Below are 72,089 nucleotides of genomic sequence, written 5' to 3' on the forward strand. Positions count from 1 at the left end.
CCACACCTGTTTGCACAGGGCTCGAACTCCTGGGTGCTGCAGTGCAGGTGGGCCTGGAGTGAACTGCTCTGCACGTGCATGTCTGGCAGACTTGGCAGCCAGACTCCCTGAGATCTGTCCTGGGGTCTGAGGCATATAGGTGTAGAGGGGCCACAGGAGGGAACTTGTTCAAGACACCCCAGAATGCCACATAATCCTGCTGCTCCAGGACAGAGTAGCTGCTTCCCCTTAAGCCAGATCTCAAGGGATCTCTGATCCAGCTCTCATGAGAACTCAGAAGCCATTCCTGGGCTGACCAGAGTCACATGGGATGGGAGCTGCCAGTGAATCAATTGCAGGACAGGCCTCCAGTTCGATCACGTCAGCAGGACTGGGTAGGGTAGGACAGTAATCACCTCTAACGTGAATCATGGAGTAGTGGGGAAACCACTGTCCCCAGGAGGATTTCCTGATGGGAGAGGGCCCGATGCCTGGGGCAGGTGGGGAGCTAACCGCACTCCAGCTCTCAGCTGGCCAGCTTCCTGAAGTCTATCCTGGGACTGGGCCTTATATGGATGAATGGGACCTCAGGCAGGGACTTGGGTGGGACACCCACGATGCCGAGGTCCAGCCATATGCAGAACGGGGATGCCTGTTCCTCCTGAAGCCAGATCTCAGGTGAACTCCTCAGTCCTGCCATCCAGTGTTGGGAGGTCTCCTCAGAGAGCTGACTCCAGCAGAGGCCCTGGGTGTCTTTCCTCCACAGGTTCTCAGGGGTCTGGCCCAGAGGACCCTCCACTCCACACTAGGAGTGCTGTGGGGAAACCGCTGGCCCTGGGAAATTGGCCTGCTGAGCTTGCCCAGGATTAGAAATTTTTATGAGATCACCTTCAGTGTTTGCTTTATACTAACCTAGTCACATACGGTAAACTTGCTAGACCCTAAAAAAGAGCAGTCTGAGAATAAAATGAAACCATTTCCAGAGCTCAGGAAATAATCAAGTTCTAATTAACTGGAACGGTGATTCATTGTATCACTGGGAACACATAACAGAGAATCCAGATAGACTGAGTCCCCAAACTTTTTACACAGGGGGCCAGTTCACTGTCCCTCAGACCCTTGGAGGGCCACTACATACAGTGCTCCTCTCACTGATCACCAATGAAAGAGGTGCCTCTTCCGGAAGTGCGGAGGGGGGGGCGGATAAATGGCCTCAGGGGGCCGCATGCGGTCCGCGGGCCGTAGTTTGGGGACGCCTGGTAGACCTTAGTATGAGGCTATACTGTCTCTACACTAAAGAGAAAAAATTTTAAAGCTGCCCAAGAAAGAACTATTACATAGAGATGAGCACAACTAGAAGGATTGCAGAGGTCTCTTCAGAACATAACAGAAATCAGAAATCAATAAAATGACATCTTTAAAATGCTAAAAGCATTCAACTCTCAACATAGAGTTATATATCCAATAGAAATACTTCTCAAAAATGAAAGCAAAATAAAGACTTTTGAAGAACACTTGTAGTAATAAATTTTGAGTGAACAAAAAAAAGTAATCAGATGACTGAAAATCTATAATTCAGGTACTATCATAATCCTGAGGAAGGAGGGGCAGACCCCCTCTTGGCTTAGAAGAAACAAATAGAATGAAAAGGAAAGAAGCCTGCAAGGGCAACTGAGTCAGCCAATTATAGATTAACTACTTCCTACAGTTCTCTGAAAGGTTGCCTGGAGCCAGTTGCAATACAAAGCAGAAAAGACAGGACTTGTAACTAGCTGAGACCAGTGTCCAGAAACACCTTCCCCCGTTGTTTCCCTACCAAAACTCACTCTCCCCTCCTGGAGTCATGAGAGTGACGTATACCTCTGGACAAAAGAATCACAAGCCCCTTGCATGGACACATGTATCCGGTAGAAGGTATATAACCTGTAAGAAAATCAATCTCGGAGAGCACATGTCTTTGGAGATACTAACCCTATGTGCTCCGCTGACTTTTAATAAATTCTCTTTTCTTCTGATTACTAAGTTATCTGAGTGCATTATCCTCCATTGGGTCTCTTCCTGCTACAATTCTAGAGTGGTAATATTAATAACAAATAAACTAGTCTTCTGAACAAAATTATTACCAGATATTTTTATATAGATTACATGTGGAAATGATCATTTTGATACATTGGGTTAAATGTATTATTAAAATTCATCATTTTTTTCTTCTATTCTTGTGGTTCTCAGAAAATTTAAGATATATGTGATCTTAAGTTATAAATGAAATAAATTGTATATTAAATTATGTCATTTATATAAATATAAGTATATTTAATAATTATAAATTGTTAACTATATAAATTAATATATTTCATAATTATAGATTAAATCTATCATAATTATATAAATATATGTTACTTATAAATTAAGGTCCTACTTAGAAGTCATTACTGGAATAAAGTGTCCAGAAATAGATTCACATATATATGGTCAGTCGATTTGCAACTGAAATATCATGGTAATTCAATGTGAAAAAATAATTTTTATCATAATGGTACTTGAAAAATTGGATATCCATGTGGAAAAAAATAAACTTCCGCTTTTACCTTATACAATGCACAAAAATTAATTCAAATAGATCATCGAGTTACTCTTAAAATATATATTTGCATAATATATATGCATACATAAGCCAAAGGCCTATATAAAACATATTTTAAAAACTTTTACTATTATAGTGTGATTGGTGGTGGCAAAATGAATAGAGCATTGACCTTGGACATTGAAGACCAAGGTTCGAAGTCTCGAGGTTGCTGGCTTGAGTACGGGCCCATCCAGCCTGAGCAAGGGGTAACCAGCTTGAGCGCAGTTTTGCCAGCTTGAGTGTGGGATCATAGACATGATTCTATGGTCGCTGGCTTGAGTCCAAAGGTCACTGGCTTGAAGCCCAAGGTTGGTGGCATGAGCCCAAGGTTGCTGGCTTGAGCAAGGGGTCACTGGCTCAGCTGGAGCCCTCCAGTCAAGGTACATATGGGAAAGCAATGAATGAACAACTCAGGTGCAACAACTATGAATCGATGCTTCTTTCTCCCTTTCCATCTGTCCCTGTCTGTCTATCTGTCTCTCTCCCTCTCTCTCTCTTTGTCTTTTGTGCACACACATGCACAAAAAATAAATAAATAACACTTTTACTAGTATAAATAAATAATTAAAAGACAACCATTCTAATTTTTAAATATGCAAATATTTTAATAGACACTTCACACAGTAGATATACAAATGACACATGAAAGATGATCAACAGTATTATCAGGTAAATGTAAAGTAAAACCACAGTGAGATAGCACTACATACATGTTAAATAGCTAAAATTATGTCTAACTGTTATGTTTTCCATTTCTATAAAAACCCCTACTTTTAGATCACATGACAACTTTTAAGCATGTCTTCTTTTTTTACTCCTGGAGTTCAGGTAACTTAGGTATTCTAATCTCTTCTAAGACCTGGTACATTTCTTGTTCTGTTTCTTTTTTCTGCTAGTCTGTTCTTGTTTTATGAGTATAGTATCTTTTAAACACCTGTTGAGGTCATTTATATTTTTAGAGATACTCTTCTTTGAAATGTCTGCTTCTTCTTGCATCAGTTGATGTGATATTTGCTTATCTGTGGTTATGCCTGGGGTACTTTTTTCTGTTCATATATAAGTTTGAAGAACCAGTTTGATTAACCTGGTTACCTCTGATTGTCAATCTATTTCTTGAATGAGAAAGGTCTAAGTTTGTGTGTGGTGAAATGTTGATTAGTTGGAGTCATTTGAGAGAATGTAGGCAGGTTGGGGTTGGAGAGAGTAAAGAATGAAGCTGGAAAGTCAACTGAATGAAAGTAAGAAAGCTCACTTCAATCTCTTTTGATTTATAGCTTTACCATTAAGACAGGCCTTTTGTCAACTGCAGCCTTCCCTTGAGGGTCCGTGTGCTCTGAATCAATCATTATCACTATGATTTCAACTGCATTCCATCTTCAAGATATTTGTGCTTTAATGAGTATATTACTTTTCTTCCTCTTTGTTATCCTTTTAACAAATTGGGGGAGGGGGAGTACTTAATCTATTGTCTTAAAAAAGTACTCCATTAGTTCAAAATCTACAGAACATAAACCTCATTTTTTCCTGGTGTTCTTGAACCAATGTTTCCTTTTATCTATAGGCCACTTCTAAAGAAAACTAAAGCCGTAATTCCTCTTCTACAGATCTTCCTGCATCTAGCAAATTTTTGGCATAGCTAAGTATAATAAAACTTTCTGCAATAGTACTTCTTAACCCAGTGTGGGAGAAATTACTGAAGTTATTCAGTCTTCATGTAAATGTTTAGTAAAGGTGATTAAGAAGCAAGGGCATGGGCTTTGGAATTAGATAAATGTGATCAGGGAAACTCAAGAGTTAAATTTTTAGCTTGAGTAATGGTGACTGTGGTTGTGGTCAATGAGCTTAAAGGCTAATGGAAGTAAAAGCTTTGTTACAGAAACTGGGATACCTAAACAGGCTTGCTTGAGTTAAGGAGACTTGTAAACAATATCCTTTTGGGTCCCAGGGGACCTGAAAATGATGCACCTTTGTGCCCCAAAGGACTTCAAGCAAAGCCTTTGTGCTCCAAGAACTGAATGCCCACTGACTCTGATCCAATGAACTTTGACTATGAGTTTACCAACTCTCCCTTGTTTCCAAAACACTTAGCTACCCTCTTCTTCCCCTAATAACATGGTTGGTGGGGATAGGGGGTTGTGAAGATTTGGAAATATCCTCCCCAACCCCATTCCTATCCCCTCAGATTGCCAGTCATCTGAATAAAGCATTTATAAAAGATTCAATCCCTGTCTCAACTTATTTGGCTGAATTGATGACAAGTAGCACAAACTCCAATATTTCTGGTTTCAAATGGAGTCTTGAATTACATTTCTCAAATTCAAGACCCTAGACAATGTTGTTCAACCTTTCAGAATCTACATTCTAATACACAAATTGAGAAAAATAATCTTGCCTTTCAGGATTGTTGTGTGAATCAACTAATACATATGAAATGCAAGGCAGTGTGAACACAGTTTGGGTACTCAATAAACACTGTTCCACTCCCTCTCATACAATTATATGCAATCCATGCTTTAGACATGTTAATCATATAAGTACCTTTTTTTTTTTTTTTTTTTTTTTTTTTACAGAGCCAGAGAGAGCCAGAGAAAGGGATAGATAGGGACAGACAGACAGGAAGGGAGAAAGATGAGAAGCATCAATCATCAGTTTTTCATTGCGACACCTTAGTTCATTGATTGCTTTTTCATATGTGCCTTGACTGTGAGGCTAGAGCAGACCAAGTAACCCCATGCTCAAGCCAGTGACCTTGGGTCCAAGCTGGTGAACTTTGCTCAAACCAGATGAGCCCACGCTCAAGTTGGCAACCTTGAGGTCTCAAACCGGGGTCTGTGCATCCCAGTCTGATGCTCTATCCACTGCACCACCACCTGGTCAGGCTATAAGTACTCTTTAGATCCCAATAACATTAAACATTTTGTTTTATTTTTATGAATTTATTGGAGTGACACTGGTTAATAATATTATATGGTTTTCTAGTGTACACTTGTAGACGAAGAAGGGGCCACCTGCACACCCTGGCAAGCTCAGGGGAGCCCTGCTGGTGGCCTTGCAGAGCAGACTCAGAGACCCAAAGTAACCACACAGGATAGTCTGAAATTAAAACTTTCTATCAAAAAGCAGTGCATGATGGGTAGTCATGTCCTGGAGTGATCATTTTGTCTTACAAAGGTCAATGCTTACCATGATAGAGCCTGTTTGTTGTCTTACACACACACACACACACACACACACACACACACACACACACACACACATCTACAATAATGTGCCTGATAACTTACCTTTGAAATGTAAGAGTAATCTTTTTTTCCTGCCCCTCAGAGCACAGCCAGCCCACCAGAGCTGAAGCCATAAACCTCTTCATTGTTATTATCATGTTAATTGTTAACCATTAACTATCCTTTACCTGTTTATGTTTATGTAAAAGAAGTACCTTTTACTTTTTCTTCTTTTTTATTTTTTTGTATTTTTCCAAAGTTAGAAGCAGGGAGGTAGGCAGACAGATTCCCATATACACTCGACAGGGATCCACTCTGCATGCCCACCAGGGGGCGATGCTCTGCCTATCTGGGGCGTTGCTCCCTTGGGGCTGGTGACATTCTAGCGCCTGAGGCGGAGGCCATGGAGCCCTCCTCAGCACCTGGGTCAACTTTGCTCCAATGGAGCCCTGGCTGCAGGAGGGGAAGAGAGAGACAGAGAGGAAGGAGAGGGGGAGGGGTGGAGAAGCAGATAGGCATTTCTCCTGTGTGCCCTGACCAGGAATCAAACCCGGGACTTCCACATGCCAGGCTGACTCTCTACTGCAGAGCCAATCAGCCAGGGCCCACCTTTACATTTTTAAATCCAATCCCAAAGATTTCCCAGCTTTGCTTTCTCCCATCTCCCTAATCTATTACCAATGGATTTCCTGTAACCTTCTTATATCTTCCCCTTTGATTCTGACATATAAAATAAATGGTAAAACTTCCGTTTTCCAGAGCATTTTCTCAAAACATTGAGACTTTGCTTCTCAGCAATTGTTGATAGTTTGGCTCAAATAAAGTCATAAAAATTCTTATAGGTTTGGATGTTTCTTATGTTGACAAACTCTATAAAACATTACCTGTGTATTGCACCACGTGTTCACCACGCAAAATCAAGTCTCTTTCCATCACCACGTATCCCCCTACACTCTTCTATTCCACCGCTCCCCTTTCCCTCTGGCAATCACCAGGCTGTTATCTGTGTCTTTTTTTATCTTCGCTTAATCCCTTCACTTTTACCAAAAGGCCAGTTTACCAAAGGCCGTCCCCTTTGACAGCAGTCAGTCTGTTCTCTGTATCTGAGTCTATTTCTATTTTGTTAGTTTATATTGTTCATTAAGGTTGGTCAAATAAGTTTGTAAAAAAAAAATTTATAAATTATGATTTTTATGTTTGCTTGCTTATAGTTTATATTGGGGGCTGGGCAGTGCCAGGTATAAGTCCTCTGTGAAATTACAAGTTACCTTCCTGATTGGGAAGGGCCATTGTTTTGCTAATGTTTGCTGGAGGAGAAGTTTTTGCACCAGAAAGTTTTGAAAAGAAGAAAAGAAGAAGAGGTAGAGAGAAGCCATATTTGTATAGTGAGAGCAGAGAGAATGCAGAGTGCTGAGAAAGAAGCCAGTTTGTGCAGAGAGAGAGAAGGTGTACAGATGGGGAACCAGAGCTGAGGGGCTTTTGTGAGCTCTGCTGAGACTGGTGAGGCCTTTGGTTCTAGGATGAACTAAAGAAGATTCTCCTGGTTGTGGAACCAGATAATGTATCAGGGCTTTGTGAGATCTACCATTTTGGCCTACCATTTTTTGGCTCCACTGTTTCTTTACCGTCTGCCCAAATTCAGTGAGAACCTGCATGTGCATGGCCGTAAGGGCCACAACTACTGGCTATACAATTAGATTCTGCAGAGAAGTAAAATAATGTGTGTTGGGCAGATAAAATGTATTATGCTCACTTTGTTAAAGATGCCGTCACCCAGGTGATATTAATGTGTGTTGAGAATCCTTGTAGCCTGGGGCTTGGTTTTGGGATTAAGCCTTTCCTACCCTTTTTGATGTAGGGTGGTACAATCCAATCATGCCTCAGAGGTGACCTTGTATTAGAGACTTCCCTACTTTGTATATTGGATTAGAGGTTGTGAAGCTACAGTATAAAGTGGGGGCAAAACGGGAGTTTGTGCTCTTGGTTTCTGAGGTTAGCATGAGAGAGCGGAGAGAGTAGAGCCAGCAGCGGAAGGAGGCCACGTGGAGGAGGCCAGGAAAAGCAGCCAAGACGGTGGAGTGCTGAGTGAGATACCAGTTTGTGTAGAGTTTGTATCTGGGATAAGGAAGGAGATGGGAACAGAGGTGAATAAGGCTGGTGAGCTAGAAACCTTTGATTCTAGGAAACTCGGATATGTCAGTGGCTTTGTGAGCACTAAATGTGACTGGGTTTTGGAGCCCAGTGTGTATTTTTACTTGCCCGCCGGGTGCAAGCTAGATTAAAGACTATGGCCCACCAGTTTTTGGCTCCATGGTTTCTTTACCGACTGTCCGAATCCAATGTGAACCTGCATGGGCCAGAATGCTGCTGTGATAGTGGCCCTGGCCGTGCCTCCTGGCTTTACATTTGGCGTAGTCTGTGGCAGGATTCGATACAGATCGGCAAGGAGCCTTTGAGTGGTGGAGTAGAGGACTGGCTAGTGTTAGGGTTCCCCATGGCTGTCCTTTTGGGGATTGTAGGCTGGTTGACTTTTACAGCCATGCGTGAGGAAACTGAGAGCTCTGTGGAAGAGGCTGCCTGGGACCTGCAAACCGAGCAGGGGAAGGAGCTGGAGCAAACGCAGGAGAAACCGATGCTGACCCTGGAGCTGGAGGAAGCGCTGGAGGAGGAGGCCAACCAGGTTTGCGAGATTCACCTGGAAATGGAGCAAAAGCTGGAGGAGGATTCAGAGGTTCGTGAGTTGCAGATTGCCCTGGATGTTGTGGAGAGCCAGCAGCGGCGGGAGGCCAGGGCTGAGGCTGAGGCTGAGGCTGAAGCCGAGTCCGGAGCTGCAAGGTCTGCGGAGCAAAAGGCGGCAGTGACCCGGGGTTCAAGCCCGGCAGCAGGAGCTGGTGTTTCTAGTTCCTCTTTGGAGGATGAGGAGAATCGGGCTGGAGTTGCAATCCACAGTCTCCATAAGATGAAAGCCCAGCTGGAAGCAGCACCTACTACGGCTCTGGTAGGTCTGCGATTTTGGGACACTTGGTTGAACGCTATCATGCTCTCCGGAGCAGAGATGGTAATGCTGACTGCCATTGCCACGTGCCCCTCTTTGGGACAGTGTAAGACCTGCCAGGATGGCAGGAATGAGGGGGGTGGCTGACGCCCCATGTGCGTGGACTGGTTTCCTGGACTACGACCGGAGTGGGCATTGGCTCCTTTGTTGGATGGACTTACGGATTACGGATTTTGGACAATGTGAAATACCCTGATGGGGGTAGGGGGTGGCTTTGCTGGAAGCACTCCCCTACCCCAGGAAGCTTTTCCCATGGCTAGAAAGAAGGCCGAGGACATTTTGCGCTTTGGGCTAAGTGCTCAGAGACTGGTGAAGTGTACCTTTGTAATTGTTGAAATTGTATAATTTGCCATGTTGTAATTTGTGTTGTGCCTAATTTCCTTGTACAGGGATGCGGGTGATGTAGATTGTGGGTAGTAAAGTGAGCATAGGGGTGGATTGTTGGGCAGATAAAATGTATTATGCTCACTTTGTTAAAGATGCCATCGCCCAGGTGATATTAATGTGTGTTGAGAATCCTTGTAGCCTGGGGCTTGGTTTTGGGATTAAGCCTTTCCTACCCTTTTTGATGTAGGGTGGTACAATCCAATCATGCCTCAGAGGTGACCTTGTATTAGAGACTTCCCTACTTTGTATATTGGATTAGAGGTTGTGAAGCTACAGTATAAAGTGGGGGCAAAACGGGAGTTTGTGCTCTTGGTTTCTGAGGTTAGCATGAGAGAGCAGAGAGAGTAGAGCCAGCAGCGGAAGGAGGCCACGTGGAGGAGGCCAGGAAAAGCAGCCAAGACGGTGGAGTGCTGAGTGAGATGCCAGTTTGTGTAGAGTTTGTATCTGGGATAAGGAAGGAGATGGGAACAGAGGTGAATAAGGCTGGTGAGCTAGAAACCTTTGATTCTAGGAAACTCGGATAAGTCAGTGGCTTTGTGAGCACTGAATGTGACTGGGTTTTGGAGGCCATTGTGTATTTTTACTTGCCCGCCGGGTGCAAGCTAGATTAAAGACTATGACTCACCAGTTTTTGGCTCCATGGTTTCTTTACCGACTGTCCGAATCCAATGCGAACCTGCATGGGCCAGGCGGCAGCTGTGTTGGTAGCCCTGGCCCTGGCTTCTGGCTTTACAATGTGATATTCGTCTTTATCTGACTGGTTATTTCAAGTAGGATAATACTTTCTATTTTAAAATGTAATAAAATGTGTACTGTTATAAATTCTATTTAATTCTCTTGCTTCTCTGCTCAAATGCTGAATACCTGAGTGTCTTTTGAGCGTATTAATATGTGTCATGTCATCGTATTATTCAAGTTGGACATTTCTGAATTCCAACCCTCTGTAGTTACTCCTACTCATCCTCTAGAGTCTAGAGCTAAGCTTCAATGTCAATTCCACGATAAAGTCGTCTTTTCTCTCCCCCATGAGGCCAAGTCCCACTTTAAAATACTCCCACCATACCATAAACACTTTCTCTATAACTGCAGTTCTACAGTCTTCATGGTTTGCAATCTATTATTTCTGTGATTATTTAATGTCTGTCTTGTTTACTAGGTTCTGATTTCCTGAGGGCATTTTTGCTAATAAATTTATCTATATTGAATAGCCAGTTCATAAGCAAATTATAGGAACTCAGTATTTTTGGAATGAATGGAAGCAGAAAGCTTTAGGAGGGGCTGTTTATTTGTTTCTCATTATATTGTTCCTGACCAAGTTGTTCTTATACAGATCTTTTTTTTTTTTTTAATTTTGTTTCAGGTTAAGAGTTCAGGTAGGTTGGGATTTAACATTTCTAATGTTATTTCAATCACTTCTAGCACTTTCAAATATTATTCATGCTTTCCACTTCATTTTTTCTTTTTTGTATTTTTCTGAAGCTGGAAACGGGGAGAGACAGTCAGACAGACTCCCGCATGCGCCCGACCGGGATCCACCCGGCACGCCCATCAGGGGGCGACGCTCTGCCCACCAGGGGGCGATGCTCTGCCCCTCCGGGGTGTCGCTCTGTTGCAACCAGAGTGTAAAGCCAGAAGCCAAGGCCAGGGCCACTATCACAGCAGCCTTCTGGCCTATGCAGGTTCACATTGGATTCGGACAGTCGGCAAAGAAACAGCGGAGCCAAAAGCTGATGGGCCATAGTCTTTAATTCTAGCTTGCACCCGGCAGGCAAGTAAAAATACACACTGGGCTCCAAAACCCAGTCACATTCAGTGCTCACAAAGCTACTGACTTATCCGAGTTTCCTAGAATCAAAGGTTTCTAGCTCACCAGACTTATTCACCTCTGTTCCCCATCTCCTTCCTTATCCCAAATACAAACTCTACACAAACTGGCATCTCACTCAGCACTCCACCATCTTGGCTGCTTCTCCTGGCCTCCTCCACTTGGCCTTTCTCTGCTCTCCTCTGCTCTCTCTTCTAATGATAATCTCAGGAACCAAGCGCCCAAGCTCCCGCTTTGTCCCCATTTTATAGTGTAGAAATCCAAACCCTTAATCCAATATACAAAATAGGAAAGTCTCTAATACAAAGTCACTTCTCTGAGGCATGATTGGATTGTACCGCCCCACATCAAAAAGGGTGGGAAAGGCTTAATCCCAAAACCAAGCCCCAGGCTACAATGATCCCCAACACACATTAATATCACCTGGGCAACGGCCTCCTCGTGTTATCTTTAACAAAGTGAGCATAATACATTTTATCTGCCCAACACAGAGCCACTCTAGCGCCTGGGGCAGAGGCCAAGGAGCCATCCCCAGCGCCCAGGCCATCTTTGCTCCAATGGAGCCTTGGCTGCAGGAGGGGAAGAGAGAGACAGAGAGGAAGGGGGTGGGGTGGAGAAGCAAATGGGCACTTCTCCTATGTGCCCTGGCCAGGAATCGAACCTGGGTACCCCACACGCCAGGCCAACGCTCTACCGCTGAGCCAACCGGCCAGGGCCTCCACTTCATTTTTAACATGTTCTTTCTTAAAACTGAGCTGTCAAGTACAGCCTAGTACAGGCTGTCTACTTTTCATCCTCATCAACATAGTCATAAATGTAGTTGACAAATAATTGTTTTTAATTAGAAAATTTTTAATAATTATTGAAAACTTTGTTTTCATAATTTAATGGTGTTGGGCAAATGAGTTTGTAAAATTTGTATTTTTTTAGTTTGTTCACTTTATTGTTAAAAAATGTCACTGGGCAGCCACGTGTGTGCTTGCCCTCAGAGCAGGGCAGTGGATTGCAAATTAGGCATTGCATTCTTGCTTGGGAGGGGCCTTTGTTTTGCTAATGTTTGCTGGAAGAGGGGTCTTTGTGGGCCCAGGCAGTTTTTGCAGAGAGAGTGGGAGAATGCAGGGTGCTGAAGAAGAAGCTAGTTTTGCAGAGAGAGAAGAGGCAGAAAGAAGCCATGCTTTGCAGAGAGAGAGAAGGGGATGCAGATGGGGAACCAGAGCTGAGGGGCTTTGCGAGCTCCACTGAGGCTGGTGGGGCCTTTGATTCTAGGAGGAACTGGAGAAGATTCTCCTGGTTGTGGAACCAGAGAATGCATCAGGCCTTTGGGAGCCCTGAATGAAAGGGAAGTGTTTTCCCTGTCTGTTTGCTCATTGGCCAGTGCGAGACTAATAAAGGAATGGCCCACCATTTTTTGGCTCCACTGTTTCTTTACCGTCTGTCTGAATTCATTGAGAACCTGCATGACCACGATGGTGGTGGCCACTGGCCATACAAATGGTCTAGTGCAAAAATGTTTGCTTATTAGCATTGCTTCATACTCTGATCATGTTGTGGGACGTGACATAGGGATTGGATGATCAGAGGAAAAGAGTCCCTAATTGCTAAGCCTAACAGAGTTCTAAAGACTTTGCCTGCTTCTTAAAATCTCAGACTGATACAATAGAGCTCCTAATTCCAACAAATTAGTGAAAAAGGATCAGATTATTTGACTAAACTGTTTCTTTAGCTCTTGAATATTATGGTGCCAGGGTTGAAGTATCATCTTAGATAAGTATTTAAAATTAACCTAAACAATGTAATTCTTTGTGCAATCAATTAGCTTAAATTCCAGATATGAAGTTGGTCTATTTGCAAAGGATGGCTCTGTTTCTTTCCTTAGCCCACTGTGGTCTTCAAAATCATTAAAATTTCTTACAATATTGAATAGGAAAACATACATTATAATATACCAATTATGTAATAGATTAAGAGAATATTTTTTGGAGAATTCTGCTTTACTTGAAATACACAGATTTATTTTATTAGATACAAACATTAAAGAAATATAAAAAATGTGGTCTGGTAAACTTCTAAAAATAAATTGATATTGATACTATTTTATAAGCATTGACCTGTTTTAAATACACAAATAGAATTTTGATTAATACTGTCATTAGCTATAACAATGTACCTTTTGCTGTGATAATATGCTATAATATTCACTTATGTCATCAAGAATAAAATTAGGGGTCACTGAATATTCATGTAGTAATATTGATCCACTGTGTCTTTGCAGAAGAGACTATTGATAAAGAGTACAGTACTACAATTCTCATGGAGTTTACCCTTAAATTTAAAGAACTAAACATAATAAAAGGCAGAATTTTAAAAATTAAGATGGTTAGCCTGACCTGTGGTGGTACAGTGGATAAAATGTCCACCTGGAACGCTGAGTTGCCAGTTTGAAACCCTGGGCTTGCCTAATCAAGGCACGTATGGGAGTTGATGCTTCCTGTTCCTTCCCCCTTCTCTCTCTCCTCTCTCTCTGAAAAATGAATAAAATCTAAAAACAAAATTAATATGATTAAAGAAAAAGGCATATTGCCTGACCAGGCAGTGGTGTAGTGGATAAAGCATCGGACTGGGATGAAGAAGACCCAGGTTCAAAACCCCAATGTAGCTGGCTTGAGTGCAGGCTGATCTGGTTTGAACACAGCTCAGCAGCTTGAATCCAAGGTTGCTGGCTTGAGCAAGGGGTCACTTGGTCTGCTGTAGCCCCCTGGTCAAGGCACATATGTGAAAGCAATCAATGAACAACCAAGGTGTCGCAACGAAGAATTGATGCTTCTCATCTCTCTCCCTTCCTGTCTGTCTGTCCTTATCTATCCCTCTCTCTGTCTCTCTCTCTCTGTCATAAAAAATAAAATAAAAAACCATATTAAAGAGCATTATTTAATTACCAGGAATAATAACAGGGGAATTCCTGGAGGATTTCCACATTGAATGCTGAAGGATAAGTATTGCACTATAAGAGATGTAGTTTCCCCAAGGTAAATAACAACAAAAATGGTTAAAATAATATTAATAAAAAACTGACATATATTGACCACATGCCATATATGTGATGCTCTTTTAAGTGCATTATAAATAATATGTCAATTAGTTCTTAAAGCAATCCTTATGAGGTGTTTGTCCCTTTTTATTCTTCAGGTGAGGTCACTGAGACAATGAAGTTAAGTAACTCAAGACCACATCTTGTGTAAAAGAGCTTAGAAGAGCAATATGAAACAAGCCTACAGAGGTCCTCAAGTGCTTTCATAAGGTGGTTTTGTTATATTAAATAATGGAAACTTATAGAAGAGAGTGATGTCAGTACAAAAATTAAGGGTGCATTGTAAAGGAAAGGAGATGAACAAAGTGAGCACACTCCAGCTAGAGACACTGAGATAGTTTGGGAAACTGATGATGGATATCTACACTATGGACAATACTAGAAATCTGACTGAATCGATGGGGCTTCCCCACTGGTGGGAAAATGAGAAACAGAAGTTGAAGCTGGCTAAAGTTTACCTTTCAATCATGCTATTTAAGAAGGTGCAATGCATCTTTTGGGGAAAAGATGTTCCCACAAAATCTTCTTTAAGTTTTGAAATTTTCAATGTGTAAGTGCTTAAGTTTTTTTTATTTTATTTATTGATTTCAGTGAGAGAGGAAAAGAGAAAGAGAGAGAGAGAGAGAGATAGGAACATCAATCTGTTCCCATATGTATCTTGACCAGAGATTGAACCGGCAACCTCTGTGTTTCCGGACAATGCTCCAACCAACCGAGCTATCTGACCAGGGCTAAGTGCTTAAGTTTTGAATACCTATATTATAAACCATTTAATTCCTGGCCAGTACTTGATAAATGATTATATGTGTTTTCTTTTTTTATTTATATTATCCATTTCTCTTGTTTTCCCTGACCTGTTTATAATTTATTATCTGCTCCTAAACACCTACTCATTTACTGTCTAAAAATATTGTTAAGTATCTACTACTGTCTTGTTGATTCTTTCATAATCACTTTATATCTTTCAGATTATTTCTTTCTACTTTAGAAATTCACTGAACACATTTTATTCAAATTTTCCCTTAATATAATATTTCTAAACTTATGATTGTCTTGCCTTTCACATACAATTACCTAACTAGTCAGGTTGACTTTGAAGACTTTTGGTATTAAAGATGTTATTTATATTAATTTCAATAGCCCCCAAATAAAAGACAATAATTTTATAGATGTAAAATGATTCTAAATCAAAACAAGGATGCAAAGGAAACTAAAAATAATACTTTGAAACACAATTATTTTAATATGTTTACAGAGAAAGAGTAAATTCACCAGCAGGAAAAAACAAAATTAACATTTTACAGATTTTTAGACTCAAAGCACAATAAATTTTTCATAGAAACAAATAGATCACCATTATAGGTACCATAATATGGCAACATTTATACACACAGCCATTTACCGTTAAGAAATTCAGTGGCAATGGTGATGCAATACATTGGTTCATCTTTGTTAAACATGTTCTATTATACTTCCTGGCCTGCAGGAGTATTTGCCAGGACACAAAAGAAAATGTGACGTCAGTGTGAACAGCACACAGAGAGCTCTGGCTGCCCATGCTTAGCCCTCATTTACTGTGTGATCACGAGGAACACATTCCGACCACCACCTTGACTTCATTCCCAGGGAATCGAACATTACAACAGATTTATTTGGATATTAAGGACTTACTTTATACAAAATAAGAAGTACAGCATCAGGACTTAATATCCTATATGCCTAAACTTAACAGGAGAGAAAAACTAGACAAGTAGTAAGTGGAAAATTATTGAGATTATTTGGAGTAGGTAATGGCAGAGTATTAAACTGGGGAAAATGTAATAGCATGGTTTCTTTCATTTTTAGTTATTATTTTTGTCATTATTGTTTTTAAATGCACCAGATGACTATCTGAGGGCCATTCACATTCAATGTTTAGATTCATGTTATTAGTGGCATATACAAAGCACCATGTAATATAACATATAAAATGTAGAACAATTGTGACTATGTAATTAACTGTAGAAATAACTGCTAAGAAAATATAGCAATATTTAACACAGGATTTCTAAAACCATTACATAATTCATTACTTTTTCCAAAGCTAATAATGTCCCATGTTTTATTTTACAGAGTTTGTCTATCAAGATTTATATGCATTTGGCACTTTGGGGGGAGCTGAAAATAGCTGCTATCTTCTGTACAGTAATGTTACAGTTTTGTACAAACTTCAGAAACACGGCACTTGGAACAGTCTCAACGAGTCTCCTCCCAGTGTGTTCCGTCTCACACGACAGCAAACACTCTGAATGCCTTTCCTCCTGGAGGGTTCTGTAAACTGCAAAAATACAAAAAGGAGATTGATGTCATCTCCATATATAATCCCTCAAATAAGTCATGTCTGTTCGCGACGGTCAGGAAAGCAGCTCTGTGAATGCAGATGGTCAACTTGCTTAGACTGCTGTAATTTACGGTTACTGGGAAGCCTGAGTGAGGATAACATAATTCTTTACATCTTGGTTGTATGCTGAGCTACATGTTTACCAAAGAAACTTAAGGTACATAGTAAAAATAGCAGTATTTTATATAGAAGTTGGCTGATTCCAGAACATTCATTTGTGTATTACCACATTTGATGGGAACAGAGCAGAGTTGGGCAGCTGTGATTCAATTACCCTGGGGGAATACTGAGATGCTGCTCTTCAGTACCGAGATCCAGGTTTACTGCCCCATGGACACGGTTAAAAATTGACTGCTAGTTAAAAAGATGGTCATATTTAAGAAGTACTCCTAATACTATCGTTTCCTAAGTCTGACAAAATTTAAATTTTATGCTATCATACTTATTTAATATTTTTAACATCTATGCTTAAAAAAAATCTTAGTGAGAAAATTTAATGGTCAAATCTGAAAAGGCCTAAGAATCATTTTATTAAAATGAAAATACATGTACACATGCACACACACAGCATGCAATCTCAATCTAGAGGTATTTTAAAACAAGTTAAAAGCAATACAGAATCATATATTTTACTCCTTCTTAAATTATTTATATTTTATTTGGCAATATTAGCCAAGGTGTGTTTTGTTTAAATGCCTAAAATTTAAAACAGATTAAAATGCCATTAACCATTATTTATTCTAAACAAATTTACACTTTTGAAGTCTTTACATTTTTGTGCAAAGTTTTATTTTCTTAATAAAAAAAAGGCTTTAGAGACCAACACAATAAATGGTAAGAGGGAGAAAGAGTCCAATTCCTTTGATATATTGATTCATGTACAAGGAAAGGGGAGAATTTCAGAAAGAGGATATCACAAGTGTGCACACACAACAGTCGCACGTGCCAGACTTTATACACAGGCAGATGGCCACTCAAAAGCCACTTTATTTATAGGACACAGAATGAATCACTTTTAGAAAGCAAATGTGTTTTCCCTGTACACAGTGATAATACTGGGGAAAATGATTTCTGAGCCCACTGACATATGAGTGCCAAACCCGAGCTCTGAGACTGACCAGTTCCGTGGCCTTGCGCATATCACTTAACCTCCCTGAGCCTCCCTTAACACATCTACCTGTAAATCAGGGTTGACAGAAATCAACTTCGCGGCGCTGTTGGGGGAGCGGAGGTAATATACTTCAAGTACCCAGAGCATTCTGGAAAATTCATAGCAGATTCTCAAAAAATAATTATTCTCAGTTTTCTTAGGCTGTCACCTGTCATCCTATTGTTTAAAAATAAATTTAAGAAATATGACAGGTAAATGAAACCACATCACCTACTTTAGCCTATAAAACTCAATATCAGAGTCCTGTAACTCAAGAATCTACTTTATATATCATATCTGCTTAAGGAGACCATAAGCCAGGCTATAAAATGTCCTTGATACAGTTCCTCTGAAAACAGATACTAAATACCAATCTGTCTTTTAATGAGGATGGCGCCCAGATGGTTATGTAGAAAGCAATTGAGAGCCAACCCTGCAGAGCACACCCTCTGGTGTCCTTCAGAGAAAAGTTACCCAGGCGTCCCCAAACTACGGCCCGCGGGCCGCATGTGGCCCCCTGAAACCATTTATACAGCTCCCGCCACACTTCCGGAAAGGGACACCTCTTTCACTGGTGGTCAGTGAGAGGAGCACTGTATGTGGCGGCCCCCAACGGTCTGAGGGACAGTGAACTGGCCCCCTGTGTAAAAAGTTTGAGGACCCCTGAACCCTTCCACTAGTGATTTTAAGAGCTCATTAAATATCTAAAAGCTAGGAATTTTCTGTGTCTATACAAAATACATGAGACTTAATATTACTTCCACCACAAATACCACTGATTTGACAAGTTACTATAGGTTCTTTTCTCTGAAATTTTATAAATACTTCATAAAGTAAGCTCCATGAATTTTCTCAAACCATCATAATACATAATACTAATGAGTCACAGACTATGAGATGACTTGAATAAGTTCATTTATGTCATATTAGGCGCCCAACATTCAATCAAAAAGAAAATTTGGTCCTGGGGAAAACCAGACTCATTGTTTCCGTCAAATACTTTGTCAGATAACTGGATTAGAGAAATATTCAGTGCCTTGCTCACCTAGAAAGAATTACATCTAAAAACTTAATCTAGAAAATCCAAAAGAGGATGAAAGATATTTCCTTATTATAAGATCAATTAACAAAAGAGCAGTTCTGACTTGTAATCCGATTTCCATTTTGATTTTTGTAAGCCTGCAGGAGACAGGCACCTTGGGTACTGTGGCCTCTCCCATCCCTGGAAAGCCTACGACTGCAATCCATAAAGGAAATACTGGCTCAGCCACGCAACTCCAAACCTGCATGAAAATGAACTGGTTGTAAAGCAAGCGTAAAGGATAGAGTCTATATAAAATTTAAATTTTACCTTTCTGAGAAGATTCCATTCTGAAAAGAAGCAGTGTAAGCCTTTCTTTTGTCCACAGGCATAACGTCAATATAACCACCATTATTTCGAACAACCCCAGCGTGGACCGCTGCTCTGCAGATACTGGACAGCTGAGGGACAAAGGAGAACTGCCATCAGAAAATTTGTGAACTCCTCCAGCTCCCTCTCCCATGGACTGCAGTCACTGACATCTGTCTCTCTGCGGGTACTCAGTGAGCCGCCACAGAATGATGGTGTTTTGTGTATAAAGGCATGTTTCAAAAGCCACAAGGTTAAAGCCACTTCTGAGCAAGTCTGAAGGCAGAGCTTAGGGACTGCTACAGTGCTAAGATCCCCTCACCATCTTATCTAGCAAACACAGGCCCGTCTCAAACAGCAGGTTTTTTCTATTGTCGAAGCAATAAAATGCAACTTAGCTTCTTTTATCTCTACATGGGTCTATTTATCATTCTTACGTTTCAGCCTTTGCTAGTCCCTACTGGAGTTCACAGGTTGGGTTATTGGTATCTCATTTATCTTCAGTTTTGACTTATAAACAGCTCAAACATAGTTCTGTATATCTGTATGGTCCCTTTCCAAAAATACAGTTATATTAATGGGGAATATTTTTCTATTATATAATGTAATCTCAGAAAAAATTTTCCCAGAAATGTACCCCCCCCTCAAAAAAAAAAAAAAAAAAAAAAAAAAAAAGAACAGTCATGGCCCCCACCTAGATTTGTAGAGTCTATCATCACCCTGGTTTAAATGGTCTGACTTGAGTGAGGTACCTGGGAAGTTCTATGATCATTATATTGTATCAGTTATATATAATCTGAATTGAATGGGATTTCTATGGAGAAGAAAATTGTTTCAAGTCTAACACTTTCAAATTTTTAAAACTCCTGACTTCTAGAAGTCAGTTTTTACCTTTGAGTCCATCAAAGTCTTCTCCAGATTTTAACGTTTGCTCTACCCAAATGTGCTGCTGAAATTTGTCAAGACAGCAAGTATAGCCCAGAGAAATTCCTCAGAGTGAAACACGTACTGTGTTCAGTACCAAGTGCTCCACCTCACTTCCTCACGGGTCTCTTCCGATCCCACTGGTGTCCTCTTTTCTCATCTCCATGCACGTGTGAGTGACCTAATGTGCTTTTCAAAGTTCACATGAGAATGCGCATCTTACATGACCTCGCTTTATTCCTGTGCTCTGAACCCTGTGGCATCCGTCAGCATTTATTAGATCAGAGAGCCTGAACGCCAAGCTGGTTAATCCTTTTCATGTTTTGCTCTGTCACAAAATGCCATATATCTAAAACCTCATATCCTTATTCTCAGGAGGCATTTTATTCACTAGTTACTACATTCCTTTGCTGAATTAATATTTATATCCAATATGGTTCATAACAGACGGAATTAAAAATAATTCTATACACATTTCAGTATTTATCTCGCTCCGTTAAAAAAGGCATTATCAGCATTTTCCCCAAGGCAATAAAAGTGCTTAGATATAACATTCACTAAATCCAAGCACTTAATATATTTTGAAACTATTGTTTTGCTTGTAACTATGCAGTCAGCAGGCATTCCTATTTGAGTTCAAAAGTCAGAAGAGATTTTCTGCTCATGCCCACACTTTATAAGCATTAATATAACATGCAGAAAAAAAAGAATTCATCTGTGAAAACAGCGTGGAACATTTTAAATAAATGCTGACATTAACTTCATCTGTCACAAATGAGAGTTAAAAGCAAAATATATAAGTTGTAGCATATAAAGACAGAGAAAAGTAGGGCAGTAGGGAGGGAGAGGATGAGGGAAGTTGGTAGACTGGTTCTCATCTTTCCATATCTTGGATTTAAAGGGGTAATATACTTTGTAGTGGTGGGAAGATTGGAAGATAATGGTTGAATCTCTTCCTCTGCACTTATCAGTAATAGTAATCTTTAAACTTCTAACTTATTCTTAAAAGGATCTACATAAAAACACATAAATCTGCCTGACCAGGTGGTGGTGCAGTGGATAGAGCGTCGGACTGGGATGTGAGGACCCAGGTTTGAGACCCCGAGGTCGCCAGCTTGAGCGTGGGCTCATCTGGTTTGAGCAAAAGCTCACCAGCTTGGACCTAAGGTTGCTGGCTCGAGCAAGGGGTTACTCGGTCTGCTGAAGGCCCGCGGTCAAGGCACATATGAGAAACCAATCAATGAACAACTAAGGTGTTGCAACGAAAAACTGATGATTGATGCTTCTCGTCTCTCTCTGTTCCTGTCTGTCCCTATCTGTCCCTCTCTCTGACTCTCTCATCTCTGTAAAAAACAAAAACAAAAACGAAACAAAACATAAATCTACCCATTTCACTGAAGTAAGAAGATAAAATGATCTCAGGATGTAAGTTCTAACAAATCCTTCACTCTAGCAAAGAGATGGCTTTTTGTGTAGGCTATTTTCAAAGATTTTCATCAGAATTAACTAAAGTTTAAAAGGTTTTGGTGCTTAGAGGGACAATCCAGGAAAAAAAATGATTTCTTTGGAACTCCCTGATGATTCTAAACATGCTTATTCATATACACTTATTAATTTATCTTTTCAGCAAATATTTATGTGCAAGGCATGTGCTTAGTTTCTGACGTTACTCTGTGCTCTAAGTTCTGTTAAGTCAGGAAGCCAGCCTGTCTTGTTTACAGCTTGGCACCCATACAACTGTTGATGAAAAGGTGATGTGTGACTTGCCCAGCTGCTGCCCTCGAGGGACTTAACATTAATATAAGAGCTGGGGAAACAATCATAATACCTAACAGAATCAGCTACAAGCTAAAAGGAGAAAACCAAGGAACAGGGTTGAATGAAGGGTAATGTCATCCTTGGATTTGGAAACCTAGTGATACACTTCCCAGAGAAAGTAGCCACAATTTAGTATGTGAAAAATAACCATGATTTTGACTGAAAGAATATTAGAGAAAGGGTGCTTTTAAACAGAAACAGGAAGATAGGAAACAAATGAGAAGTCTAGCAAATTAAAATACCAGCAGGACATTTAATCTGCAGATAAGAACATTGCAAAGCAGGAGCTTGGGAGAGACTTCGATTTAGAGAATAATTTCAAAGGTAAAGCTGGACTGAAAGAAACACCTGGACATAAATGATCTTACCAAGATAAACAGACTGGTAACATACATATTTCAGGCCTCTCTTGATAGTCATTTTCACAGTATTTGACTGAATATATGCATTAAGAGTATTATATATTTCCTAAGTTTGATTTTGTAACTCTCCGGTTTAGAAATCTGTAAGTTTCTAAATGTCTGTCACATAAATCTAAGCTCATCAGCATGCATTCATACTCCACCTGTATGTTTCAAGAGCTGTGTCCCTCTACCATCACACGACATTGGCGGCAGCGTTTTTGGCTCTCATTCTCACCAGCTTACAGACAAGCAAACCTGTGTGCTAGGCTCGCCTGCAGCTCACGTGTTCTCCCCTGCTCGTTTCCACAGACACCACTCACCCCACCTCGAATGTGTTCCTTAATCTTCTTTACCAACCCACACCTGAAACTGTGCTCAAGAAGAGTGTACCCAGCCTGACCAGGCAGTGGTGCAGTGGATAGAGCATTAGACTGAGACACGGAAGACCCAGGTTCGAAACCCTAAGGTTGCCGGCTTGAGTGCGAGGGGCTGCTGGCTTGAGTGTGGGGTCATAGACATGACCCCATGGTCGCTGGCTTGAGCCCAAAGGTCGCTGGCTTGAAGCCCAAGGTCGCTGCCTTGAGCCCAAGGTTGCTGGCTTGAGCAAGGGGTCACTTGCTCTGCTGTAGCCTTCCCCCCCCTTCCCAGCCAAGGCACATATGAGTAAGCAATCACTCACCGAACAGCTAAGGAGCTACAACGTAGAACTGATGCTTCTTATCTCTCTCCCTTCCTGTCTGTACCTATCTGTCCCTCTCTCTGACTCTCTTTCTGTCTCTGTCAAAATAAAAAGGAGTAAGTACATCCATACTAAAGCCAACAGAGCTAATGTTCCCAGTCCAATCCTAAGAATGACACTAATTTCAACATCTCCTCAACTTGGTTTCCTTCTGCATGTATTCTAGCATATTTTCTCTTTCTGATTCTATGCTGCTTTCTTTTTTTTTTTTTTTTTTTTTTTTTTTCATTTTTCTGAAGCTGGAAACGGGGAGAGACAGTCAGACAGACTCCCGCATGCGCCCGACCGGGATCCACCCGGCACGCCCACCATGGGGCGACGCTCTGCCCACCAGGGGGCGATGCTCTGCCCATCCTGGGCGTCGCCATATTGCGACCAGAGCCACTCTAGCGCCTGGGGCAGAGGCCACAGAGCCATCCCCAGCGCCCGGGCCATCTTTGCTCCAATGGAGCCTTGGCTGCGGGAGGGGAAGAGAGAGACAGAGAGGAAAGTGCGGCGGAGGGGTGGAGAAGCAAATGGGCGCTTCTCCCGTGTGCCCTGGCCGGGAATCGAACCTGGGTCCTCCGCACGCTAGGCCGACGCTCTACCGCTGAGCCAACCGGCCAGGGCTCTATGCTGCTTTCTACATGCACCTTTGGAACGTAAGATATTGTTAATATAGTTGACATAGATTCTTAATTATCCAGTTTATACTTCACATACTGAAGAACCAGAAGGAAGATTAAAGAAAAACAAAATGAGTTCTTCTTGCAAGAATGCTTCCAGACTATTTCATTGTCTGATGTGAGAGAGATGGATAGGATATAAAGAAACATTTAAAATAAATTATTGTGCACCCATATTTACATATGGGCATTCATTTTTCAGTAATATTGATGGTTAACTTCTGAGAACACAAATATATCAGCACAGAATCTGCTTCCTTATTGTGTACAGGAGTCCCCCCTTACCCCTAAGGACTACTGTTCCAAGAACCCCTAGTGGATGCCTTAAACCGCAGATCATACTGTACCCTATGTATAACCTATGTATTTCCTATACATATACTCTATCATAGAGTTTACTTTATAAATTAGTAAGAGATTAACAGCAATAAAATAGAACAATTATAACAGTATGCTGTAGTAAGTTACATAAACATGGTTGTGGTGTCTCCCTCTCTCTTCTCCCACCCCCTTAGAATATCTTGTACTGTACTCATCTTTCACCTAAAGGAAGCACTTTCCGGCTGCTCTTTGGCACGTCTGAGTTGCCAGCATCACTGCTCTTGCGCTTGGGGCCATAATGAAGTAAGGTAAGGGTGACTTGAACACAGCCCTGAGATACCATAACAGAGATGGCGACTCAATGACTAATGGGAGGGGAGCATCTACAGTATGGAGACGCTGGACAAAGGTATGATTCACATCCTGGGTGAGACAGAGCAGGACATTGCGAGATTTCATCATGCTACTGAGAATAGCATTCAATTTAACACGACTTCTTTCTGAATTTTTTTCATTTAATATATTTTAACCATGGTTGACTGTAGGTAACTAAAATCATGGAAAGGGAAACCCTGGGTAAGGGGGGACTTTTGCATATTAATATACATATACACATTTAAATTTGTGTGCTGTGTAAATATGTATGGAACCAATACATACACACATGCACACACTCATGAATGCTGAGAGCTGCATGAATTAGGGTACTTACATCAGAATAAACTCGAGTTCCAATTACACGAGCATAATGTGGGTTTGCTTGCATACAGTTATGAGGGCAGTACACTCTGAAAAATAAATATATATTTACAAATACCAAGTACATAAATACACAAAAGAAAACTGAGCATTCTAAACCCTACTCATTTTTTTATTCACGGAGAGGAGGGGAGGCACAGACAGACTCCCTGTGCACCCTGACCTGGATCCACTTGGCAAGCCCCCTATGGGACAATGCTCTGTCTATCTGGGGCATTGCTCTATTGCTCAGCAACCAAGCTCCTCTTAGTGCTTGAACAGAGGTTATGGAGCCATTTCATTCTCAGCACCCAGGGCCAACTCACTCCAATCGAGCCATGGCTGCAGGAGAGAAAAAGAGAGAGAGAAGCAAGAGGCGAAGGGATGGAGAAGCAGATGGTTGCTTCTCCTTTGTTTCCTGACCAGAATTGAACCCAGGACAGCCACACACCAGGCCAATTCTCTACCACTAAGCCATCCATCCAGGGCCCCTACTCATTTTTTAAAAATTTCTGAAATAGGTCAAATGTAAAAGCCAGGCATTAGGTACAACTGCTTCTTCTTATACTATACACTCCCAGCTTTGGCACAAATGCATTCATTTCCTTTTTTATAAAAAAAAAGAAAACTAGGAAACTTTCACAAATATGGTGTACAGAGATGTGTTGTAGAATTAGTACCTGAAACCTGTATAATTTTGTAAACCAGTGTCACCCCAATAAAGTCAATTTAAAAAAAATAAAATAAATTGGAAAAAAAGAAAATACATCAATAATCAGAGCGTTACTAAGCACCTCATCACTGTAACTCTGAGCTCTATCATCTGACATCTGGCTCACTGAAAAAGGCTCTCCTACGACCTCCCTGCTTTCTGCTTTGCCCCCTCCAATTTACTTATTCCACACACTTACATTGAGGCACAGAGTTCAACCATATCATTCCTCTGTGCCAAATACCCCAGTGGTTTTCCATTTCATTCAGAATAAGATCCTTGCAGTGGTCAATAAGCCCTGCATACTCTGCCCTCCCCTCCCATTTCCTCTTTGACCTTCTGTCCTGCTCTTCCACCTTCTCACCCATATCCAGTCATACTGGGCTAATGGCTCTGCCTCAGGGCCTTTGCACTAATCTTTCTGCATGAATGTTCTTTCTCCAGATATCCAATAGCCTGCCTTACGCTATCTGATTGGCTTAGTCAATTTAAAAAAAGTTTCTAAAGCATTTTATTTAAAATAGAGTTCAATTATCAATGTTCAGTCAATTATATGATATTAAAAAAAAAATCACTCCCAGAGGTTAAACTTAAGTGGCACCTTTTTTTAATATATGTATTTTAAATCAATTAGCTTTTCTGAGTTCATTTTCTCTTTTATGCACAAAACTGGAAGAAACATAATTCACTTTGCATAGCAAATCAGCCTCAGCAGAATGACTGAAACCATTCTCTGAGGAAGGCATTGATGATTTTCCTAAAAATATTCTAAAAACTCCAATGACAACTACCTTTACCAAATGAAGCATTTAAGAATTAACTACATTTCTTATTTAAATCTCTTAATTGAGTATGTATACTTTCTATAACCTCTAAGCCTGAACCATTTACATATAAGTAATAAATTAACCTGAGTTTTCATAACTTTGAACTAAAGGGTTGATTTTTATGAGACAAGATGCTGTTGGGGGTTTCTGCAGGGGGAAGCGTATCCCCACTGACTAACATTTTCTCCTTCTGCTTGAGAACGTTGGATATTCAGTGACCACACTATGGTAGTAACAGAAACTCTGCACTTAGGAGCATGCTGTGTGAGCTCTACCTTGACCTTATTCAGTACTTGGTCTGTCAGTAGCTCCAAAGTGGGTTAGTTTTTACTTAGGTGATTTCGGGTCAAAGAAAGACTAGAGGAGGTTTCTGCTTGCTTGTGCTCTAATCTCTGTTTTTTACACCTTGTTATGACTAAGAAGTCTGACAATGTAGATAGTGATGTGAGTAGAAGTTCCTTTACATATAAATTGCTTGTAAGCTTGGAATGAAAATGTGCCCAAAACTCAAAAACATTGGTACGTAAAGACACATGCAGCCCCATGTTCAATGCAGCATTGTTCACAGTGGCCAAGACATGGAAACAACCAAAAAGCCCTTCAATAGATGACTGGATAAAGAAGATGTGGTACATCTATACTATGGAATACTACTCAGCCATAAGAAATGATGACATCGGGCCATTTACAACAACATGGATGGACCTTGATAACATTATACTGAGTGAAATAAGTAAATCAGAAAAAACTAAGAACTATATGATTCCATACATAGGTGGGACATAAATATGAGACTCAGAGACATGGACAAGAGGGTGGTGGTTGGGGGGGGGAGGAATTGGCAGAGAGGGGAGGGGTACAAAGAAAACCAGATAGAAGGTGACGGAAGACAATTTGACTTTGGGTGATGGGTTTGCAACATAATCAAATGTCAAAATAACCTGGAGATGTTTCCTCTGAACATATGTACCCTGATTTATCGATGTTACCCCATTAAAATTAATATAAAAAAAGAATTTCTTTTCAAGATAAAAGAGCAAAAAGGACAAAAAAAAAATGCTGACACATTTCAATGACATCACTACATTGTGAGCATACAACAGGTTTTAAATATCTAATTGTTTACAGATATATGTCAAATAGGATAAGGTTACCAATGGTGCACACATGGGCACACAATGCATACATTTTCTACAAGGTTATGGCACTAAATATTAGAGACCATTTCTTCTGGGCTGATCTGCCAGCTATGGAATCTCTCCCCGGCATGATGTCCAGGTAAATCCTGTTTCTTCATGCTCGTCTTGAGTTAATATCCTTTCATTTATCTGCTTTTGGCATTTTTCCCCAGAATAGATTTATGCAACTTATTTAAGCGATATAAAATTGGTTTCTTAAAAGGCATAAAATGTCATATAAATAACACCATTATGAGCTAATTTATGAAACTATTATAAATTTTATATAGGTGAGAGAAAACCTTTGTTGCACCGGTCTAGAAAAAAAAAATGAGAGGACAGTAAAAGTTGAATTTTGACTTTAAGTGGTCTGGAAACTCCCTCCTCCCATTTTATTTCTAGAGCATCTCCTATAGGGAGTACTTTATGTGTTCACTGGTGAAGAAAAGTATGAGAACATTTAGAAAACATTACCTTGGGCAGTGTGAAGCTGGCTTATGAAAGGGACAGAGCTGTTCCACCGTTGTCTCACAAGTGACAGCCTGAACTACAGCATTCAAACACATAACAATGAGCAAATTCTTTGGAAACAATAACATGCAGCATAGTAGCAAGAAAGAAAGATAAAAAAAATAGTGCTAACCTGTTACTTTAGTGACTGTGAAGGAATTAGCAGACTGATATTTGCTGAAGATGAAAACAAAAAATTGTAAATATCATCATCCACATAACTTCTGGTATTTTTAGGTCTATAAGTACATTTTCTGAAACCCTCCCCCCCCCCTTTTTTTTTTGCTAGAGTTAGAGACAGACAGGAAGGGAGAGAGATGAGAAGCATCTTGTAGTTGCATCACTTTAGTTGTTCATTGATTGCTTTCTTATACGTGTCTTGACCAGGGGGCTCAAGCTGAACCAGTGACCCCTTGCTCAAACCAGTGACCTTGGGCTTCAAGCCAGAAACCATGGGCTCATGTGAATGATCCCACGCTCAGGCCGGTGACCGGGCACTCAAGCTGGTGAGCCTCTGCTCAAACCAGATGAGCCCGCGCTCAAGCCAGTGACCTTAGGGTTTTGAATTGGGGACCTCAGTGTTCTAGGTTAATGCTCTATCCACTTTACCACCAGTCAGCTTTAAACATTCTTATTTAAATATCTAAGTAAGTAGTAATATAAAAGGGATAGGGGGAAGTAGAATAGGGTAGAGGGGGGGAGAGATGATATATTATAGAATTGTACATCAGAAACGTGTATCATGTTTAACCAATGGTCACCCCAATAAATTCAACAAAAATTTTTTTAAAGTAGTAATATTAGAATACATAATCTACTTTATGCTAAATCCACTTTAACTTCAAGTATAAACCAAATCAATACTATATTAATATTATTTTTATAGAGTATATATGAAAATATAGTGTTTTAGAATAATATATTTCAGTGTTTTTAACATGAGAAACATTTTAAAAGGTTTCAATGTTTTTATGTTGAATTAAATTACATTTAAATGAACAAAAGAATGGTGATAAATTACATACTTAGCAACTTTTCAAGATGATCTTTTAGCTACCAATCTACGTTTATTAACAAAGTTACTGCTGCAGGAATAAATGATTCTCTCTAAATAGGGCAGGTAGAATATGCAAATCCACTAGCCTTTTCTGCAATCTTTCCTGTCATACCTGAAAAGTTTAAAGTTTACTGGCTCACATTGGAAATAACTGTAAATTTGTGCTTTTTTTTTTTTTTTTTTAAACAAAGACAGAGAGTCAGAGAGAGGGACAGACAGGAACAGACAAATAGAAAGGGGGACAGATAAGAAGCATCAATTCTTTGTTGCAGCTCCTTAGTTGTTCATTGATTGTTTTCTCATATGTGCCTTGACCGGGGTGGGAGGCTACAGTAGACCGAGTGACCCCTTGCTCAAGCTAGCGACCTTTGGGCTCATGTCTATGATTCCACACTCAAGCCAGAGACCCCATGCTCAAGCTGATGATCCCGTGCTCAAGGTGGCGACCTCAGGGTTTTGAACATGGGTCCTTTGCATCCCTGTCCAATGCTCTATCAACTGCGCCACCACCTGGTCAGGCAATCTGTACATTCTTGGTGAAAATTTGGAGTTTTAGCTGTTTAGAAGCAAAAGGGTTCAACTTTAATTTAGATACTTTTCTTATTTTTTGTCTATGGCATAGCCATAATGAACCTTGAAAATTACTTCTCTCTTATAAATTCTTCTATGCTTTGCCCCCAAAAGATCTGTTACCTCATCAATACAATTTCACATCATCTGGTCCAAAAGATCACTGAGGTACTTACCCAATTGTTTGAACACCATTTCTATTGGATTTGATGAAATAATGTTTTCTTCCTTGTCTAGTGATATCCACCCAGCCGCCATCATTGTCTATTATACCATAGTGAATTGCAGCTCTACAAATGCTGGATTGCTTGGTGACAGGAAGGGGGAGAAAAACATAGTAAAGTATTAGAGTTCAGCATAAAAACACAACTAGTTACTATTTACATGATTTTAAATTGGACAGACATTTTTGAGAAAAGCATCTATACTTATATAAATTATTTTCCACATTAAAAAAAATAAAATATTATATGAAAGGACTCTACTCTCAAATAATTGTATTTATAACACTTACCATTTCATAATGTACACTGCCAATAACTTTAGCTTTACTATCCAAACAGCCAGCAGGGCACTCGTATCTAAATGAGAGAAAATGGAGACAACATTTAGTTTCTCTGAATATCAGTATAAAATCAAAATATTTCCTACATTTTGTCAGTTAATTTTGAGAATAATAATGAACATTACCGATTGCAGGTTGTTCCTTTGCACTGATCTCTTAATCTTACTTCACAAGAAACGATCTGGGCTAAAAGGAAGAAAAAAACAAATTAATTTAGATAATGTAAAAGCTGCTACAATTCTTCATATTCGGTCTAAGGTCAGCTTTAACTATCCTAAAAATATTAAAGCCAATAAAATAATGAGGGATATGCCGCCTATGTAAACTTTATAAATTTTGCAAATAATGTGCAAGGCTTACACATTTGCTGAGTGCTTATGACCTCATTTGTGTTACTGTCATCTGCTCTTGTCTGAATATGGGTGTCATGGACTTGTGACTGCTGTCGTTCAATTTCATTGGTTTCTTCTTCTCGAGGGGTGTAGTACCCGTCTGATCCTTCTGTTAGAGAATGGAATTAAGAAATATGAATCCTATTTAAGTGAGCACGAATTGCCAAGTAATGGTAAATTTTTGCATGCCTGTTTAACATTTAAAACTAGAAAAATCAGTACTGTTTTTGGCACAGGTTGTAGCTTAAGGGGGTGCTCTTATGCACTACATTGGAGTAAATGAAACACACATAGCCTTTGAGCCCAGTTTTTATTTTAACAGGTTACCCGTGGTTGGTTTTCATGACACTATGAGTCATTAGATCTACACAGTGTTCTAATAAAGTCAGAACTCAGTGAATTTGAATTTGTTTCCTCAAATGCAATCATGTTCTCAATGTTTTCAGGCTAGATTATATCAAGGGCTTGACATTGGCACATTTTGGACAGTTGTGTTATTTTCATGTGTGTCTAAGGATGCAGAAGCTAGAAAAAGGAAGTCTGAGTCAAGTTTGCCTTAAGTAAATAAAATATAGTGGCCAGTGGTAAAGGGGCAAGTAGGCTGGAGTTTCTGGGGTAAAGAAGATGGAAAACAGATTCCACACAATAAAAAATGCTTCCAGAATTATAAATGGCTCATCTAACACAGTGAGATATATGTTCACTTCCTGTTTGTTTATTATAGCTAATGAGCATTGAGTAATTAAGGGGGGAAACAGGCACATTGCCTTATAAGTGCAGAGAAAGGGATGCGTTTATTCTTAGATTCCTAATACACTTAGCCCGCACTAATTTTCATTTAGACATCATTAACAAAAAAGTGCAAGAGAGTAAAAAATGTTCACATGGATGGATGCCTGACAAAAGTATGATAGCTTTCCCAAAGCTTTGTTATATACATTTTATCTTCATGTGCTATAAATAGAATGCCATATTTGTATTTACCTTTCAGACATCAAATGCATTTGAGATTACTACTTTTACAATACTATTATAATTTTGTGTGTGTGTGTGTGTGATTCTGGCATGAGAAATTGTGTACCCTACAGAGAGAAGGAGAGAATCGGTACAATTCATTAAGCGTGGTTCAAGTTAGCATTAGGGCCATGATGGCGAACCTTTTTATAAAAACCGCCCACTTTTACAGTGCTGGTCAGCCTGGTCCCTCCCGCCCACTAGTGGGCGTTCCAGCTTTCAAGGTGGGCGGTAGCGGAGCAACTAAAGGGCGTTTGCCATCACGACATTAGGGTATTTTACAGTGCTAAAAATAAATTGTGTTAAATTGCTAAATCCTTCAAAATGATTAGTTGTGGAAAAAATTCCAGTCAACAATACATCAAGATGGCTTTTAAGAATGTAAATATACAGTCCTTGTCAGTCTGGGATAAATCCCAAATAAGTTACCTAGAAAAATCATGAAACTTTTCTTTAAAGACATATTGGTATAAAAGACATTAATATTATAAATATATTTTTAAATATTCTAACTGCTTTTTTCAAAATATTTGAAATAGAGTTCTAGAAACATTTTTGGTAATTAAACACACATTTGTTTTTTAAGTCAGAAATTAATACATAAGTCAGATTAAAATATCACTCAAAGTAAATACCATGACACAACAGCACACACCTTTGTAGCACAGATTTTCTCTACAACCTCCTCCAAAGCTGGGTGGGCAAGCAGAACAAGGCCTTCCGTGTTTGTAGGGGGCGTGGCCCCACCAGTTTCCCCTTAAAGAGATGATCAAGTACCCTTTTAAGAGGTAGTCTAATTACATAATTTATAAGACATTGCAAAACATTACTAGATAAGAATCTATTAAGCAATGATTTTGAGGTGCAGATTTAAGATATTTATATCTTTTATCACAGAATCTTTTTGTTACTAAGTTTAAATATAAATTGCTGCCTCATTCCTTTGAAATATACTAAATAATTTGTTATACATATTGTTAAAAATTACAAAATCAAATTTTGCAGAACACCAAGCTCTGATTCATCTATATTCCATTTGTTTTAATAAAAACAGACTTTAGACTTAGCTTTTTTTTAAGAGCCAGAAATAGACTTAGCTTTGATTGTGTAATATTTTCAATGTAATCATTTAAATGGTCTTTACATAGGAAAAAATGCATTTCACAGTTAATCCATTGTTGCTCCTAACAAATAACAATTATTGAATACCTATGCAATATAATAGTGCACTGAATAAAACTGAAGGCGTAAATATGATTTCTATCTTCACAAAAATCATATTTCCACTTTCTATTCCTTTTAAGTATGATTTTATGCATCAGGCAACCATACTACTGCCATATTAAGTAAACTGAGTTACACCAATATACTTTACTCAAAACACTCTGAAAATGAGAAAAAAAATTAGGGAATAGAAAGTTGTATTCATGTTATTAAGGACAGTTTACATATGTCAGTAGTGTTTTGTCTACTTACTTCGGGGAATAATTGCACACCAGGTAGACAGCTTTGGGCCACATCTGGCCCCAGATGTTCATGTTGTGACACAAATTAATGGCACACCCTATTCTGCTACTTGTTGCCCACACAACCTACATGAGAGAAAAGAAAGGCTCAAGACCACAAGCTGAGATGAAGACACAACGCAGCAGAGACAAATGTATAAAACTGAACTTGGGAAACAAACATATATCATTCAGAACTAAATGAGGCAATATCCAAAAGGATATATTTCCTGAGACTTTGGGAAGTGCTTAATTCATTTAAAATAATAGGTCTACAGCTCAATTACTCTATCTGGCAATAAAATAGAAGCAGCTTCAAAAATGCAAGTTTACTAAATAACTCAAAAGTTACCTCCTCACAAACTCAAATTCTGTGTAAGATTTTCAATGAAGAAGCTCACCTAACAAAAGAACAGAGTTTCTCACCTTAAACAGAAAGCACTTTAACAAAAAATTAGGTGTTGAAATTTCTTATACAATATGATATTTTCATTGTGCTACTTGTTATTAGGGGGTTCAATATTAATTGTGACCTCACCACACACTAAGAAAGGCATATAGGACAATTTGTCTGCTTTATATTCTCTAATAATCAACCATAGATCTAAAGACTCAGATCTGTGGTGAACTTTATCTAATTAAATCTGCCTTCAGTTGTGTGATTTCAAAGTCAAAATATATCCAATACCAAATGTAAACACTAAATTAAAAAAAATGGTACACACCTGGAAATACCAAATACCATTGGTAAATGAAACTATATTTTTATTCTTTGAAAAATAAAAAATAATAATACCTGATTTTGAAGACAGTAAATCTCTCCACATTTGCAGTTATTGGTGCCACATTAAAAATGTTTCCTATTTGTAACAATGTTTTGTAAGGATGTGTTTGGACAGTTTTTCCTGATCATTTATTTTACTGTCTATAGGAATTCCTGAACTTGTTCGACATAAATCAATAACTATATAATTAATAACCATACCAAAAAACATAAGACACAAGTTCAGTAGTTGAGCTCTCCCAAAGCACGCAAACTCAGCTTAGAGAAACAAAGTATAATATACCCGGACATACCTGTGTGTAATGAGTACAGACAGGACCAGAGCATCGGAACGGGCAATACGGGTTGCATTCATGTTCATATGGGTAGCTAAAGTCTCTCACTTCATCATACCATGCTTGCACGTGAAATGTTGGGGGCCTATACCTATTGAAAATAAAATAACCACAAAGAAAAAGGGGGAGAAAATGTAAAACCAGATATTGTAAATATACTGATCAAGTAGGTTAGAGAGATTTTTGTGTAAGTTATTAATCTTAAATACTGATTCCCATTACATTGCCATTACATCAATGATTTAAAACAAAAATAAGTCTCAACTACTGCTGATCATCCTTGTATGTTTATTTTTTTGTTACTCGTTTTGGTGTGATTACTTGTTTTCCCTTCTAGGCACTAAGCCTTTGAAAATGGGTGACATGAATTAATAAGCATTTCATTTCCAACATGTTTTCAGAAACAAAAAGTTCCATTTGAAGCTACCTTCCCCAGTGTGCTCCCAAATTCTGTCCAATTGACGGAAGCAAGCTTGCAGGCCCATGTTCCCACAAACAGGTTTCAGCCCAAGACTCTGCAGATCTTTCCAACTCCACATCCCATGTCTATAGTTCAAAACAAAAACAGAATACGGATACAAACAGTTGATGTATATGTATAGTTTGGGCATTTCTTCAAAATATAGCACTGATCAGTTCTTACGTTTGCTCCCCTCATACTTATTTGTAAAGTAAACGTCTTAGTCTGGGTTCTCACCATCTATGAGCAAAGTTTTTGCACTAGCCTCCTACTGAATCTCCCTGTCTCGTCTCTCATCCCTCCAATCTACTCTAACAGATGGTTAGAATTACCTGAGTGAACACAAACACACTTCAGTGATTCCTCGGTCTCAGCACATACAACAAATCCCCGTACAGGTGAAGTTCGAGATCCCTGGTCCCATTGATCCCTGTCAAAAACCCTGCTATTCCCAGCTCTCCCCAGCACAGTTCCCTTTGCCTAAAACATCCTTCTCCCAATTATTTGTCAGACAGGCCCCCACTCCTCCTTCACAATCCAGCTTCATTTAAAGCATTCTGACTACCTTCTCAGTTCTTTCAGGGGCCAACTGTTCCTTCCCTGGGGCTCCTGAGGCCGAATCACACTCCTCTGTTTAGCAGCTATTACACTGCAGGGTTGGTGTCCCCCTAAACGTTCATCTCTTTCTTGAGACTGAGTTGCTCAGGGCAGTTATTTATGTCATGCTGGTGTTTTTGGTCTATTCACTGTGTCATATGGACAAGGTGGTTAATAAATGTTGAAGACATGAAAAATTACTGAATCCTATAAATCATATAAATGTACATGCATTTTGTATACAAAATTCAATGAGGGCAAGTAGTTCATATTTTTAAAATAATTTATAAAGAAATATTAAAAATTGCAAGATTATTATTGAAATGCTTTTGTTTATCTTGAGTTTCATGTTCAATCTGTTCATTTGAAAAACAGACAGTGTATTGAGGGTGGTAGTAAAAACACCAAGTTAGGTAGAACCTGACTCAATCGAAAACAGGATGCTGGGAAGTTTAAGAGGAGAGGAACACAGTCCCGAACGAGAACGTGAGGACACAACCTACGGTGAGAGCAAGGGGACTAAAAGGGCAGAGAGAATGAACTGATGTTTAAGAATTTAAATTCCTAGAATTTGATAGATAATGGAACTCAGTCAGTGGGGGGAGATGGGAAAGGTGTAGACTAATGAGGTTACCAAATTGAGAGGAACAAAATACAGAAGGAGCAAAAGGTTGTTGCAGTGGAAATGTCTGTGCCTATGTCAAGGGTGAGGGGTGAGGGGTCTGTGCCTCCCACACTAAACAAGCCAGATAAAGAGTAGAAACACAAGATGGGTTCCGGGAGAAGATACACGCTCAGAACACAGGAATATTGAAGTTATTCACCCAGAGATGAATTTCTTCAAGGAAGAAGGTATAGAATGAGAAGAGGAATGAAAAAATCTAGAATATCAATCAACCACTGAAGGGGAAAAATGAGTTAGTGAAAGAAAGGAAAATGGAATTAGAAAGGATCAGAGAAAACTTAAAAGGAATTAAACTGTGGAAGCGAAAGGACAAGAGATTCCAGGAAGAGTGGGCCACAACGTCAGTACTTGGAAACAGTCAAGAAAGACGAGGTCTGCTAAGTGCTCGTCCAGGAGAAAGAGCAATTGCAGCTCCATGCTAGGCTGAGAAACAGCAACACAGAGAGCTGGAGGGACAGGAAGGAGAAAGTAGGGAAAGCAAGTATGGTTTCTTTGTTAATAATACCTTAGAGAGAAGGGAAAGAAGGGGCTTAAGTTTATAAAGCTAAGATGCCAGCGTCTCAGGAGAATGTGTTTGCTGGCTTTTATTTTTAAAGGACAACAAAAACCTAATCATGACTATAGGCTGAAAGGAAGAGACGAGAGGGAGAGAAAGGAAGAAAGATGTGAGAGAGACATTTTTTCACTCGTTCATACACATTTTTATAAATGAGCAGTCCTCCTCATTTAATTATGGATCTGAAATATACAAATTCATGTTTTCAAAACCAAAAAGTAAAATTTCTACCAAATTGGAATAAGTATATTCTTATTATAGAACAGCTTTACAATCTAGCAAAAATACAAAAATGTATCTGTACATGCAACTAAAATATTAAAAGCCGCAAAAGTTGCCAATTTTCATAAAAGCTTTAATTTAATTTGGTTAAAAAATATTCAAAATGACAGGCTTTGTTGTAGATGTCAGAAATGTATTTCCCCATGTATAAAACGCACCATAATTTTGGGCCCGAAATTTGAAAAAAGATGTACAGTATTACATAAAGTTATTGAACTCGAGTTTTATTCATCATAAAATTCATACAACTCCTTTTCACTGTCAAAATTCCCGTCCATTAGCTTGTCCTCATCTGTATCTGATGACAAATCACTGTCTTCCTATACTGCCTTGTCCTCAGTTCCATCTATGACATCTGAAATACCACACTTCTTAAATGACTTGACAATAATCTCAATCTTGATATTATCCCAGGATCTTTTCACCAAGGTACAAACTTCTCCTAAAGTTGGTTTCTTCACTCTTCCTGCTGGTGTCAAATTGTCCCCAGAGGATTTCATCCATTAGTTCCATTCACCTCTCATGGCAGATTTGAAGGGTTTGTTAATGCTGAATCGAGTGGTTGGAGCTGGGATATCAAGCCTCCAGGTATGATGGCAAGTTTGGTTTTTTGCTCTGCAGCAGTCTTCTTTGTGTTTTTTGTTATGTGTGCCCTGAAATGATCAAGCACCAATAAGGAAGGTTTGTGTAAGAGTCCACCTGGCCTCCTTCTCCAAACTTTCTCAAACCAGATCTTCATTCCATTCTGATCCATACAATCCTGTCACAAACATGGACAATCACTCCTCGAGAAATGTCTTCCTTTGGCATTGTTTTGCCTTTGAAAAACAGCATAGAAGGCAGCTTGGTTCCATCAGCACAACAAGCTAGAACAACTGTATAATGGCTCTTTTCATGTTCACTTGTCTTCACAGTTACAGTTTTCACCCCTTTCTTATCAACAGTTTTATTACTTGGGACATCAAATTGAAGGAGGACTTTGTCCGTTTTTGCAATCTGTCCCAACTCAAACTGATGTGTCTTCCAACACTGAATGACAAAATGGTGAAATTCAAGGTCTTTCTGCTCACAGCTTTCAGGCATCTTTTGGGCAAGTCTGCTGCATGTACGCATGCTTAGTCCATCGTTTCATGAACCTGAAGCACCAACGGTGTTCTCCTTTGAAATCAGTAACTTCTTTTTTATCAGCAATTCTTCTTGCCTCGTGCTGAACCATCTTTGTGGACACAGGAATTCCAATGGCCCTTTGTTTTTCAACCCATAGCCAGTCTCTACTGATTACTCAGTTGGAGGAGGAACAAACTTACGTTCAGCAGCACAATTTCCATTCACTTTTGCAAACTGCATCACTTTTAACTTGAATTCAGCACGGTATGAAAGTCTTTTCTGAGCCATTTCCAGGCAGAACGTGGCAAAATGTAACCTACCGTAATATACTGGTAACAAGTGCGAAACAATGAGCACAAAGACAACAAGCGCAAAAAAAGTGGGAAACGCACGTAAAAAAACCCTACAACCACTGTATAAGACGCACCCAGTTTTTAGACCCCAAATTTTTCAGAAAAGGGTGCATCTTATACATGGGGAAATACAATATGCTATAAGTATACTGCTCACAAAAATTAGGGGACATTGTATCGTTTCATATTATCAGGCAAGCCTTTTACTTGCCAAACGTAAGAATTCTGTTTCTTAAGTTAATTACTTAAATTAGAGCTAACTATATATTCAAATATGTTATGTAATTATACAAAGATATAATTCAAGTTGCTGTCATTATTACCCAAACAAATTAGGTTAAGAAAAAAAAGAAAGAAACTGGCTATAAAGTCCCAGAAAATGAGTAAGATGCTGATTTCCTTTTTGTGTCCAGTATGCTAGAGAGAGTCATCCCTCAAACACAAGCAGGTTTCCAGGTAGAGTTCCCTGGAAAGTAGTTTGTGCTTAAGACAAAAACAAATTCTTGTCTTCAATCTCAGAAATCAGGTTCTTGCAGAGTATTTCAATCATAGGTACAGCAAAACTACACTTATCCATAGGTTCCTAGTCTAGCGACCTCATGTTCGAAGAGTAGCCAAGAACCAGAAGAAAACAAACAGTTCCTAGATGGCTTAGAAAGAAAATGTCTTGAAACAACTATGATGATTTTAAAGAACAAAATGTGTCACGGAATCCCCTTCCCTTCCTTTAAATTTGTGGGAATAGTAACTCCCTTCTCATGAATAGAATGACCCTGGAAGGCTTCTCAGGAGGGGTTAGGAAATGCAGCCTCTATCTGGGGCTTTCTCTTTTAAGATAGCATCTTGGCAGACCTGAACCAACAAATTAGGAGGCCAGCTGCCCTGCAGAAGTAACTGGAAGGATCATGCACCACACGGAGACACAGAGAGATGAGGGAGGAGCTCCTGGTTTGAGTTTTCCCAGTTCAGGCATGAGACCTGTCACTCTGCAAGTCCAGGTCCCTGCAAACATGTGTGGGTCCCAGTCAGAACCGCCCGATGAGCCCCTCAAAGGGACCTGACTACCTTTATTCAAGGTCATTTTACTCCTTCTGCACATGATGCTACATTCTTAGATGTCAATTTTCCCCATGAAGTTGAAGAGGGATCCTTCCTAGAGAGGATATATATATAACTAGTCCCAAATTCACACACAAAAGGTTATATTTAAAATGTGTTTACATAGCTGCTATATAGAAATTGAAATAAAATCTAAACCATAGCATTCAAATCCTTAAGCTAGTTTTCTTACTTGTGTCAATTGAAGTAGAAGATAAGTCAGGCTTCTCCAAGGACAAAAATTCAATTAAGCACACACTATGGATAGGCTGTTTATATGGCATGACAAGTTTTCTATTTAATACTTTAAAAACAAGGAGGAAAATATATCAAGTGAATTATAATAAGGCCAAAATAGGGACATATATTACTTTAATATAAGGACTGAGATAGAGGGTCCTGCAACAAAAATTCTATCAATATTTAATAAATAGTAATTAGTGACAATTTTAAAAGTAATTATCTACTTAAAAATCTAATCAAGTATAAGTGTTTAGGTCAAGTTCAATAATACAAATCAAGAAGATTCCTTTTTAAAAAGCTTACTAAAAATATAGCTGCCCTAGAAGAAATATCACCATAACATAACAGTGTGGAATGTATATTTTTATGCTACAACATTACATTTCAGGTTTTAAGACCACCAGGGACTCATACCAATCCCATTTAAATGTAGGTTAGTCTCTAACATTTCTATTTAAATTCAAGTTTGTAAATTAAATCAAGATGGCCTGAAGGGCTTCTTTTTTTCCTCTCTGAACTATTCACCCAGCACTAATTTAAAGCCAAACCGCACTTAAATTACCATTCCTTTATAAGATGGGTACTTGAGGTGTGTAGAAATGAAAAACACTCTATTTTCTACTAACATCATAAGCTATTCCTTCTTAGAGCACAGTAAAACCTTCAATGAAGTTTTATTACTAACAGAAACATTTGACATCCTTTGTCTACAATGACATTTTTAAGCCATTTCAACATGGACGCTCTATCATTGTGTGTGTGTGTGTGTGTGTGTGTGTGTGTGTGTGTGAGAGAGAGAGAGAGAGAGAGAGAGAGAGAGAGAGAGAGAGAGAGAGAGGAGAGAGAGAGAGAGAGAGACAGAGAAATCTAAAATATTTCCAAGGGGCTTTCAAAACTAAACCTAGAAACATATAGTAATTTTAGTACGAAAGTATTATACTTGTAGAAATTGGAAATTATGTAGCTATCTAGACATGTACATTCAATTCCAGTGACTGCATTACTTTGGGAAGTATGAATGAGCATATTTAATCTTCATTCCTACCAGAATACCTGCTATCTTGCTTTAGTAACAGTCAATGAAAGTTGGAAATCACTCAACTATGTAGTCTGAAATAGAGCTAATTTTGCCAGCTTACTAGTACTTTAGGCAAAACCAGACAGTACTGTACACTAGGCAAAAACAGTCATTGATCATATTAATTTTTCTTTCCATTTGACATGAGAATAATTTTTTCTCTAAACATGATTATGTATTTTCAAATACATCTTTTTTTTTTAAATGATTTTGCAGGTCCTTAAGTGTGCACACTCGCACATATGAACACAATACAAATTTTAAAAACAAGTGAGATCAAAATAATTTTAATACTACTATTTTCTTTATTAACCTCTTTAACCAAAGAGTATTTTATGTATGACAAGTAGGCCAATTCAAAAAATTATAAACTGTTTTTCTTTTCCAGTGGTTCTTTGACATGTCTAATAAAATATAACTAGCAAAATAAAATATTTTAGAAGATACACATTTTAATCTTATACAGGAGCCCTTACCTAACCATTTGAGCCAAAATTTTAAGCTTGAATACATCTTCTTTACTACAGTAAATTTATAGCTTTGATCCAAATTCACATCATTTGAAAATTCAAGCCCTGGCCAGTTGGCTCAGTGGTAGAGCATCGGCCTGGCGTGCAGGAGTTCTGGGTTCGATTCCAGGCCAGGGCACACAGGAGAAGCGCCCATCTGCTTCTCCACCCCTCCCCCTCTCCTTCCTCTCTGTCTCTCTCTTCCCCTCCCGCAGCAGCCAAGGTTCCATTGGAGCAAAGTTGGTCCAAGCACTGAGGATGGCTCTATGGCCTCTGCCTCAGGCACTAGAATGGCTCTGGTTGCAACAGAGCGTCGCCCCAGATGGGCGAAGCATCAGCCCCTGGTGGGCATGCCAGGTGGATCCCGGTCAGGCGCATGTGGGAGTCTGTCTGACTGCCTCCCCGTTTCCAACTTCAGAAAAATACAAAAAAAAAAAAAAAAATTCATGTTCTAGGAATTGTTTAATCTTCATAGCTTCAAAATTATGATGATAGCGCATTAAATAAGAGTTGAAGGCCAATGTTAACTACTCACTAAGAATTTGTCTAAAGATGAGCATTTTCTTTTATGCTACAAAAATGTAGTAAAAAAGACTAAAGTGAAAGGTGGATTACTTGTCAAATAAAAATCAAACATTAATTTCACATGATAGCTAATGGTAAAGTAAATACTTTTTAATTAATCATTATCATTTTAGATTGTGTTAAAGAACATGGAATAAAGTTTTATGAGATGATGTGTTTGATGCACATTTGTACAATTAAGATTCTTCATATAGAAATTATCCCAAAGATCAACATTAGGGGAGATGATGGACAACTATTACCCCATGAAGTTCCTGGAAAGCACTTCACAGCAAAGATATCATGATAATTAGTCTACCAAAGAGAATACCTTAGGCAATAACCTTAGGTGACACTAAGGTTATTAAGCAGTTTATTTTTATAGAGTTAGATTCACTGAAGAAAATATATAAATAAGTTATGCAATTTTAATAGGAAATTGACCTGCATGGTCTGACACCTTTAAATGCACACAGAATTAGTGTACTGAATGGAAACTCTCGCATAATTCTGTAATTTACATGCTATTCTAAGTAGAGAGATACAGGATTGAAAGATTTCTTATCATTCTAGAAAACCCACTGAATAAAACTATAATAGGTCTTTCCAAAGACATGAGGAGAAAAATGTTTCTATATTGTTAAGATTCACTTAAAAAAAAGGGGGGGGGGATAATAATTAATGTAATTAATTATCTAACAATTTAAAAGACTATCTAAATAATATAGAAATGGTATTTTAATTCATTATATCTTTCTGTAAAATTGATATAGGTTTAATGGAATTCCAAAATAAATGCAAAATAAATTGGTCCTTGACTATCATACCATTAGGTAGCCTAATTAGTGACAGTGAACACCAGTCCATGATACAATATGCTACTTAATATGGACTTTTAAGATATGCACTGCTCTCTGGCAAAGCAGTAACATGAAGAAACCACAGTGGTGTTGAAAAGGCAAATTTCACTGGAAGTTCAGATTTAGGCTGGAAGCTCTGGCCTCACCTTCCTACCTCAGAAAACTATTAGTGTGACAAATTATTTCTAAAAACTAAGCATTGAAAATAAAATTTGAAAAGCAAATCCCCCAAAATTCCTTCTTTTGCAGTGCATACACATACATCTGCACACTTAACTGAGAATACCCCCTTTGTAGCTCCAAGCCTACTTCCATTTTGAGCGGTGGGGAATAGCCAAAGCATTCCGCTTTCAATGGCACTGGAAATCTCCCTTCCCTAGTAGGGCTATGTCTCCTGGATGTTTGCAGGTGATAAACTAGTGATAAATCATCAGTGTTAAATTTCCTTCTTTCTTCTACAGACAGAGATAAAAATATGCTTTCCCCTGTTCAAACTACTCAAATTATGGGTAATTCAAATACATGATACACCCTGGAAGAGTTTTTCTTTTTTGCTACTGATTTTGTATATTTTAAAATTTATCTCTGGCCCTGGCCGGTTGGCTCGGTGGTAGAGCGTTGGCCTGGTGTGCGGAAGTCCCGGGTTCAATTCCCGGCCAGGGCACACAGGAGAGGTGCCCATCTGCTTCTCCACCCCTCCCCCTGTCCATCCTCTCTGTCTCTCTCTTCCCCTCCCACAGCCAAGGCTCCATTGGAGCAAAGATGGCCCGGGCGCTGGGGATGGCTCCTTGGCCTCTGCCCCAGGCGCTAGAGTGGCTCTGGTCGCGACAGAGCGACGCCCCGGATGGGCAGAGCATCGCCCCCTGGTGGGCGTGCTGGGTGGATCCCGGTCGGGCGCATGCGGGAGTCTGTCTGACTGCCTCCCTGTTTCCAGCTTCAGAAAAATACAAAAAAAAAAAAAAAAAAAAAAAGAAAAAAATTATCTCTTTGATTATGTCAAGGTTTGTTTGTTTCTTTAGCTGTAACATCAGGAAGCTGAAACAAGTCTCTTCGATTTCTTTTAGCTTTAAAATCCTATTTTGTTCTTATAGTCTCTTATAGAATGCCTCATCATGCTGTAAAACAATACAAACTGTAAAATAATCTTTCTCTTGATAATTAAGGGCATTTCTCAACTAAGAAGCAAAAGCTGTTTTTGTGGTTTCAGGACTGTAAAACCAAGAATGTTTCAGATCTTCCGATTTTATGTCTAGAGCAGAGCTCAACTGTTCCTAAATCATCTCTATTTGAGAAAGTTTTAATATCATCCAAAACTGATAAATACAGCTGAATGTTAATTAACTGAATAAGACAAGAAAATATTCGCAGTAAGAAATGTAACCCCAAGCCTCTCTTCAGCTTCATCCTAAAAACCCTATAGTAAAATTTTTGAAATAAAGCTGTTTTCTACATGTAATTTTTTCCCACAGCTAAAAGGAACAGCAGGACTTTCCAGCCAGCTCATGAACAGAAGTAACTGAAGAAAATCAGACAGACTGAGTTATCTTGTTCTAGATTCCACCTTTAAAAGATAATTCTCAGTGGGCCCCCACTTCGGGAAAAACATGTTTGCAAATTACCCATCCTATGTCAAAACAAAATCCCTGCCAAATCACTGTTGTGTTTTCCTATTTAAATCAGAAAGTGCAATTCAAAACTAAATAGGATAAGTGTCAATGTGATCCTTTCAAGGGCAATAACTTGACCTTCAAGAACGAATCTGTTATTCTATGAAAGCAACACATTTAACATTCCATGAGATTTCAGATTTAAGTTCCAAACACAATGCCTCCTTATACAATCTTTAAAGCCACCTTCTTTTCTCCCTGTTGGTGGTATTATTAGACCTGTATGGAAAATGACATCAATGAAATAAATAAGCCAGCCCATCCATGCTGACAGACTGTATGACATTTTTACGACAAAGTCATCAAGTATAAAAAGTACTATGTAGCAGAGCAGCAACACATTCCTGACAACTCGGAAATGACCTCAGGTGTTTAACTACTCTGCTTCACCTGTTTTGAAAAGACTTTGTAGGTACAGGGAAAATGCATGAGGCTCAGATTTCAAAGGAAACACCTGTGTGACTTGACAGACAAGCCCTCCCAGGTCCCGAGAAAGTAGCATTACCTGGGGCAACACACATTTATTAGGGCCTCCTGAGAGTTAGAGATGTGGGACAATGTGGCAGAATTTTACTTAAATTTCACTTCAAAACAAGGCCTAAAAAAACCTTTAAAATGGAGCAATCTAAAATTTAGGGAATTGCCTCTTCATTTTATTAAAATTAAAATAATTCTTGAAATGGATATTTAATATGTGGATAAACTCACAAGATGATTTCAGTTAAGCCCATCATTTCAATATGACACAGATTGAATGCACAATGTAGGGTAGAGGGTCCTTGTGGGACAGCGGGGCCATCAACTGGACACAATCCTTCCATTTCTACAGAACATCTGCTAATTCACTCCATCTCATCACACGGCCAAGGCTCTCCTGAGTCCGGCCATAACTTACTAAAGCGCTTCTATACCACTCCTCTTCAATGTGGACTGCTCCACAGCTGCCTCTCTGGACCTTTAAAGAGCTTATAAATCACCAGGTCTTTCTATAACCCAAATTCTGATTTGGTAGACCAGGAGAGAAATTCAAGCAACGACATTTCTAAGACCCGATGCCAGAACTGTACACTGCATCACCACACAGGGAACTAGGGTCTAGCACCTGTCCATTCATATTTCTTGGCCATTGAATCCATCAGAGATTTTCCTCTAAAGAAACTGTTCTTTCCCTCCTCTCCTTCTTAATCATATAGTTTTCCAATGACTTGGAAGATCTATTTTAAATGCGTTCAGTCTGAATTGCCAAAGTACAGAAACTCTTGAAAAGCTGAACTTGGATTATTTTTGTAAATGTCATACCCTTGTGCTGACTTTGTCAAAAAATTAGGGCTATAATGTCTTCATTGTTTTTCTTTTTTTTTTTTTACGAGGATTTATTGAATACTGGTATTTATTTATTTATTTATATTTTTCTGAAGTTGGAAACGGGGAGGCAATCAGACAGACTCCCCACATGCGCCCGACAGGGATCCACCCAGCATGCCCACCAGGGGGCGATGCTCTGCCCATCTGGGACGTCGCTCTACTGCAACCAGAGCCATTCTAGCACCTGAGGCAGAGGCCATGGAGCCATCCTCAGCACCTGGGCCAACTTTGCTCCAATGGAGCCTCCACTGCAGGAGGGGAAGAGAGAGACAGAGAGGATGGAGAGGGGGAGGGGTGGAGAAGCAGATGGGCGCTTTTCCTGTGTGCCCTGGCCGGGAATCGAACCCAGGACTCCTGCACGCCAGGCCGATGCTCTACCACTGAGCCAACTGGCCAGGGCAATTCATTGTTTTTCTTGTCAATTAAGATAGGAGTAGTTAGTAATCTTTAAGATTATGTTCTGGAGGCTTGAGATGACCACAGTATTTAAGGAAATCCTTTAGCTATTGAGAAAATACCATCTACCTATACTTTACGCATTGGCTCAATTTATAATAACGAACACCCTTATTTTAGTTTACTGATAACCCTATGATTTTAGATAGATTCAAGACTGATCTGAATCTCAAGCCCAGAAAAATATACGAAAGGGAAAATAAACTCTCACAATAAATCACTCTATAGCATCTACTTACGCATTAGTTTATAGTTTACATTTGAACAGCAAAATAACTTGGGTGTTGAAACTAAATAGAGTGCTAATTGCTTTTATTTATTGTACTAAAGGATGCTTTTTTAACTTTCAAAGAAAAAGAGGTAAGTTAGCAAATGAAAAACTTTTTGGACAAAGTAGTACAAGAAAAAGATTATGGACACAGAAACCGAAATGTACAATTTAACACTATATAACCTATATTTACACCAAAGGCTAACATAAAACAATTAAAATGTATATGTTTACATACTTTTAATAAAATTGCTATATTAAGTTGGTCATTGTTCTTATATTGAGAAATGTGTGTTACGTTTTCACTAATGATTCCTGCATCAAGAATGATAAATTGTTCTTTTCCAAACAGTCATTGGTAGCTATGTAAGCCATATGGTTTCCTGTTCTCCCCCGTTAGTAGGAACCTTAAAGCTACTTTAATAACCATAACATTCTCAATGAGCTTTTCAGACATCCTTTAGGAACATGCCTCTTAGCTTTGTCTTCTTCAACAATTAAACGATGATTAAGGTGACAGTTTTAAAAATATGGTTTTTCAAAAGTCCTTATTTGAAAATCTGAGAAATACTATGTTAAATACTCATTTTTTTCCTACATAGCCTTTCTCAGTCCCTAAGTGTCATTCTCTCTGATCCCAAAGTCTCAATTTGTAGATACTGAGTTGCTTCAAGCTCTCTAAGCCCTGGATTCCAGTTGGATTTGGCCAGTGGAAGACACAGACAGAAAGTCAGAGCATGGGAGGTGAATTTAAAATGTGTATTCCCCCCTTTTCGACCACACTCATCACCTCTGAGTACAGATGCTTCTCGATTTAGGATTGTTAGTACAGGTAGCTAGTTACTTAAGGAAAGGAGGAAATGGAATCAGACATTAAGCCTAATTAATTAGGAAGCTAGAGCTTCTAGACACCCCAGGGATTGCAACATTGCCTCCCAAGGAGATTAACATCCTCCCCTTTCTCTTGGGGGATGAGCAGTGTAATGGGATTATGGGAGGGGAGAGGGTAGTGCAGGAAATTCCTCTGCTTGGTGCCTGTGAAGTAGAAGTCAAGATGGTGCAGGATGAAGTAGGTAACTACATGTGCAGTAGACACCAGATGACAACGCAGCAAAACTTTGGGGCATGCACAGTAGGAGCCAAAATGGCAACATAAAGGGGCACAGGTTAGCCTGGAAAGCCTGGAAAAAAGATCAGTTTGAAGGATAGAGGGAGAACCCAGCACAAGCCCATGAAGGATTAAGAAAGACTGGTTAGTTTGAAAAAAAGCCTGCACTCTTCCTAGCTGGAGGTAACAATCAAATCTTAACAAAGGCCCCTATCTGTAGCATGTGTACGTTCTCCAGTTTGCCCTCTCACTCTCATAGCAGCCATGTGGGACCGGCAGCAAGGGCATGGGTGCAGCATCATAATGCTGGCAGGAGAAAAGCCGGGAGCAGAGACGATGCTGGATCACAAGAGCCGAGGATGATGGCTTTTAGCTCTGGATCCTGACCTTCCTCATGGGACACTTAAGCTCACCAGGCCGGGACTTATTCCACAGCGAGACAGAGCTAAACCACCTGGCTGTGGATAAGATACCAGGTATCTGGGGACAATCCTTTGTTTCTACTACAAAATATCTTACCACTACACCTCATCTTCCTACATGTGGGTCCCGGAAATGCTTTTCTTTCTTTCCTTCTTTTTCTGTGTGACGAGAGAGAGAGAGAGAGAGAGAGAGAGAGAGAGAGAGAGAGAGAAAGAGAGGCACAGATAGGGACAGACAGGAAGGGAGAGAGATGAGAAGTATCAATTATTCATTGCAGCACCTTAGTTGTTCATTGATTGCTTTCTCATATGTGTCTTGATTGAGGGGCTACAGCAGAGCAAGTGACCCATTGCTCAAGCCAGAGACCTTTGGGCTCAAGCCAGTGACCACAGGGTCATGTCTATGACCTCATGCTCAAGCCAGTGACCCTGCGCTGAAGCTGGTGAACCCACGCACACATCAGCAACCTCGGGGTTTCTAACCTAGATCTTCTGTGTCCCAGTCCAACGCTCTATCCACTGTGTCACTGCCTGGCCAGGCTGGAAATGCTTTTCTCATGACTATGCAAGAGCCCTATTTCCACCAGCAACATCATGGGCTTACTTACATCAGCATAAACCCATTATAAGTTGAAAACATCATTTTCAAAAAGGCATTTAATACAAATAATCTAGTGAACATCATAGCTGAGGCTAGCCTACCTTAAGCAGAATATGGTAATTCCTGAAGAGGAATCAGACCATTGCCTTGTTCTGCTTCTCCTGCTAAAGTTCTCATCTTCTGTTGCTTATGGAGGGAGTGAGAGTAAACCAGCTTCTGAGAGGGGAGGGCAGATCACACGCGAAAACAGCATGCATTCTCATCCTGGGAAGTGAGGAGGCAGAGGTTGGTGCCAACTCCTCTAATCTCTTGAAACTGGTCTGGCAAGCAGGTGATTTCTGGAATCTCACTATTCTAAAAGTCACTATCTGTTGAAAGATTCAGAATCTTCCCCATTAATATTTAAACCAGAATGAAAACTCTCACCAATTTTCAAAAATCGGCAGCCAGTTTTTGGATGGATTTAGACTTGCACCAGATTTGGAACTCCCAGGCTACTGTCGGCCTGACGGACCAAGTCAGTCAACATCATTAGTCCTGCAGCAAGGCTTCCTTGAAATTTCCAAGACTGATATAATTATATAGGGGCTTTCATGTGTATCCACACCCTTGCCACTTCTCACTACCTTTACAGCAACCACCCCACTCCTAGCCACTGTCACCTGTTAGACAGATTATTGCAATTGTCTGTCTTCCTGCTCACACCTCTGTCTCACCTCCCCACCACCTAACATCTATTGTCAACAAAGCCTGAGTGATTCTGAATAAGATCATGCTATTCATCTGTTCAAATAGCTTAACTATCTTTCTAATACTCAGACCTAAAGTGAGCCTTGATGGTGATCTGTACCTGTCCTCATTTAAATCCCCAACCCTGTTTTCTTTTGAGGGAACCCTTGTCACTTTGAGCCTTCACATGTCAGCCACATGGACCCCCTTGCCTAGTTTGGAGATTCAAGGTCTTTCACACTTGTTCCAGGCAAAGAAGAATATTTTGTGTGTACTAATAAGCTCAAGATAGTGCCTGTATTTGGTCAACTCCTAGTACCTGAAAGGAATAAGTAACAGTAACAACTTCAAAAGTTTGTGGCATTTTTCTGACTCTGGGTGTTCCATTCGTATGTTGAAACTACTACTTTTTCCCTGCCTTGCTAAGACCTTAGATTTGCTGCTTACATTTATGGAGGAATCTTTTTTTTTTTTTTAGCAAGAGGGACAGAGGCAGGAAGGAAGAGAGATGAGAGAGAGACAGAGAGACCGACAGGTAGGAAGGGAGAGAGATGAGAAGTATCAGTTCTTCATTGTGGCACCTTAGTTGTTCATTGATTGCTTTCTCATATGTGCCTTGATGGGGGGTGGGGGTGGGGAGGCCTATAGCAGAGTGAGTGACCCCTTGCTCAAGCCAGTAACCTTGGGATCAAGCCAGCGACTTTGGGCTGCAAGCCAGTGACCTTTGGGCTCAAGCCAGCGACCATGGGGTCATGTCTACAATGCCATGCTCAGCCAGAGACCCCACACTCAAGTTGGTGAGCCCACACTTAAGCCGGTAACCTTGGGGTTTCAAACCTGGGTCCTCCACGTCCCAATCCAACGCTCTATCCACTGCACCACTGCCTGGTCAATCTTTAATCTCCCCAAACTCCAGGGTAATTACTAAATGTAACAGAACTGAACTGTAATGTCACTTTTTTCCTAGAAGTGTTCACATCTACAATGCAACAGTCAAAAAAACCCCAAAAAACAACAATATGTTAATTTGGAAGTGTTATTTTTTTAAATACAACTATCTATTCAAATTAGGTTTTGTAAATGTTTAATTCTGTAGACAAAGATACTTAAAACAATGTGTCTAAACTATGTTATTTATTAATAAACTGTTATTAATTTTATAACCATGTTATATAATTACTTAGAAAAATTAGATAAGCTACTTCAGATAGAGAATTAAAAAGCCTTAGTAACTTTAAATAATGATATGTTTTGAAACAGAATGATATTACATTTCAATGCATGTAAATTATTTTATATATCAATAGAAGCAGATATATTTGAAATTTCTGTATTTTTGAAAATTACCAGGCAAGTGCAAATAAATAGAGAGAAAAGTATCATTTTAGAAATCAAGTTGCCATAAAACCTTAATTGCAGTGAATTCCTGCCACTTTTGGCAAGATAAGAGCTGTGTAAACACTGAGCCTTCACTAAAGGAGTCACAGGCCATCACTTCATTATCAGCATTTATTCTGAATCTATGTCGCTAGCAGCGAATAACATCAGAAGACTCGGATTTACGAGAGTAAACAAAGAAACTCACAATCTAAAGCACACTTTTTCAGGGCCCTGGCCGGTTGGCTCAGTGGTAGAGCGTCGGCCTGGCGTGTAGAGGTTCCAGGTTCGATTCCAGGATAGGGCACACAGGAGAAGCGCCCATTTGCTTCTCCACCCCTCCCCCTCTCCTTCCTCTCTGTCTCTCTCTTCCCCTCCTGCAGCGAGGCTCCATTGGAGCAAAGATGGCCCGGGCGCTGGGGATGGCTCCTTGGCCTCTGCCCCAGGCGCTAGAGTGGCTCTGGTCGCGGCAGAGCGACGCCCCGGAGGGGCAGAGCATCGCCCCCTGGTGGGCAGAGCGTCGCCCCCTGGTGGGCGTGCCAGGTGGATCCCGGTCGGGCGCATGCGGGAGTCTGTCTGTCTCTCCCGGTTTCTAGCTTCAGAAAAATACAAAAAAATAAATAAATAAAAATAAATAAAAAATAAAGCACACTTTTTCGGTCTTGGATTCAGGCTACAGACTGTCAGAAACAGGATAAAACCCACACTTTCATGACCGTGGGACCTAAAGAACCCTTGGTTGGTTGGCTCAGTGCCTCTGGTTCCCTACAAAAAAGGAGAGGCCCCAGCATTGGGAAATGTGTGTGCCAATGCTCTCCCCCAGTGGGAGCCACAGGTGAGGGGAGGGCCAGCAGGCCCAGGATCCACCCTTCCGCACAGGCTGGCACAGTGCTCCAAAAGGCATGGAAATAGTTACAATGGTGGAAAATGGCTCATATAATTGGCCCATGTGTCCTTTTTAGGTAAAGTATCCTGGTTGCTAAAAGTACATTCTAGACTTAGGTACATTTTGTATCACGGTGAACTATTTGGATTTTAGTCATCTATGTTAAAAATTTGTAGCAAGAGGTACGTACCCATTAATTCATTCTGTTGTTTTAAGTTCCAGAACATTTGAATATTTTTACTGTTCTCTCAGTGGCTCTGTATGATTGGACAATTTATAGTATACCATGAATATTTTTAAAAGTAGGAAATAAAAATCCTGAAATATTTGAAGCATTTATTCCTACAACTCTGGTGGTTCCAAATTTCATGTCCGAATCTCTGGTGTTGGTGGTATCCTACCTACCAGACCTTTTATTATTTTAATTCCTCTTTCTCACCGATCCCTCACATTTATCTCATATGTAGCCTAACCTCATGTTCCATACACCCCTTCATTCAACATTTATTGAGCATTCGACAACAGTTAATCAACAAGCATTTACTGAGTATTTCTTCTATGCCTCAGGCACAGGTTTATAAAGAGAAATAAGGCAAGATCCCTACCTTTCTAGGAATTCAAAGTCTTGGAAAAGAAAACACATGTCAATATTTAATTGCCATAAAATTTTAACACTAACTAGGGTTGCACAAAATACTTGAGGGGCACAGAAGGCATACGGCAGGGGAATGGGTGTGAGTCTTGAGGAAGACTGTGGGAGGAGACAGAAGCACAGGCATGGTGGGCACAGAGGACACGGAGCAAGGAGGCGCAGAGCATAAAAAGCACCACCATCTTTAGGAACAGTGAGTAGTTCACTGTGAACCCAGACGCAAACATACACAAAGCAGATGAGAGGAAGAGGCCCACTGGACTGGCCCTGCTTCCTTTTCTAAGCTAGTCAGTGTGGGCTTGACCTGGGAGCAGCAGAGAGCTAACACAAGGCTTGTGCAGTTGGGCGACCATCCAGGTTTGTTTGAGGGAAAACAAAGATTTTGTAACAGTGCGACAGGTGGAATAAAGTAGAAATAGAGTAGGAGGAGAAATAGAGTAGGAGTAGACTGGTCGAGGCTGTTGGATCGGAGCTGTGGTACCAGCCTCGGGGTTAGCAAAGGTTAGGATGAAATAGAAGAGACAGATTCAAAGGACATTTCTGAGACACAGCCCGCCAACTGGCAAGTAATTGTGCATCTCTGCTCGTGTGTGGAAACAGGTGGGGAAAGCAGAAATTGAGGATGTGCCTGATTTTCTGGGTCGCTATTCTCGTTATTTGCTTAGAGATGGCTGAGCAGATGTCAATGAGAGAGAATCCAGGAAAGGCAGTGAGATGACAGGCAGGGGTGGAGGAAAAGGGCAAGACAGTGTGTGTTCTCTTTAGACATCTTAAGCTTGAAGTAACTGTTGGTAATATTACACAGAGATGACCCAGGCAGTAGCAAATGACTCTCAAAGAGGATTGCTGGATGGAGATATAGACTACAGACCCATCAACAAATGGAGGGTATTTATAGTCAAAGGAATAGGTAAGGCCCTGAAGGAAGGACGAAGGTCAAGAGCAAAGACCTGAGGAAAAAAGTTTTAAGAGATGAGCAGGAAACAAGAACGTTTTGACAAAATAACCAGAAAAATAAAAGAACCAAATGATGGGGGTCTTAATACTCATGAAAAGGAAAGGTTTGAAGAAAGTAAATATGCTCAACAGTTCAAATCTGTGATCTCACTACAGCCTGTGGGATTCACGTCTTTACAGCAATTTACCAATGAGTAAAGCAATGCCCAGAACGGTTGCCAACTATTGGAGTTCACAGACGTATAAGCAGGACAGACAAAAAATGAACCTGCTGCTATCTTGATCCTAAGCCAGTATTTTTGCTCTGAAATCTGTTGCCCCTTCAGCAACAACTTCATTTGATAACCAAAAAGCTCCAGTTTCTTAATTTACTCTAAATTAAGGGTGGGTAACATCTCTCCTTAGGATTACTGGTTTCCATCATAAATAACCCATTCTCCCCTTTCTGACTCCGCCTCAGGTCTGTACTTTCATCAATCTCACTGCTTCTAGTTCTCGACAAAAACCCTGCCACCCATGTCTGTCTGTCCATTCCTGGTCCTCAACCTGAGATACGCCCTCCACCCTTTGCCACAGTTCATGGATCTGACCACCTTCCAGGAACAACATACATACATCATCTTCCACCCTTAACTCTGACCATTAGGAATATCCCACTATTCTGTGTTCCTTTGGCATTATTCACACATGCGCACAGAATTTGGTTCTCTCTGCTTACTTGAAAATTTTCCAACGTATCTATTCTTTCCTCCCAACTAATCTGTAAGCTCTTCACAGGAACATGTGGCTTTCCAGAGTCAGTGTTTAACCCTATTAACTAAATGAGTGTAAGAGTAGGGGTAGGAATGTGGAGTCAGTAAGCATTAATGTGGCCTGGCTGCCACAGCCTGAAGGACAAAGAATAGACCAAAATAAACACCAAATGTAAATAAGGTAACTGGCTATTCACACATTTAATGTAATATGACCAAAGGTGGTGGCGTTTAGCATACAGCATTACACCGATTGTACAGGAAACAGCTCTTTAGCCATTTTTTTTTATTTTTTTCTCTGAATAAATTCACTCTATATAATTATTTGAATAAATTATGTTTTCACCTGGTTGAGAAACATCTGCACTTATAAACACATATACTGCTCCCAAAAACTAGGGGATATTTCAAAATGAATATGAAGCAATACAATATCCCCTAATTTTTGTGAGCAGAATTAGGGGATGTTTCACAATGAATATGATGCAATAAAATATCCCCTAATTCTTGTGAGCAGTGTACATCAATAGTATTTCAAACAAAACAGTATTGTTCGTTCCTTTAACTCCCTTTTGAATGTGTAGTCTAGAAAATGTGTCCCAGTATTACAGATGGGCACGAAACTCCTGTGTAGCCCAGGTAATGGCCAAATCACAGTTGTCTCTCAGGGCAACACAACATCAACCCTGGCTGGTTTCTGAATCTGCATTTCAAAGACAGAATGAAACCAGTGAAACTAAAAAAGGCAGATAAACAACCCAGACCAGACATCATACAATAGACAGTTATTTTCTTTGGAAGTCAGACAAAAACGAATCACAGAACTGTTCTTTCATTATTTCCATATTACTTAAAATACACACAAATACGCTAAGATTTCTTTTTGAGGGTTTGAACTCCCAAGTTCTTTCTTATTTTAAATAAAAAGCAACTGAATACTTATCCGTGTGGAATGAGCACACCATGGCCTACTTGGAAAGGCTCCATAATTGCCTCTTTCTGTCTGAAAGCTAACTGATGAAGAAGTCATTGAACTATTTTACTTTGGACAAACATTTTAAAATATACAAAAAGCAGAAACAAGACATTACCAATGTCATTTCCTGCACAGAATTTTGAAAAGAGCTGATGATTTCCTCAGATACTCTAATTAAACACTATGTGGAGATATAAAATTAGTCATGTTTTTTGTAAGTGTGTGTGTGTGTGTGTGTGTGTGTGTGTGTGTGTGTGTATGACAGAGAGACAGAGAGAGAGAGAGAGAGAGAGAGAAACCAACAGAAATGAGAAGCATCAATTTGTAGTTGTAGTGTTTTAGTTGTTCAATGATTGCTTCTCATTTGTGCCTTGAGGGTAGGGTGAGGAAGGGCTCTAGCCAAGCCAGTGACCCGGTGCTCAAGCCAGAGACCTTGGCCTCAGGCCATCGGACTTCAAGCCAGCAGCCACTAGACTTCAAGCCAGCAGCCCCTGGGCTCAAGCCAGTGACCATGGAATCATGTTGATGATCTCCCCCTCAAGCCAGTGACCTTGGGCTTTGAACCTGGGACTTCAGCATCCCAGGTTAGCGGCTTTATTCACTTTGCCACCACTGGTAAGGTAGTTATATGTCTTATTAACATTTCATGAGACCTTGCAATATACCTGATAATCAGCTAAACTTTACACAGGTCATGTCATTCAATTCTCATACCAACCTTCAGAGGTGAGTGCACATGCTAGATTAACATGAGGAAACTAAAGTTGAGACAAGTTACTAAATTACCCACAGTCACATTGTTAAAGGGTATCAGTGCCAGAATTTAAACCTCGACAGCCTGATGGCTGGGCCCCAGTTGTTAATCTAGGATGAGTTCTAAGGAGCGCTACCTACTTTCTTTAAGGTAAAGAAGCTAACATAATAATGCCATATTTTGTAATGGGTAATGTGAACTTTAAATTCCCAAGTTTGACAAAAGTTACACCTAAAGAGACTATACCCATCAAAACTAACATAAATGCAGAAAAGAAAAACTAGAATATACTGAAATTAACTTCACCCTGCAATGTATTCAAGGAAATATGGTATTCCCAATACAGTATTCATTAAATAAGTTTGCTATCACCAATGATTATTTATGATCAGTCTTTGACAGTACATATAATGTAAGAATTATAATAGATTTTTAAATTTTTTTTCTAAATATTGAGGGTATGAAGTACTATATCAATGGGTTATACACTAGTGGTATTAAAAAATAATTTGTTTCCCAAACTTCCTATTTTGCTATAAGAGTAACATTCTTAAAAATATGTCACATATTTTTATTTAATCCTTTGCCCGAGCTGAGTTTCACACTTCAAAGTTCACAAATACACCCTAGAGAGAAAAAAAAGCTATTGCCAAGCACTAAACATAAAGCCAACACAGAAATGTAACCTTTACAATATTTCATGTACATATATGTAAGAAACATGAGCCCTCTGCAAAAAGATTATACGTATATGTGTGGAGGCAAAAGGAGGCTTACAGCTGTGAGTACTTGAAACTCAGTTTCTTTCTGTAGAGTTTATTCTTGTATTACTATTTATTAATTATTGTATTGTTTTTATATGAACTGTAAACCTCCTTTTGCCTCCTTCTCTGTAATCAGCAATCCAGAAAGCTTCTTCACATTACTGGTCCCCGATTTTTAAGACCCACCATTCACAAGAAGGTTCCCTTAGTTAAGATGTAGAAAATAATTATTCTACTTAGTCACTGAAAAGCAATACACCAGCTGTTCATATTTTCTGGATTGGAATATTCCTCATCAGAGTAGAATTTAGAGCACTTACTAGGAGCATTGACATCTAAAGGTATTTAATTTGACTCTGAAATTCAAAAGGCTCTTATAATGAAATAAACACTAATAAATAAATATGCATTGAAAGATACTCTCGAAGAAAAAAAAACATTTTTTTTTGTTTCATACAGGACAAATGGTAAAGATCAAATAATAGCATGAGGAAATTTAACCAAAAAGGCAGAAAGCATCAAAAGACATTTCTTTGTACATACCATCAGACAAATTTCCTTACCATATACTCCATATTAGATGCGGTTGGATACACCTGACTTCGTAATTTATTATGAAGGTCCAAGATACTCTGCATGTCATTGTCTGTGATGGCCCTTTTCCCTCTTTGCTTGGCTGTCCACCACTCACCATCCTCATCCATGTACTTTTCCAAAAGTTTCTCCAATAAAGTGGCATTAGGAACCACCATGGCTGGAATTGCTCTAGCCACGAATAGCAGTGTGGTCAATCGGAGCCACTCCCGTGCAGTACACTTCATAATGAATGATCTCAAGATTTCCCCGGGAAAATCTCCAAGACAAGCTCTTCCTCGCTTGGCTATAACGACATGCAGTGTGATTAATGTGAAAATCTAGGCAGAATTGATTTTCTAGTAATGAAAATAAGACAGTTACAAAGCGGAGTGTACCAGATTGATCTGTCTATGCATAATGCCGGCAAATGGACATGCACTTTTGAAACAACTAATCCTACACATTATTCCTTCAGTGTATTGCTCCTACAAAACAGACAACATATTTTCCAAGAAAATATACATAAGGCCAAAAAGAAATGGCAAAAGTAGCCCACAAGAGTCAAAATCTGACAATAATTTCTGAATTACAAGGCTGTACATGGCTCTAATTACACACAGCCTTCAAAGGGCATTACCTATCTAGTATGTTTTATATCAATCTAGAGGTCCATGTTCCCCTGTAAGCCATTATTTTGATCCCAGTGTCCTAGCTCCAGTTCACAGATATTCAGAATGCCTACAACATTCTAAAACTTAAGTGACTATTCTAAAGAAGTATAAAATATTGTTCATAGATGTATCCATAGGTACAACCAGAGGGCCCACTGAAGGAAAGCGAACGAAGGGTTCAGGTAATTGTTGCAAGTCTCGTCTATACTAGTACGCTAGCTAAGAAGATTCCACCATTCTTTCCTGGGAAGTGTGCCTAACCCGTGGCCCGCACACCAGAGAACTGACACTTCACCCGCAACTTCAGAGCCCTCCTGGCCACACGCCGCAAGCGCACACGGCTCACCCAACCCCAAAGGAAAGCGCGCGCCAGAAGGAGGGGGTGAAACTCGGTCACTTACAAGAGCCAGCTTCCCGCAGTCTCCATCGCGGCTGCTTTCCGAGGAGCCCACCCACCCTCCAGTCTAACCTTGCTCTCTGCAAGTTGGTTTTATTTAAAAGTAGGTGTTAAGAAGAAAAAAAGTAGCTAGGAAAAGGAAGATGCGTGATACTTGGCGATAAGTTTCAGAAAGGTCCTTACCTCTCCAGTGTGAGGTTCCCTACGAAAGTGGAGCCCAATGAGCTCGGCGGCCTCCCGCCCCCGATGCACACGCTACCGCACACAGAATGCCCGGTTCGAGAAGGACCGGGGACCGCGCGTCCGAGGAGACCAGGGCGCCAACTGCAGCGGAACGCGAGCCTGGGCCTCCGCGTTCCTCCAAGACCTGCACCAAGGAGCAGGCAAAGCTCCCCAAAGTTACAGGCTGGAGTTGGGTCGCACAGGAGGCAGTCTAGTTAGTTGGCCAGGGTGCGCGCCCGGGAGTCTCTGAGCGTTCTCTGCAAGAGATGGGGGCGGGGACAGCAGAGCCCGGCGGCGGAGGCTGGCGGCGACCTGGGGCTCCTGCTCCGTGCAGCTGCGGTGCGCAGAGCCAGGCGCCGAGAGCTTCAGCCGCTCGCTCCAGCCCGGGGCATTTATTGCGGTCCCTGCGCGCGCACGTGACGTGAGCGCCCTCCTCGCCCACCCCACCGCTCCCTTGCCCTGGATCTGCGCCCGCCGCAGGCGCTGGGAGCCGCCGCCAGCCTCTCCGCGGGCCTAGCCGAGTCAGGACGCACGGCCTCTGTGGGGACCATGTGGGAGGCGTGTGCAAGGAAAGACCCAGTTCCTACCGCCCCTCGCGGCTACCCTGCTCCGGGTTCCTTCCAGATGAGATACTAAAATGACTTTAACAACCCTTACAGAGAAGGAGCTGCCCCGGAAAGCTAGCTGAGGGAGAGGGAAGGTATTAGCACCTCCGCGCTTGGAGATGCCTAAGGGGAACTGGGGGAGAGGGGGATAGGGAAAGAAGGGTTTTCCCCTTTATTTTTCCCAAGGGATCACTTCTGTTTCCAAGAGCCATTGTCTAGAATTCAGAAGTTGTTGGTTTTGGCTCCTTTAAACCTTAATGATGACCAGATGGGGAAGGGGTTTCATAAAATGATGAGTGATCTGCGACTCTGGATTGCCTGACAGTTGAGAGCCCACTCCATTCAAAAAATATGTGGCATTCGCTTCCCAAGGTGACCACAGCACTTTTTTTTTCTGATTATGTAGACATTTATGAAGTTCATATGAAGTGTACCCTCAATTAATTTATCAAAGCTATGTGAACAGGAACTCAAACCTAGAATTGAGAGTGAAATGAGCAGTCGAGTTTCTTTTGTTGCTTGTGGTGTTAAAATCTGGTGTAGGAAAATTGTTAATTTTACATTCACAAAGGCTCATCCTGTGGAGTAACAGCTTCTACAGGCACTTTTTTTTTTTTTTTTTAAGTTAAGAAACAGTTAATTTGCCTTTGCTTTCCTTTCTGTAGTGAGGCATGAGCTGAGTTTTCTTTATCTCTAAATGTTTGGGTAGGTAGCTTATGATCAAATAAAGTAAAACATTCTGATAGTAACTCCCAAACCATCCCAAGCTGCTGCCTGTCTCCACCATCCAACTACACTTTATCAAACCTAAAACTTCAGATCTAAGCTTCTGGTGAATATAAGACCTTGCTTCTCAAAATAAAGAAAAAAGGTAGTATCACCTATCAGAAGGGCGCAGAGGTGAGAGGTTTTGGAGACATATGACTTTCATAGACGGTATAATTTTGCAATTTCATAGCAGCTTAAGTACAAGAAGACTGTGACATTTGTACTTTACAAAAATTATTTATAACACTCATATATGGGGTTCAGAAAACTGGCTTTCCCTCCTGAAAAGTGATCGAAGACCCCAAAGTTTATGGTAAAAGAACTATCCTTTATCACAAGAGATGAAGAGCATGTTTCTATACTGCAGTTTTAATGAGGTATTATAAAGTATACGGAGAATAAAAACCCATTAAGAGTAATAATAACATTACTTGAAACATTTTCAAAGAGAATTCAGTTTAGGAAGAAAGCAATTAAGATGATAAATGAAATAAAATGCATTAACTCTTGAATGTTTCCATTATAAAGTTGGTGTATATTGTATACATATTATACATTAGACACCTACAGACTTACATTAAGGAAAATATCAATAAGATTTGGTTTTAAGTTTTAATTCTTGTCTTTTCCTAGGCAAGAAAAAAAAAGTTTATATGCCTTTTCTCAGTGTTTCTGTTAGCTTTCAATATGGTACTGCAGGTCTTACATTATGTAAAAGAATAATTTAAACATTCACTATATTAAACATTAACATACCTGATTTAATATATATTCTGGAAATGTCATTTTAAAGAGCAATCAGACACAATATTCGTGAATACTCAAAGATGATACTGTTGGCATTTGTATTTGTTCTTGAGATTTGTGTATGTAGACAGAAGAAAACATCTCCAAACAGAATTCATGCAAAAGTGGTGCTTCAGTGTGGCTAAGGCTGTTACTTTTAAAGTCGCGGTTGTTTTTAGCATTACTACTTTCTTGTGGCAGATTCTGGTTGATTGCGTGACCAAAACCAGTCTTCCACTCCTGTCTTCCAATCCCATAGTCCCCAAGTTGCTGGGGGTGTTCACTCTCACATGGGTGGTCAAACTGGCATCCTTTGTTAGTGAATGTTGGTTAGTCAAAGCCAGTCATCACAATTCATCCCCTCTACCAGTGCCTGACTTAGCGTGGACATGGCATGCAACCCTGACTACTGAAAGAAAAAAGAAGTAATGAACTTGAGAGTAAGGGGGAGGTTTGGCAAGGGTTTTCTTTTGTGATAAAAAGAGATACAAAATGAGGAAATGTCCCTCAGGTGCTGATGTGTAAGTTTGCAAAATTTAAAGATTCAGATGTTATAGTGCAAAGAGGGGGACAAGCCTGAGGACAGAGATCTATCATCTTAGCTGAGCAGAAAGACAGATAGTGTTTGGGTCTTCCTTCCATTGACAATCACTGAACACCTAACCTCCATTCTCCTGGTTGTAGCAGACAGTAAATGTATTGTTCAAGCCACAGTGACTTGGGAATTCAGTTATCTGCAGCTCCATAATTTCTAACTGATATATTTCTACAAAGAAGATACTTTTCCCTATCAATGTCTTATATTCTCTATGCAGCCACTGCTATTATTTTCTGCTCATGTGCATACTTAGGAGTTATCTTTAAATAAACCCACAGGTGTGCTTTCTATCCGTGACCTTACCAAAGTGGGTATATATTCATTTTTAGGCATTTCATCCACTGTATGGTCATATGACCCCAAACCTCAGTCTCAAGCCCAGGCACTGGCTGTTCTATGACTACTTTGTTGGTGAGTACATCCTCCATGGGAGAATGTAAAAATAGAGTTTGTGTTGTTTAGGGAGGTGGAATCAGTCTAGTGCAATGTTTCCAAGCATGTAATTTTAAATTAAGATGCCCAAATTAGTTTCATGACGTGTCACTAGTTGTGAGACCTTGGTGATGCTACTTGGCCTCTATGAGCCCTGGACCCTTTAACTTTAAAGGAAAACTAATAGTTACTATCTCACTTTGTCATTTTGTGAGTTAAGATGAGTTAATACATAAAAAGCACTTAAAATAGATAAAGGGTACACTCTAAGACCATGATGGAGAACCTATGACACACATAGCCATTTTCGATGACACGTGGCCACATGCAAACGCATAGCAGAGAAATATGGGGCTGCATGCCGAGAAGGGTGTTTCATCCTCAGCTCCTGCATGGCCAGGTGCAGGAGCCGAGGATAAAACATTTGCTGTAGTGTAGACACTCTGTGCCGGAGGTCTGTAGGCCAAAACAACAGAACTCCAGCACAGAGCGTCTAGTTCTGGGACTTCCAGTTAGGCTGTTAGGGGATCTTTGACCTCACTTCCGGCCAACGGAGCAGGGAGCAGTGGAATGCCACAGGGGACGCATCTCTGGGGGCCCTGTGATCGCCATTACTAGCAACCACATAACCACAGCCACCATCATCCAATCTACTCTTCTGGGGTGTTGTGGATTTCTAATTGACCATCATTACTGAGATAAAGTGAGGGGGAGGCTGGGAGAAGCGAGGGCCTGTGCTATGGGTGCCATTTCCCGCCATTAGAAATAGTGGCAGCCATCTTAATTTATATAAGATGCAACTTGCGGAATTTCAAGACAGCATCTGGATTCAGGTGTCTGTCGACTTGAGGTCAAAGCTTGAGAATCTGGAAAAGTGCCGATTGAAGAATCAAGAGGAGTGCCTCTATGAACAGGAAATTTGGAGTGCCTAGAACCAATTACTAGACACTTTTAGCACCCTGAAAAATATAGCAATGGCTTTACTCACAATTTTTTCCTCTACATACTTTTGTGAGACTTTATTCTTAGAGTTAAATAATATCAAAACTAACAAAAGAAACAGATTAACAGATGAAGTTAGTAGCGCTTGCTTGGGCTTGAAGTGTACAAAATACCAACCTTCAATTAAAGATTTAGCCAATGAAATTCAGCAACAAAAAAGTCACTAATAGGCAGGTTAGTTAAAGAATTCCCCCTCCCCCTCACTTATCTTAGTTTATGGCACCCCACACAAGTTAAATAATATCAAGACCAACAAAAGAAACCGACTGACAAACAAAGAAGTCACTAAGCAGGTAAGTTAAATAATTAGTTTTTGGTTTATTAAATACAGTTATATATTACAATTATACATTTTTGTTATTTAAACTATAAATATCGCAAAATTATGGGGTTTTTTTCGAAGTGACACACCACCCAAGTTATGCTCGGTTTTTTGACGAATTTTGACACACCAACCTTGAAAAATTGCCCATCACTGCTCTAAGATAAGAGTTAAATATTATTATTATAAGAACTGAAGTAGAGACTTTTTTAGTTGCTGTTTTATCAATTCACGGGGCTTTAATCAAACTACCGTTAGTTTAAAAGTTTAATTTTTGAATAGAAGATAGTTGTGACTGGCTATACAAATGATAGAAAATAATCTAGAATGTTTTTGGCAATGTATGGTGCATTTTCCTCTCATAGGTGATATTTTTCAATTGTTTTACCACAGGACAGTTTCCATTTATCCAAAGTAATCATTTGTTTCTGACTCAAGACCTAAAGATACAGTTAACCCTGAGCAATGCAGAGATTAGGAGCACCAACCCCCACATAGTCAGAAATCAGAATATAATTTTTTGATTCCCTTATACCTTAACAACAGTTTTCCCTTTTGTAACGCTGGTAGCCAAGGCCAGGCAGGTCCACAATGGATTCAGGCAGATGATATAGAAACTGTGGAGTCAGAAAGCATTGGGCCAGTACCATTTAATAGTCTCCCAATGGGGGATGAGCAAACAGGCAGGGGAAAATCGCTTCTTTGGGCAAACAAACAGCAAAATGACCCCTCACAGTGGTGAGCAGGCCATACACAATCTTCCCTAAGGGCCAGAACCCATAACTTTACATAGACTATACACATATGGCGCTGCCATGTGCTCACACACTAATCAGGCAAAGTTCCAGCGATCAAGCCTAACACATCTGTTTTCCCAATATCTTTGCATCTGCAGATTCAACCAACTGCCATTCAAAACCAGTATTTTTGCCCTGAGAGTAGGAATCCATGTTTGGGAATTTGTGTTTGGTAATACAAAAATAGTGTTTTATATCTGCAGTTGGGAATATACCAGTGGGAATCTGTGGTTGGGAATACGCTGGTGGGAATCTGTGGTTACTAATGCAAAATACTGTGTTCAATTTGCAGTAAGTTGAATCCCTGAATGCAAAAAGCCCAAGATGCAAAAGCCCCAGGTAGAAAGGGACGACTGTATTTATTGAAAAACACCTACATGTTAGTGATAAGGGCACCTCGAACCCATGTTGTTCAAGGGTCAGGTGTGTGTGTGTGTGTGTGTGTGTGTGTGTGTGTGTGTGCCTGTGACTGTAGCCACACATAGTCTTTCTCTTGAGTGTGCAGCTCAATGCAGTTGTATAAAATTAACACACCTGTGTGAAAACCACTCCAGTCAAGAGAGAGAACCAACCATCTCTGAGAAGCTTCCTTTGTGTCTCCTGACTGGTCCATCCTCTCCAAGGGTAGGTAATATTTCAGCTTCTTATCTAAAATTAGTTTGGCCTGTTGTTAACCTTTACGGAAATGGAATTATACAGTGGACAGTTCCATTGTCTGGCTTCTCTTGTGTCTTGTTTCTTTTGCTCAGAATTCACCCAGGTTTTACATAGCCGTAATTTGTTCTTTCCCTTTGATGAACATACCACAATTTATTTACCCATTCTGTTGCTGGATATTAGAGTTGTTTCCAGTTTTTAGACTGTTCAAAGTAATGCTGCAAAGAACATTACTGTCACATGTCTTTTTGTACATATGCAGGGTGGAGCAAAAGTAGGTTTACAGTTGCGAATAGGGGAAACAGTTTATTCTTGTATTATTATTTGCTAATTATTATATTATTTTCCATATGAAAACTGTAAGCCTGCTTTTCCCCCACCTTATATTCCCTCTCCCCTCCCCTTTTAAATGGCTTTTAGCTGGTAGTAGAATTCTGTCCTAACATATATATTTATTGATTTGTAGAAATGTTTTGTAAGCATTGGGAACATGTTTATTAAATATAAAGCACATTATAAATTTCTTATTCCATTTTCTTTGCCTTTTCATTCTCTTAATCATGTCTTTTGATGAACAGAATGTCCCAATTTTAATTAAGTCCAATTTTTCAGTTCTTTTCTTTTGGGGTTACTGATGTGTGTGACCTGTTGGAAAAATACCTTCCTATCCCAAAGTCACGAAGAAAAATCTTCCATGTTATCATATAGCTTTATTTTTTACACTCTACAATCAGGTATTTTATCCCTCTGGAAGGGATTCTTGTGTTATGTTATGAAAAGAAAGTAAATGAATTTTTAAAGAGAGATTGCAATGATTTTATTAAAAGCCAGCAGTTCTACAAATTTGTTCTAGAGAAAGTATAAATTTCAGAATTGAGAGATGAAAAATGTCTTTGTTCTTTAATCTATAATTATTGTGATGCTTCAATTGGATTATTTAAAGATACAAATGTGGAGATCCATGCTGATGCTGTAACCTACAAACTCTTCACTCTGTTTCCTGATGTATAGGAAAGTGGTTATTTTAAGCTTATTTTTAAATTTGCAGATGACCTGTTTTGTTGTTTAAATGTGATTGATCTGCAGCCACTAAATGCAATAATTTTTTTTTGTATTTTTTTTGTTTTGTTTTGTTTTGTTTTTTGTATTTTTTCTGAAGCTGGAAACGGGGAGAGACAATCAGACAGACTCCCGCATGCGCCCGACCGGGATCCACCTGGCACGCCCACCAGGGGCGATGCTCTGCCCACCAGGGGGCGATGCTCTGCCGCTCCGGGGTGTCGCTCTGCCGAGACCAGAGCCACTCTAGTGCCTGGGGCAGAGGCCAAGGAGCCATCCCCAGCGCCCCGGCCATCTTTGCTCCAATGGAGCCTCGGCTGCAGGAAGGGAAGAGAGAGACAGAGAGGAAGGAGAGGGGAGGGGTAGAGAAGCAGATGGGCGCTTCTCCTGTGTGCCCTGGCCAGGAATCAAACCCGGGACTTCTGCACGCCAGGCCGATGCTCTACCACTGAGCCAACTGGCCAGGGCCTGATTTTTTTTTTTTTTATCATCCACTACCAATGCAGCCCTCTCTGTGTTTGGGGAAAAAAAAGCAATAATTTCTGTACATGCTTACTTGTTGCTATTTTCAGAGTTTAAAGTATCTTTCCCTCATTCTTTTCTGAGCATCCACACTCTAATCATTTTCTCCACAAATATTTTCACTGATCCAGCCAACCATCATCTCTATTTCATTTTCTTATAAATCTCATTAGCTTTTTATTATATGCATTATAGCTATTTATGTACTTGTCTTTTTCCCCGAACAATGCTAAAAGCTCTTTGAGAAAAGAAATCACGTTTATGTGACCTTTGTATTACTTGCAATGTATGTTAAATGAAAAAAAAATGAACTAAGATTTTTGCAATAGTCTGTATTTCTCAGAAAAGTACATGAGTGTCCCTGGACATATAAGGCTGTGGGCAGGAGCTCTAGAATCCACAAAATAAGCAACGAGCCATGTGTTACAGATGACAAATACCTGGAGGGTTTTTTTGTTGTTTTTGTTTTGTTTTGTTTTGTTTTTGTTTGTTTTGAGAGGAAGGATCTCGTATTAAGACAAACACTTATGTCATAAGTGATCTCTAAAGCAGACTGGAAATCCAGATTCATTTTAAAATGAAAACCAGGCATGACATAACTGTTTTCTACAATATCTCCAGACCTGCAACCAGTGATGATTTGCACTGGAAAAGTTTGAGGAGCACTGCCCTAAGCCATTTATTGCAAAAATTTACATATGTGGACTTTTTTTTTTTAAAGAAGAGTGCAGTCCACTTCTAAATTATTAATTCTTTTGAGTATATCATTACTAAATAGTCATTGAAAAATGATGTTTCCTAAAGTGAAACGAAGAAAAATGTTTGTTTAAAACTGTATTTCAGAATGATGTTCTACTTGAATGATGTCCTGCTATGTATATTTTATCTATCAATGATTTATATGTTTCCTTAAGTTTGTTTATAGCACAGATGAAGGTCTGGCACGTGTAGTGTTGTTAGCTCTGCAGCATTGTCAATCACAGCAGGAACTATAACCGTACAATTGAAAAGAGGTATTTCTTGATATATAAACCACAGCAGTAAAATTGAAAAGAGATGTTCTTTGATACATACTGTTCATTCTAGTTGGAACACTGTGTTTAATTTCTTTAAATCAAAACATGCCTAAATCAGCAGTAAGTAATGCTAGGAGCTTTCATGGTTAAAGAACTATCTCTGAAGTACATGCAGGGTGGCAAGCGAAGCCTGGCTGCAGCTTCTTCATCTTTTGATGGTGGCTTTCTCTCTGGGTCTGCAGAGCGGCGCCATGTTCCCTGGGTTACACTCTGCTTTCCCCATTTACTAGGATGGGCTTTTGAAAGGTGAGCACTGTCAGGGGAAATGTATTTACTCTTTCATCAGTAGAATTGATGTCAGAGACAGGCTTTCTGTCCTCATATAAGGCAAAGGAAAGCCTTCTCAACTATCATTAGCTAACTCATGCAGAAATAGTTGGCAAAAACCTTGCAGTCCAATCTTCAATGGCAATTTTAAAGAATTATATTTAACAAAAGTGAAACAATTAAAATCCCTGGCATTTCCCCATAAATACATACCATCCACAATTAAACAATTATATATAAAATATATAAAAAATTATATATATGAAAATTATATGTGTAAATATGTGGACAGTATTTGAATATTAAACACATTTTTTTTCTTAGATAATGGGAGAAAGTAAGAACATTTCATTTTAGTTAGAAAAGTCATAGATGAAAACACTGCAAATTTGGGAGAAAATGGACGACTTTTCATTTGCCATGTTGGTTCTAGCTATTCTCCTGAGAATAAGCCCAGGAATTCATAGAGATTTTTAGAAATACTTTGGTCTAAAAAAAAGTGAAATAACTACAAAATAATAGCTTTAGTAAATAATGACTTTTTAAAAAATAATTAACAGAGAGCACATGGACAAACAAGAAATATGTTTAAGTAAACAGCTTTTATAAACAGATCTGAATCATTCATAACCTCAACACTGTGTAACTGCTGCCCAGTGTCCTTTCATTCTGCTCCTGTCTTGCTTCATGGATTTCCCTTAACTGTGCCCATTCTTGGCATTTCACTGCCTCCTAAGCATCCCTCTTTTTGGGCCCTTTGACCTAGTTCTTTCTCAGATAACCTTGTTCTCAACTGCTCCATATATCTCTCTGCCTCTTCCTTTCAAGGTTTCATCTCAACTCCTAATTCTTCCAAGAAATCGTCCTAATAGTCCTGATATAGAAATATTCTATCTATACTTTAAAATCTCCATAGACCCTGAAGCATTGAAGAAAAGCCAAGATTAAGAGTTAGACTTGAGAAGACCTTGGTCTTTTTAAGTGGAACAGTTATTTACACTGGTGATCCAGATATTAGAATTTTGAAAATACAAGCTTTTTTACATAAAAGAACTACTTAGCAATCTAAACCCATAATAAACTCATAATAAGAAAATTTAAATTTACTATGTACTTGCTAGAATTTAGTTGTACAATTTGACATTGTAGGTGTAAAAATGTAACGTTTTAAATAAAGTGTCTTTTTTTTAAAAAGCATTCATTGAATACCAAGAAAATGATTGGTCTTGGGTTGAACTATTTGCCAATAGATCTTTCTCTTGTCATTGACTTTTCCTTGGCCATATGACTTACTTTGATCAAGAGAATGTGGGTAGAAGCTTAGGCCTTTGGAGGTTTGGCAAATTTTACCCACCCATTGGAGCTTCTGCCTTCTGTCATGAAAGGAATGTTTCTTTAATTTTGCTATGATTGAACCAACCTAAACCCAGGAGTCCAGCCTAGTCCCACTGAAACCAATCAAGACCAGGGCCAACCTGTCAGATCCCTAAATGCCCATTTCACATTCACATAACCCTCTAAGAGTTTAGTGCTCTGCCCTGTACAAAGTGATCACAGCAAATAGATAAGAAATAATAGATTAAAAGAAAACATATATGTCAGGCATTTTGTTTCAAAATTTCTAAATCTCACTCATGGCTGAATACCTTCATTTGTGACTTTTAACAAATATCAACATTGTTTTGTGAGTCTTGGAAAATGCTTTTAGATCTATCTTAACAAAATAAATACATATAAGTAACAGTGTCTACATGATCTAACCAACTAGCAACGGGATGAAAGGTTCAATCACTATACTCCACTATTATCCAGACTTAGAGATTGCTCCTCTTTGAAGAAACATATCACTTCTCTAAAGACTTTCTTGCTTTAAAAATTTGTTAGGTAAATTTGTTTTAGTCAATCCTGGGATAATGTTACAATTTAAGAAATAATAACATTATATGTTTTAAAATATTATGTTTTTCATCATGATGGAAAAACAGCTAGAACCACCGGCTTCCATCCTGGATGGATTCTTGAGTTTGGAATGGTCTGATGGTGCAAAAAGGTATATTCACTTGACTGAGGCGATGAACAACAGGAAGTGTATAGGCTCAAATCCAAGGGGAGGCATATTTCTTGATATTAGGAAAAATAAAGTACAAAGACTTTCTGCCCTTGACAGTATTATATAAGAGAAGTTATGTTCTGAAAGGAGGGTCCTGTGTGTGCCAGGGAGGAAAAGGTAGGTGTGTATGTTTGGAGATGTGAAGGATGGCTCTGGTCCAGATGGCAGACAGGATGGCCAAATGAGGAATCGAAGGAATTCAAGACACATTTCCCGTTTTTCCAGGGCAGTAGACAATCTAAGTTTATTCACGATATAATGCTTTACTTTTTTTTTCTTTTTTTTTTTTTTAGATTTTTATTTATTTTTATTCATTATATAGAGGGGAAAAAGAGAGAGAGAGAGAGAGAGAGAGAGAGAGAAAGGGGGAGGAGCAGAAAGCATCAACTCCCATATGTGCCTTGACCAGGCAAGCCCAGGGTTTTGAACCAGGAACCTCAGCGTTTCCAGGTTGATGCTTTATCCACTGCACCACCACAGGTCAGGCTGATATAATGCTTTACAATTGAGGTGAAACTGTAACTTTAATTATACATTTGGACTATTTGAAAATTAAGATCACCTGTAGTCATAAAGAGGACATCTGGAAAGAAATAGGTAAGAAAAACTGTCACTTCGGTACATCCCCTGAGACGGATTCAATTTCTATTTAAAATTAATAGCTTATCTGTTAGCAACAATTTGGCTCGCAGACCATGTATGAACACGATGAAGCTCCCAAAGCTCCCACATGTTGAACAAATTGCCCTTACTTTATCAAACCAGATTTCCTGTTCCACTTTTGGCATCTCACCATTTGTTTAAAGTCTGCCTTTGGCTCTCCTTGCTCTACCAAGGGATAGAACTAGAATTAAAGGAATGCAAACTTGAAGAAAAATAATTCAAAGTTATACAATGCTCTTTTTCTTTTGCCGTTTCCGTTTTTGTTATTCTATCTGCTATTTCTTTTTTTACTCTCTCTTTTAAAAGACAAGTTCTTTTTGTGACAGTCCATTTTACTTTTAATATTAACATGGTTAGATCTTAAACATGCATTTGCTTAAGAATCACTTTTTGGGATTTTTTTGGTAGATATTTAATTTAGTGAAATATACCTCACTATTGATCTTCAGTGTGTGGAATCACCCTGGCGTCACTGTGGCCATCCAAGGGAGAATATAACCTCCTTAAACAAATGTAGCTCTGTCTTGGCATTTCATGAATGCTCAATAATTATGACTTACTGATTCATAAGTCTACATGACTTTGGTTGCTTTCCTCTGGTAATCGACACCATGAAAATACCTATAAGTATCTTTAGCAAACCCCTGGAAATGTATTTTATTTGTGAGTTAATTTTTTCCTATTTATTCATTTTATAATAAATTCTTTGGGTGATTATAAAAATGAGTAACTTTTAATTATTAATGGTATAATATATATAAAAACCATATTAAAAGGAATTTTTTATGTTTATTGAAAAGTAAGCTTAAGTAAAAAGAATCACCACTCACTATTGTTTATGCATATACATTTCTTTCTTCATCTTTTTTTTTTTTTTTTAGAGTGAGAGAGAGAAGGACAGGCAAGAAGGGAGAGAGATAAGAAGCATCAAACCATAGTTGCACCACTTTCATTACTTTGATTGTTCATTGATTGCTTTCTCATATGTGCCTTGACTGGGGGGATCCAGCTGAGTCAGTGACCCCTTGCTCAAGCCAGTGACCTTGGGCTTAAGCCAATGACCTTGGGCTTCAAGCCAACGACCTTTGGGCTCAAGTTAGCAACCATGGGGTCATGTCTATGATCCCACACTCAAGCTGGCAACCCTGTGCTCAAGCTTATGAGCCTGCACTCAAGATGGATCAGCCTGTGCTCAAGCTGGCAACCTTGGGGTTTCGAACCTGGGTCCTTACCGTCGATGGTCTATTCCCTGTGCTACCACCTGCTCAGGCTACATTTATTTTATAAGACAAATTATTGGCAAAATATTGCCAACTTTTAAAAAATAATTCTTCATTATCTTAAATTTCTGCCAGGAAAAGGTGATATTTGATTTGACTTGGTCTGTTCTCAAATATTAGATCATATTTTTCAATACTATGAGAAAAAAGTAGAAATAAAAAAGATCAGTCTAGACTTGAAGTTCAACCACTGAGATAAAATTTCAAAACACAGAAGTGTTCATGATATCAATTTTATTATTATATGCATTTAATTAAATGTGACCAATCAAAAGACATCATACTTGCTAAAGACAAGTAACAACATTGATTCTATATTCTAAGATTATTCCAACATATTTAGCCAACTTTACTAAGACTATTTTTTTTTCTTTTCTTTTCTTTTTCAGAGACAGAAAGAGAGTCAGAGAGAGGGATAGATAGGGACAGACAGACGGGAATGGAGAGAGATGAGAAGCATCAATCATCAGTTTTTTGTTGCGACACCTTAGTTGTTCATTGATTGCTTTCTCATATGTGCCTTGACCGTGGGCCTTCAGCAGACCGAGTAACCCCTTGCTCAAGCCAGCAACCTTGGGTCCAAGCTGGTGAGCTTTGCTCAAACCAGATGACCTCGTGCTCAAGCCGGCGAACTTGGGGTCTCGAACCTGGGTCTTCCGCATCCCAGTCCGATGCTCTATCCACTGTGCCATGCCTGGTCAGGCACTGAGACTATTTTCTGTTTAGTTCATAGCTCTTTCTAGATTTTGAGTATAAGAAATAACCTTGCTGGTGGACTCAAGTATGATAGGATCACAGTTCAACCAATATAACTGAATGAATTCAAAATAATGGAGGACTCAGCACACGTAGACAATTTCTATACCCATTTCTATTTTCTATAGCCAAAGTATTTTTTTTCTGCATAGAAGAAAAGTTTATAAATAAACTCAAATAAACAATTTTGTATTTATTCTGCCTAAAAGTTGAATGCTTAGGACTCTAGTCAAGG

At 39.5% G+C, this 72,089-nt stretch overlaps 1 protein-coding gene across 1 annotated transcript; it reads right to left on the reverse strand.

Moving 5' to 3' along the window:
• Positions 1 to 15,453: 15,453 nt before the first annotated feature.
• Positions 15,454 to 58,501, reverse strand: CRISPLD1 (cysteine rich secretory protein LCCL domain containing 1). The gene is made up of 15 exons (XM_066378859.1): positions 58,116 to 58,501; positions 56,852 to 57,168; positions 34,587 to 34,705; positions 34,118 to 34,250; positions 33,012 to 33,127; positions 32,191 to 32,291; positions 30,490 to 30,630; positions 30,255 to 30,315; positions 30,079 to 30,145; positions 29,741 to 29,871; positions 28,071 to 28,114; positions 27,902 to 27,974; positions 24,685 to 24,760; positions 19,063 to 19,193; positions 15,454 to 16,498 (listed from the first exon to the last, which is right to left on the reverse strand). The coding sequence occupies exons 2-15, from the start codon at positions 57,107 to 57,109 to the stop codon at positions 16,447 to 16,449; spliced, it is 1,503 nt and encodes a 500-aa protein (XP_066234956.1). The 5' UTR covers positions 57,110 to 57,168; positions 58,116 to 58,501; the 3' UTR covers positions 15,454 to 16,446.
• Positions 58,502 to 72,089: the final 13,588 nt, after the last annotated feature.

The sequence above is a fragment of the Saccopteryx leptura genome, chromosome 3 (genome assembly GCF_036850995.1).
Source record: "Saccopteryx leptura isolate mSacLep1 chromosome 3, mSacLep1_pri_phased_curated, whole genome shotgun sequence".
Classification (NCBI taxonomy): domain Eukaryota; kingdom Metazoa; phylum Chordata; class Mammalia; order Chiroptera; family Emballonuridae; genus Saccopteryx; species Saccopteryx leptura.

Excerpts from the sequence above, each read along its gene's own strand:
- CRISPLD1 (XM_066378859.1), bottom strand. The coding sequence starts at position 57,109 with ATGAAGTGTACTGCACGGGAGTGGCTCCGATTGACCACACTGCTATTC. Across the intron at positions 30,631-32,190 it reads AGAAAATCTGTGCTACAAAG|AAGGATCAGACGGGTACTAC; the intron begins GTGTGTGCTGTT and ends ATTCTCTAACAG. Across the intron at positions 30,316-30,489 it reads CATAAGCACTCAGCAAATGT|CCCAGATCGTTTCTTGTGAA; the intron begins GTAAGCCTTGCA and ends TCTTCCTTTTAG.